Consider the following 72,089-nt stretch of genomic DNA (forward strand, 5'->3'; position numbering starts at 1 on the left):
ATCATCCAAGACGCTGATGGAGTCGCCACACAGAGGCTGCTGCCATCCAGTCTGGAAAACATTTAAAAATCTTTGTTATGAAAAGAGTGCAGAGATGCCTGTCCTGCGTGCTGGGGGAAAGATGGCTCCATTTTCCATCTGGAGTTCGCTTAGTCAGCGTGGGAGGATGTGTGTATGCTTTCTGTACAACACATTGGATGATAAAATAGTTTATGAAAAAAATACAAATGGCTGCAAGTCACTCTTCTGGGTGGGCCCACAAGCGCATAACATATTAAGCCTGTGAGGGATTATTTTTGTATTTCTCAGCAGTTTTTTAATACATTTGGACTGATGTATGGGCCATTAAGTATCAATCATGGATGTTCTGCTTCAATATGAGGCTGTTCTTTGTCAGATTGTTTTTTAGCAGTTATTTAAACAGTTTTCATTCATATGTCTCTAAACATGGCAAATGAATCCCAGACTTTCAAGAAAGGAAAAGTGGCATGTGCGTATTAGTTTTAAGCTTTATTGTACTTTATGACTTCTTGGCAATCCTAAAGAAATAAGTGGAAATATTAACACAGAGGCATCAGATGTTGCCTTTTGTCCCTGCGAATGTTGGAGTTTTATACACATCAGCTGTCAGCACAAAGAGGAAAATTGTGGATTTACATTGATTCGTTGAGTAGTCCTACGAGATCTTTTGGGTCTTTTAGTCTTTTGGGATTGTGAGATATACAATGATATAATCTGCATAGGCAGATATTTTTGGTGATAGTTAATGGTACGCTATATTGTCATACTAATTGTAATGAACAACTGGTGCTATACTCAAAATACATCATTGTTAGCATAAGCAGACCATGCAGCAACTCACTACCACATCCACTTTCCACAATCTCTATGCCTAGCTTGGAGAGTGTGCATCCATGTTTGAAAGCCTGGTGAGTATAGTGCCGCTACCCAAATGCTACTACATGTGTCTTTCTGAAAGATCACAGTATCAAAACATTCACATTCTGCCACACAAAAGTCAACTTTAGAAGTTTGAAATCACTCCAGAGTTGTTGTTTTCTTCTTAAATATTTTGCACAGATACTACACACTACATATTTCAGTCACATCTCCTGGGTGGACATCAAATCTTTTATTGTTTATGGTGAGCAGATTACCTACCATTCACAAGGTTAGTGGCTTGATTCCCAGCTCCTGCAAAAGGAGGTGTTTTTAGGCAAATACCATGTGGGTGTGCACAGTGTATGATGAGCATTAAAAATGGGTCTGTGGATGTAGCTTTGTGTGCTAAGAGAGAGTAAAAAAGAAGAGTAAAAGTTGCAGAGGACACAGATGTGATTAGATTAGTTATGTGATGCAGCCGATATAGCAAATAACTTGTGCACTGGTTGCTTTGACATAGGACGTTTCTTGGAGTGAACCCATCCACAGACCTGCTTGTCAGATTAATTGGTGATGTTAAAGTAGTTGCTGGTGTGACACTAAATAGTTATCTGTCTCTCTGTGTTAGCCTGTTACATAAATAAGCATTGTGCCAGCAATGAGAGAGCTGAGCCAAGGGTAAAGGAAAGCCTTCATGCATCAAATACATGACATTCGGGAATAAATTAGCACTGGATGAATGTTAAATGTCTGAACGTCATGGTGCTGTCAGAAAGCTTAAAGGCCAATACTCTCATACTGACCTGTCATCGGACCATTGGAGCAACATGCAGCATATGTACCACTGCAATGATTTTAAAGACTCTCTGGCAAAGTTATAAATTTGACTTGCAGTAAAAATGACAATTCAAGAGTAAAACCTCTGAAATGTATCTAGTGGTTGAAATGTTGCTTCCTAAAATCGAAATTATGGCCAAATAGGAACATTTTGAAATTTTAAAACTTCAAAAGGCTAATGATATTTTTCAAATGAATGGCTCCAGAGGGCCAAACACTGCAAAATCTGGTACTTTTATCCACTTTGGAAAGGTTGATTCAGTTAACGGCTGCACTAGTGCGACTGTTTGGGAGTTTCGAGAATGTCTCCAAAAACCAATTTGTTAAGTGCAGTGAAAAGGTGAAAAAGTATGCCCAATTAACTCCATCAAAGGCTTTTTTCCCCTGTATCCAACTTTTCTTTTGAACTCCCCTGCTGTTGGTTTATAAACTATTAAGACAGTGTTCTGAATTTATCCGACCTCTAAGGTGAGAACTGCTTTTTAATCACTCAGGTTTCAGGAGAGAATGATGCTTTATCACCCTGGTCATTAAACTGCTTGTTTCAAACCCAGAATATTAGCACACGGTCGCTTTGAAAAGCCTGTTTTAGGTTAAAAGAATCAGTCAAAGACAGACCCATCAGGCCTCAGTGCAGTCCTTCTGGACAGATCTGTGGATTTTGACTCAGACAGGGTTTGTCTGAGGAAAAAGTGGGAAATCCCCCCTTTCTCTCCCATCTCCTCAGCTCCTAGCTGTTGCTCCTGTAACTGATGTCATAATTTCTCACTGAACCCTTAACCAAACAATAAATATTTGACAGCTCAGTTGCTTTAAAAAGCCTGAGCTGTTTGCACAACAGTGCCTGCCAGAACATGCTCACAAAGCTCACTGGGTATGATGGTATTGTCAGAGACCAGGTTAGAAATGCAAAGCTGCGTTTCTTCTGTACAGCAACTCCTGATTTCTGTCCTTACACTCTACTCGAGTTTAACTTCTTTGGATCTGGATTCACTTTCCACCCAGCCAAGATGGAATCCAGCGGACAGACTGGCCACATTGTACTCATTAATAAACTGGCACACATGAAGAAAGTATCAAAGAATTGCTGTGACATTTCAGCTAACGTATAAACTCAGCGGTCTAAACATTCCTTCCCAAAGAAGCCGTTGAAAATCCAAGTGAGTTGTAGGCCAACCATCAGAACATCATTAAACCTTTGTTTGGAAGTGTCGCTCCCCAGTATAGCACAGCAGGTTTCACATGCACCATTTGGCGTCCCTGGGTCTCAGTAAATAGTAAAGAGGTTAACTTGTGAAAACACTCACACCCCGTTATCAGATTAGGACTCTACAAAGAGCTCTCAGCATCAACAAAAGGGAGAGATTTTTTTCAAAGAAAGAGGCTCGATGAACACTGTGTCCTGTTGGTCTTTGCTGCCCCCCCCCCAACCAATCCCCATTCCTTCCTTTGCTTTCATTTGTTCGAGCTGTTGACAGCAGGCTTGGCCTGAAATTAAAAACCTTTAGTGTTTGTTTGCTCGTTGTCAGCGCTAGGCTTTTCCCATCATTTCCCAGAGACAGCATCACTCACGTCTTTTGAGAACAGCTTGGTGGAGGGGATAGCATCCAAAAAGGCAAGGAGCGTCCAAATATTAAAGAATGCATGAAATTGATCATTTTTTAAAAAGGAATGCAACAGGAACACAGCATTTGCTAACTAACAAAAAAGCATAGTTTCTATGGCAAGTTTGCATCAGCTTGTAGGTGTGAGATTTTTAGCACATAATCTGGGGTCAAGCACACACTCAGTGTCAGTGTGTTTGATCCAGGAGTGTCTGAAGTGTTGATGCTCTATAAGGTCAAAAGTCAGGCGAAGAGTGACGACTGAGCTATTCTACCAAAGGCCCCTTTAAAAACAGTCTAAAAGCAGGGAGGGTCTACACAAATCCATTTGTCGTAGTTTTTATTTGACAAATTTTAGCATTTTTTCCACTGATATTTATTATTCGCTTTATTTGAGTCACTACTTGCTGCTGTGCATTACCCCAAGAGGATCAATACATTGTTGTATAATTGTTTAAATCCCTCTTCTACCAGCGGTGTGCAGAAAAGATACAATATATCACAAAAGGCTCTCTGAGAGATTACTTAAGTATTCAGTAGGAAATAAGACAGTAACGGCAAAATAAGCACTTTGCACTGAAAAAAATATGGATAGATGTGCAACTGAAGCAAGAGCCCACATGTAAAGATTTAGTAAGATTTAGAATTGAGTCAGCGTTGGGCGTGTTGCAACACGACATGCCAAACTGATTAGTTTGCTGTTGTGTGGATCTTTATTTCTGCCTCTTAAAGGTATTACTGCAATCTGCATTTCTGTCTGTCTGAAATATACAGTATGGGGCTATCCATAATTCACCTTCTATACTGTATCTGTGGGTGTTTTTATCATCATCTGCTTTGAAATGGCTCTCCATATACTCTGTCAAGGGGATCAGACAAACTGAAAAGATAATTGCAGGCCGTTTGCAACAACTACTAGCCACCATAGCACAGCTTTCTTTACATACAATGAAGGAATGCAGCCTGTCTGAAGCATCAGATGGGCAATGACAGGATGAGCGGAAACCACCTGGATCTTAAACTTAACCCACAAGGTCACCTTTCTTCATTTATCTCCTACTGTGGCTTGTAAAAAAGGAAAAAATGTGGGTTAGTGCTTCACCAGACCTGATTTATCCAGACCGAATGGTTAACCTAAGCTAAACATCAACAGCAATTACTTCCTAATTGGTAAAGTGTTTGAGAGTTTCTGGGTGTGGAACAATGGAAACAATATCAGTTGTTCTCAGTAATGTTCCTTTCACTTTAAAGATAATTTCAGATTTAATAGAGACTTAATTATATGGTATCAAAATACACAACATACAATTTGTTAGTTTGGCATTTGCAATATGTAAGTATTCGAGAGATAATAAGTAAGAGCTGTTAAGAAACAAAACAAACAAAGCAACTATATCCCAGGTGCAGGGAAACAGCTAACCCTCGGGCAGTTTGTTTTCAGTGTCTTGCTTATAAACCTCCACTCTCATCACTACCAGACCTCACACCTCACTCCCACCCACCAAAACCTTATTATAAAACACCGTATCTAAAACAAGGCTAGAAGAGCACAGCTGAACTTTGTTAGAGAGCTAAAGGTAATCTAATAGCATAACTGAAATGATTTATGCTAAGCTAACTAGCATCCTCATCATAGAGTTCTCCAGGCAGAACCTTTGCCCTTAAGATGCCATAAATTTAAGATGCCAATTATAGAAAGTTTAGTAGAAAAATAAAAGAAAAAATAAACAAGATTTAACCTAATGCGCTAATTAATCAGGTACAATGTTTACCACCTTCAGTGTACCTTTAGACAATTATGTAACTTTATAACTTATAATATATAAATATAGCAGTTGTCAGTGAGTACAGTTGTCCAGTTTTTTATTTCATTTTTTAAGTTTTGCTATAGGTGGTGCCAAACGCTTTTAGCATGCTAATATTTGATCGCTTCCAAAAGGTTAAGCTAATAGGAGTGCAAAGTAAATATTTGTTTATGAACTAAAGTTATATTGAAGCAGATGACTCTAGATGAAGCATTAAGGCATCACTAAAGTTACTACAAATTAGTCAACATTGAACAGGGATTTTTGTCCTCTATTTCATGGCAATACATGCATAAAAAATGTTGAGTCATTTCTTTTGAAATCCTTTATGTCTTAGGGGTTTTAGAGGAAAAGTCAGGGGATCACCAAAGTAATTAGGATTCATCCTCTGGGTACCTTGGATATCTGTACAGAAATTTCATGGCAAGTCATCCAACAGTTTTTGAGACACTTAACTCTGAACCAAAATACTTCCATCCCTGGAGCCCGCCACTATCTCTCTTGTTAAATCTGTGCACTAACTCTGCTCCCACTCTATATGATAAGCTAATCACTCAGCACTTAAGCTTTGTGAAAATTTGGATATTTTTTAATGTATAGTACGATGACTGATCCAAACTGCCAGACACTTTTCTGTAACTTTTGAATCCCATGATTTCAAACTTTCCATCCAACTTTGTCAGCCACTCCTCAAATCAATTTACAGCGTAAAATAACCTGCAGAACAGGAAAAATTGGACTTCAACTGTCCAATTCCAGCGGCCCTTAATTGGCTTCCCCTCCTTGTCAATATCAGTGTAAAACTTTTAAAAGTTGCACGGATGGTGGTGAGGATTTAAGCTTTGAAAGTTGCCTACAGACAGCATTTTGCTCCAAAGCCCCAGAGACTGTGATTCACAGCCTGGTCTCCATCTCAGCCATTATGGTCACGTCTTTTTTACGGGCATGGGGGTGTCGGTTACAGACACACAGGCAGACTGACTGATTTAGCTCTTTAGATTTGTGTGGAATTAGTCACAGTGGAGGGCTAGCCAGGCCAGTGGGGAGTTTAAGACATTGTGGGGGAAAGAGAAAGCCTGGAGTGGGCGGGCTTCTTTTCTTTCTAGTTTTACGACCCCTCAGGTTTCCACCTGTGCTGACATGGCTGAGGTTTTACAATAGTCCTGAAAGAGTTACAAGCAGCCGGGTAGAAATTCCAGACTTCTTTCTTTTTTCTTTTTTTTACCCCCCTTTTCTTTTTTTCTCTCTCTTTTACTGGAAGGGTGGGGTGGGGGCTGTAGTTATTGTGGAGCATTTGTCAGGCAGCCAGTTGCAGAGGCAGGGCCAACTGGTGATTTATGGTAACATCTGCAATATGCAAAGCTCTTGTATATGCTTTTAATCATACAAAGAACTAGAGATCGAAAAGAGATGGGCTGATGGAGGTTTATGGAGTCCATGCTGGGATTCACACTGATGGCAACTCGTGTGAACGTCACACACGGCCAGGGGATTTCTCCAGCTCAGTGTTTCCAGGCTGAATTTGGCACTGGTGTGTTTTTGCCAAGCAAGTGCTGTTTCTCTTGTCTGATACGGTCAGTAGATTCTCTGCAGGCTTGAAGATAATCTGCAATGATTGAAATGTTTGGCTACATAAAAGGATAACCCAAATGGACAGCCAGGAAAGGTGAAAACCTTCCAAGAAAACAGCACTACACAAATCTCTCTGGATTCATCTGTCAGCAGTTGAGAAGTCAGAGTGAGTGTGACCTTACATACCAACAATCCAGGGTCACCTCATTTTTTAAATCTGTATTCTAGTATCGACGAAGCATATATAATCCTGGAAAAACAGCTCAGCAGTCGTAAATTTCAGACACCAATCCCTGAGCAGCTTTCCCGAGCTTCATAATAGAGGAATAATCATTTCTATGAGCCGCCTGTAGCTATTTAATATAATAAACATCTGTCTGCATGTCACCACATCTGGTAATAATGAAAGCAAATTAGCTACAAAATTCAGGGTGTCTGGCAGTTTGATAAGAACATGGCATGCTAAATTCATTTTCTTGGCTCATACCCTGGGGGGTCGAGAGCAACGATGACCTAAGGAGCTGAACCTAGATCGGCATGCGACTGCTATTGTGTATACAGTACAGTCTGAAAATGGAGATCAGAGTCTGATCTGAGACCAGGATTAGTGAGCTCCAATGTTTGTCTGCCAGTCATTGGTGGTCTGGAGGAACAGTCAGCTTCCTGTCTCGTTTCTCTGGACACAGAATCAAAGAGGGGAAATTATTCTGCAATCTGGCGGGTGTTTCCCCCGGCTGGAAATGGGAAGGTTGTCACTGACTGCTGGAGACTTCTGGATACACAGTCTTGTTTTTTTGTTTTTTTTTGTTAGAGTGGGAACCTTCCATGCCTCAGTCGCTTGTTAGGCCACAAATTGTTTTTTGGTTGCAGCAATTTCAGAGACTTTAGGAGTAAATAAACCATTCTGAGGGGAATTACATCCACCCAGTTAATTGTAACATGCATAGTGTAAAACCTTGCTTTCAAGAGGCAGATCACATATTGTTGATAAGAAGACTTGAATCCACCAGACCAGCTGTAAAATACTAAAGTGGAGTTAAAGTTGTTCCCTCTGTTACAGGAAAGGACCTCGAGCACAGCAGTTGGGGTGAAAAAAACCTTGAGAATTTCTTGCTGTCAGCAGACTTGAATCTGAGCTTTTTAACATAATTCTTGCAGGATTTTATAGGTTGTGAAAAAGGTTGTTTTCCATCAGCCTAGCTGGCCTATCTCGTCACCAGCCAAAGATATATACTGAAAACTCCAGTGAGATAGATGCGGATATTCCATCAGCTGTATTTAGCAGGTAGAAAATGGTGGCTTTTAATAATAATCAAAAACTATTTATCAAAGATGGATGAAGCCACAGCGATAGAACCCACTGTCTTGTGGACCACAAAATTGCCCCGAGCATTTTGGATATGAACATTTTGGTGTTTAGGGGCCAGAAATTAGGAAAAGGTCCAGTAGTAGGCTATCGGCTAACGTCCGTTAGCTTGGTTTTAGAAATGTGAGCGCATAGACTGTATGGGTGTGTTTCAAACATACCAGCCAATTTCCTATTCATAAAATACTGAGAAGATTTTCTATTTGTACTCTATTGACTACACAGAAAGTTGCAATTTGCTGAATAATAACATTAAAAATACTACCAACACCACAAATATGATTGGGAGATTGAGGACGCTGAGTTTGGTTAATCAAGGCAGTGTCTAATGGAAACCTAGCAGCTGCCAGCACTCACTTGTTACCTAAAGCAGTATGGCTTGCTATGTGGTTAATTGTACTAACAGACCTCTCAGGTCTGTGGTCCATTTTGGATAAGTGAAATTTGATTATATGTATCTATTTCATAGCAACAATTAGCAGTAATAAGTGTTGGATGTGTACACTTTATTGCACTTTGTTAATCGAGCTTGTTTCAATTAACTGATTACTTAGTGCTACACCCTCAAAAAAAAAAAAAAGACTGGCAAGAGGCTAATTTCCCAGTTGAAACGTGAAGTCCAAAAACTAAAGGTGATGTCACAGTAGCTAAGTCTAACTTTATTCATTTTCTATATTTTATTTCTGCTCTGTGATTTAACATGGAGTCAACAGATGGGCACACTTTTAAAGCCAGCATGGTAAACTCTGAATCTGCTGGAAAGGTTTTATATGTCTGTCATGCATGGCTTGGGAATGCTTTGGGATACCCCAGGATGAACTGGAAAGTGTTGCTGAGAGGGGGAGAGGGACTTCTGCAATACCTTGGCTCGTGCACCTCCCCCGTGACCTGACTTTCGGTAACTGGAAGACAACAAATAGATGGATGATGACTGTATACTGTATCAATCATGATTTGTGTTTTCATTTTCTACAGAGATCTAAAAGATCTCTAGACAGGAATATCTGTAATGTTCTGCAAAACACAAAGCCCGTTGTGTACCACGGTCAACTTGGGTGCACCAGGGCCAGCGTGGAAGCTACTGACTGAAATATGTTACTTTACAATGCAAAAGATTTCTACTGTTTATGCACAGATTTTGCAACAAAAGACAAAGCAAAAGTTGCCAAGATAACTCTCCAGATTTCCAAACTTCTCTTCTAAAGTACTTCTAAGTATTGTGCAGTGTTTGGGTATCTGATGCACATTCATAGTCATAAATCTACCATTCAAACTAGATTTTTTTTTCCCCTTTCTACTTCTTCTTTTTCTTCACCACTACATCTCCTGAAAGTACATTTTCTCTTCTGTTCCAACATCTGTTTATGAATGCCTTACATACAGCACCAGATCACCATATATCATCGAGCTCACGCAAAGGTTTGACTATTTACTTGCAAAACAATAAAATGTGACACTCCTATAAATATCACCACATTTTGTCGAACAAGAAGTGTAATCAGAATCCACTGAGTTTATCATTTATCACTCCCCAGTCCCATTTTATCCATGCTTCAGGCCGTGTTTGTGAGAAGTCCTTTTGTGAAGTGAACTAGCTCGGTTCTGCGCTGACTTTAGATTATTAGACAAAAGTGGACCAGTCCTTGAATGTTGCTTCAGCAGCAAAAGCACGGCAGCTGCTTCCCAGGTGTTTGCATGTGTGTGGCTCCACCATCTTGTCTTAATCGCAGCCTCCTCGAAGAACTGGCAAGACTTCCAACAAACCCCCTCATTCCTTTAGACTGGGGTAAAAGCATACAAACCAGACCAGCGTAGCCAACAGCCAGGTGTACTTAAACATTAGTCAACCAGAAGGATGAGAGAGAAATAACACATCCTATGAAAGCAAGAGTCTACATCAGTGTTTCCATACACAAACTGAGTGCATGAATCCAAAGAACTTTACGGTGAACATGACTACAAGAAAAGCAGTCAGTTTCACTGCTTTCCTCTACAATGCTTTTCACACAGTAGACCGAGTGCAAGACTAAAGTTACTGCTCCTGAATAGGGGATCTGATTAAATCCTCTTCCAAACTGCCGGCACCACCATCGTGAATCTTCCATTTCATAAACACACAGCTCCACTGTGGCAGCCAGGGAGCCGCAAGACAAGTTCCAAGTGCAAGTTTCAACAGCTAGCCCGGTGCACAAGCACACCTTTTTTCCTCATGTTGAAGAGGAGAGGCCTGAAACAACAAACCGCCAGGCAAGAAGGGCTGGGGGGATTAGGGGAGGGGGATGAGTCATCCAGCAAACAGAGAGTCTAGTATGGAGTAAGGTATATTGTGCCATACTGTTCTAACGGCAGTTTGTGGGTTTAATGCAAATTACATGTTGTTACTTAGTTATAAGCACCGTTATTTAAAGAGCTATTATTAATGATAGGCTACTGGCCCCTATCATAGTTTCTGCTGGTTTATCTTTTTGTATGACATTAACACTTTGTTTTCCTTGATACTTTGCCTGCTAAGCTGAGGGTGGAGGGGTATTAACAACATTTCGGACTTACAAGATTTATTCGTGTGGTGCAGGATGGGTCTCTTCAGTATCCAGACATAAAAACGTATAAGCCAATAAAAGGAGGCAAAAGGCCAGTATTCTTCCAGTGACACATGCCGTCTTCTCGTTTCAATATTTATTAGCTCTGACTCTAATACAGTCCACTCATGCAGGATTTATGGCCCCGCATTGATCTTCTTTGTTTGCTTTTTGGCTACGTAGAGCGACAGAGGGATTTTGAGAATTCTCATACATTTCGGTTTTTTTGAGCAGTCCACCAAAAAACCAACAGCATGTAGCCCCATGGTGATGACACTGTGAGTAAATTTAATGGCGATTGGTTTAAAAGTTGGCTTGAACATGAAAGCAAACCACAGTGGAGTTGACTACAAAGAAGGATTAAAAAAACAAAACAAAACGCCATCAAAGATCAAACAGGCACACACGAAAAGCATGGAGAATGGCTGCTGTCGGCAGTTTAGGTTGTTGTTTCTAACACTCAGTTTCACTCTGACACAAAGAAGGGTTTTCTTTTGGCAAAATATGACTTCTGCCCTTTCTGTGGTATGCCACAAATCCAAAGTATCAGCGACAACCGAAGAGCAGCCCACCTCGTGGGTTCAAGGCTCACTTTGATAGACAGCTACAACACATAGATACTGGTCTGCAAAGCTTTGTTAGTGTGGCACACCCAAAATGCATGGCCACTTTTGTGTTAATCATTTAATTAATTAATTTAATTTGTTTATCAGTTATTTTCTGTGGCTATTAATATCCAAAATGACTTTGACAACATGACCAACCTAACCAGTGCATTATTTTGTCACATAAACTGTATAGAAAGTACAAAGAAATGGAGCAACACCCCAGGCGGAACTATTATTCCAAGACAGGTGCAACCCGGTTGCTTTAGGGGGATGGACTTCCGCCCACGAGTCAGATGCAATCTGAGAGGCAAACCGAGTGCACTGTCTTCATTGCTCCTGAACTTTACCTGTGTTTGCAGGTTGGTACCTGGTAAAGAAATACTACCACTGTTTGTACATAACAATGTTTTATCTCCATGTTAACTTGTGAAGAAGTAGAACAGTACCTGTAACACTTATGGGCACTGCCGCGCGGTCGACTCGCATCAGTGTGAGACAGCGGGGTCAGGCTGCGCAGGCCGCTAGCAGAAATGGCGCGGTAATGTTTTGTATTGTGGGTCGTAGCGCCCAGAGCGTTGTCTTGTAGGAAGGTCATTCATATAGATTTATTTTCTTTTCATTATGAAAGTTGGTACTCCCGCACACTTTACTATTCTATATAAATTTTATGATACAAAGATGTTTTATTGTTAAAGTGTCATTGAGGTTTGGAAAAGTATAAAGCTGTTTAATATGTGAGTGTTAATGACATGTGAAATAGAAAGAGGTTGCCCATGCTATGCAAAAGTGAGTTTCATCCTCAGTGTGCTGTAAATGTGTGTCTAATTCTGCTCAATTTCAGTATTCAGAATCTGTACAGTCGTATATTGCTGTAAATTCATTGTAGATTACAGTGGCTTCCAACTGCTTAAGTAAGAGCAGGTGTGTACTTTTGTTTTGCTTAGACTGAGCGATCGCGTGAAGTACATGTAAAATAGTGGAACGTGTAGAGTGTGAATTCATTAATTTTTCTACTTGTGACTTTGGGGAAATGGACAGATATGGACACTGGGACTGAAAAAGTCATGCACACGTGGATATTGTTAATGCTGTTCATGTTTATTGAAACTTGAATAAGAGATGCAATCTGAGAGGCAAACCGAGTGCACTGTCTTCATTGCTCCTGAACTTTACCTGTGTTTGCAGGGATTTCTTCTTTGTTATTGTGGCACCATTCCTGGGGCCCGTAACAAATTGTGGGGGCTCGTCCGGGATCCACTTCCTGTTGAGTCTTCTAAGGAAGAGGGTCCAGAGATACTAGAACCAGAAAGTCAACGTGAGATGGCATCGCTGTAGCCGAGACGACAGCTGGTGGGTGTCCACAAAGAGAAGTCAAGATCTGTACAAGGGTCTTCACTCCACCAACGGAACTGCACCTCTGTGTCTCATTAGATGAAGCTCATCATGGCAGCAGCGCGCAAGGAGCTGGTTTGGAGCATCAAAAAGAACTTGTATAAGCTTTCAGGTGCAGAAGCCTATCAGCTCGCAAGGGACCTGGTCACAGACAGCCAGAGTAGTGAATTAGAGTCCACTGATGAAGAAGGTTGTGTGGATTGCATTATTAACTATATGCAGTCAGATGCTTTGTTAAATTCTGAGGATGAGGGAATGAGTCAGTTGCTGGTGCTAAATGATCTTGTATGCAGTATGGTTGAAAATCGTGGCCTATTGAACACTGCTAATGGGGTGGCGCAGCCACTGGAGTCACCAGTTGTTAGTGCTAAGACAGTCGAGCGCACTACAGTGACACATGCTAACTTAGGCCAGTTACCACCAGTTACTAACACTCAACAGCATACCACCCCCTTACTTTCCATCCCCAGAGAGCCTACAACATCACAGCAGACTGACTTTGGTGCACAGGCTCGCACCACCAACCCAGCCTAGAATCATAAATGATGAGCGGGGTGGAGAGCCACAGCATTTTAGAAATGCAAGTAACACACATCCTAGTGGGGCACACAGTATAGGTGACCCAGTAACACATGCAGCAATACCTCACCCCTCATCACATGTAACCACTGAGAGAATGGTTTCCTTAAAGGACCTCTCTTACCTCCAACGGAAGGAATTTAAGGTACATGGTGGCCAGATTGGGGACCACAATGCTGACATAACTTACAGCAGCATGTGTAAACAGATAGATGAAGGCATTAGAGAGGGTTTCACAGAGACTGAGGTTATCCGGGGTGTACTGAGAATTGTAAAGCCAGGTGTCTTCAAGGATATGCTCATCAACAAAGATGAAATCACTGTGAATGAACTCAAGGGCTTTCTCAGATCACACCTGGGTGAAAAGGCCAGCACTGAATTGTTCCAAGAGCTTATGTGTGCAAGACAGAGTGAACAAGAAACCCCACAACTGTTCTTGTACCGCATGATTGGACTCAAACAGAAGATCCTGTTCCAATCAAAACAGGTCAGTACAGACATTCGTTATGAACCCAAAACTATTCAGGAAGTCTTTCTTCACAGTATCTACCAAGGCCTGGGCACAAAACATACTGACATCAGACAGCAACTAAGGCCACTCCTTTCAAACAGCGACGTCACTGATGAGGAGATTCTCAGCCAGGTTATGAAGATGATTAGCGATGAAAATGAACACCAGCGTAGGTTAGGTCATGCCCCCCGTCAAAAGACAACACATACACATAGTGTCCAGGTGGAAGGAGGAGATGTGAGTGCAAACAGTGGGGATAATGATGCGATCCAACAGCTTAGTGCACAAGTAGAGGCTTTGACTAACATGGTTGCGACTTTAATGGGCCAACAAGCGGCAGCTATTCATACAACCCAATCAAAGACTGCACCTGTCCAAACGCCAGGCCAGGACCAATTCCATGGCACCCAACCTCTTGTTAACCAGGCACCCACCCCTCCACCAAGTCAACCTTCAGCTGCAGATGTCATCCAGGGAAGGACGGACGTTGTTTTGCTGTGCTGTATTTTAATGTGAAGTGTACATATTTATTTTTTATATTGCATGCATTGGTTATATTTTGTGCAGTGTTTTATTTAGTTTGCATGTTTTAGTTATCGTCAAATTGTCCTGGAGAGACTCCGCCCTTTTCCCCGTTTTGACTAATTGGGCACACCTGAAGAGGAAAGGAAAGGTAATTTACAGAGTGCTCAATGACACATAAAAGGGTTGGAGCCGGTGTTCAACAGAGGATGCAACACGAAGAATGCGAGACAGACAGAGGAAAGACACAGACGATCAGAGGGGAGAGCGAGAGACGATCAGAGAGTAGAGATGATCAGATGAAGCAGATGACCAGCGACTGGAGAGTGAGAGATGACCAGCGACTGGGGAGGAAAAGAGATTACCAGCGACTGGAGAGCGAGAGATGACCAGCGACTGGGGAGGAAAAGAGATTACCAGTGACTAGGGACGCGTAGCAGCAGTCAAGTGGCAATAACGACAAGAGCCAGCTCGTGCACTGCGGGAGAACAGAAGCAGTGAGACCGCAGTGCCGATTGCAGTTTAAGGAAGCGGCGGGCGGAGTTGAGAGCTCTGCCCTCCCAGGTAAGTCTTTGACTTATCCTTTTTTATAAAGTAAACTGCCAAAGGAATAGTGACTGCCGCTCCCTCCCTTTCTTCAGTGCACCAGGACGTGGAATGCGAGGAGGAAGGCGAGGACTCTGCTGGGTTTCCCTCTTTTATTACTACGCTGGATTTCTTAGTTTTTCTGTGACTTTTAGGCCGTGGTGGATTCCACTGGACTTTTAATGTTGTGTGTTATTGATTTTTATTGTGTCTTCCCTTGGCCAAGGTTGTTTTAATTCATTTTACCTTTTTAACTATTTAAATATAATAAATTATATTTTTAATTCTACAGTTTTTGTATCGTGTGCTTTTCCCTCGGCGGCTCCACTGCTCTGCCCGCTTTGAGGAAGGTTTCCTTCCTTTTAAAAAACACAAACCATCTTGGAAACATAATCAGCCTTTCCGCTCCGTTACACAAGGAGAGGTAAAATACCCAGCTGCACCAAATGTATGCAGCAAGGCTCAGAAAACTGTAATCACTGCTTTGTGTGTGGGGATGCCGGGCATAGGGCAATTGGCTGTTTAAAACGAACCAACCAGCCGGGAAACGGGAGCCGGTCTCTGTTGAGGGACAGACAGAGACCATCCCAAATCCCCAGTCCCACTCAGTAATGCCCACTAGCAAACTGAGACGTTTGAAGGGAAAGGAAAAAAAACGCTGCAAAGAAGAAAGCCAGCCCTCCCCACCGAAAAGCCAAGCAGTTACTGACAGTACAGCCCGAACAGTGCCATTGATTGGTAAGAAGAGCCTACTAAATTGTTTTGTCAACGGCTATGCTGTGACAGTACTATTTGATACTGGCACACAAGTGAGCATCATTGATAGATCCTGGAAGGAGATGTTCATTCCCCAATATGCAGTGAGGCCCTTACAAGAACTTCTTGATCCTGGGGAAAGCCTTGACCTGTGTGCAGCAAATGGACAGCCAATCCCATATGATGGGTGGGTGGAGCTAACAGTTAATCTCCCGTGGAACACCGATCCCAACCTTACAATGGAAGTACCCTTCCTAATCAGCCAGCTCCCCCTCCCCCAGCCACTACTGGGAGCCAATGTCCTCCAAGGGATGATTAATAGTCATAAGTGTGATGCAGATGCACACACTATGATCCTCAGCCTTCTCCGCAAAGCCCTAGGAGTGGAGGAGGAACAGGCAAGAGCCATGGTCAACTTTATCAATCTGCAGAAAGAGTCAAACCACAGTATAACCACCATTAGGGTAGGGAAGGAAAATGTTTATGTTCCACCTGGTAAAACGGTAAATGTGCGATGTAAAGTACCATCTACCTTTGACATTTCCAACCCTGTTGTCCTGTATGAGCCACTAGAGGATAGCGCCACGCTAGAGCAGCTGAGTGTGGGGGAAGGATTGTTGGAAATCAGTAACACCAAACAACCATTTGTTAGAGTGCCAATTTCCAACCACACAAACCAAGTAATCACTCTGCCAAAGAGGTCCCAACTTGGCTCCATCCAACATGTTGCCAAAGTTCTGGAGCCAGGCGAACAGGACGTTGGAGATGGGGGTCCAACACAAGCTTGTGTATTGAAGGCTGAAGTTAATGTGGCCTCTCCTGGTACTCCCCCTGCTGACCTGTGGCGACCACCGGTTGACCTCAGTCACCTTAGTTCAGAACAGCAGAGAATAGTCGAGAAAATGTTGAATGAGGAATCAGCTGCTTTTGCACAGGACGGCAGTGACATTGGATGTATACCCTCTCTCCAAATGTCAGACTCAAAGATGACACCCCAGTCCAAAAGGCTTATGCGTCAGTCCCAAAGCCATTGTACAGGGAGGTTAAAGAATATATACAGGAGTTGCTTGTGAAGGGGTGGATTGTAAAATCACACTCGCCATATGCTGCCCCTATTGTTTGTGTGAGAAAGAAAGACGGATCATTGCGCCTGTGCATTGATTACCGGCTTCTCAACAAAAAGACTGTGCCAGATCGGCACCCCCTCCCCCGCATACAGGACCTGATTGACTCACTCGGAGGCTACAGGTGGTTTTCCATCCTAGATCAGGGCAAGGCTTACCACCAAGGCTTTATCGCGGAGGGGTCCAGGCACCTGACTGCATTCACCACCCCATGGGGCTTATATGAGTGGGTCAGGATCCCGTTTGGCCTTTCTAATGCACCAGCAGCCTTCCAAAGAAGCATGGAGGAAATGTTGGACACACTCAGGGATGAGTGTTGCATCCCTTATCTGGATGATGTGCTATGTTTCTCCAGGTCCTTTAAGGAATATGTTGAGGTCTTGCGGCGTGTACTTCAAGCTCTGCAACGCCATGGAGTTAAGCTCCGCCCTGAGAAATGTGAGCTACTCCGCAAAGAGGTCAGGTATGTAGGCCGCCTGGTGTCGGCAGATGGAGTGAGGATAGACCCAAAGGACCTAGAGGCAGTACAGGCGCTAAAGCAAAAAGCCCCTCAAACAGTCGGTGATGTCAGGCGGCTACTGGGTTTTCTGAGCTACTACCGGGCTTATGTGCAGGACTTCTCCCGCATAGCCAGACCGCTTTATGAATTGCTCAAGACAAACCCCAGCCCACCTCTAACTAACCTTGTAAGAGAAAAGGGGAAGGGGCCGCAGTTATCTTCACGGACTCCAGTAGAGTGGGGCAGCCAACACCAACAGATTCTTGAGCGTCTCATAGACATTCTAACAAGCCCACCAGTGCTAGCCTACCCAGACTTTGATCACCCTTTCATACTGCACACAGACGCGTCCCAACAGGGCCTGGGGGCGGTCCTGTACCAGAAACAAGATGATAAGATGAGGGTGATAGGTTATGGGTCATGCACACTGACCCCAGCAGAACAGAATTACCACCTCCATAGTGGGAAACTGGAGTTTCTGGCCTTGAAATGGGCAGTATGTGAAAAATTTGTCGACTACCTGTACTATGCGCCCCATTTCACGGTCTTCACGGAAAACAACCCCCTGACCTACATTATGAGCACAGCCAAGCTCAATGCTGTGGGTCATCGCTGGGGCAGCTTGCCGATTTCCATTTTGAAATCAGGTATCGGCCAGGCAAACAGAACATTGATGCAGACACGCTTTCACGCTGTCCACTTGATATCAGTGTTTTTATGGATCAGTGCTCAGAAAGACTACCAGAAGAGGCAGTGTGTGCCACTTGGGAGGGAACTAGGACTGCAGAAAAAGGGGATGTAGCATGGGTGGCAGCCCTCAACATAACATCACAACACCAGACACATGCAGACACTGGAACATTTCCAGTCATCAGCTGCAAAGAGCTCTCAGATGAGCAGCGGAAAGATCCTGTTATCAGCAAAATGTTAGAGTTAAAGGAGAATAACAGAGATCTAACTGATGAGGTTCGGAGAACATTGGACAAGTCCACAAGGAAATTGTCACGAGAATGGAAAAAAAAAAAAAAAAGAGAATGGAGTAGGCTGCAGGTGGAAAATGGCTTACTCTATAGGAAGACTCCCAGCCGAAAGCAGTTAGTCCTGCCTGCCATCTACAAACAAACTGTCCTCTCACACCTCCATGACAACATGGGACATGTTGGCGTGGAAAGAGTCCTTAGCCTAGTAAGAGATCGCTTTTATTGGCCCTTTATGAAGAGAGAGGTTGAGGAATCTATCACCAGACAATGTCGTTGCATTAAGCAAAAAAAGCCAGCCTTACCTGACGGCACCTATGGGGAGCCTTACATCGAGCTCGCCCCTAGAGCTCGTATGCATTGACTTTCTGCACCTTGAGACCAGCCGGGGTGGGTACGAATACATACTGGTTGTAGTCGACCACTTCACCAGATTCGCACAAGCATACCCCACTAAAAACAAGGCTGGAAAGACCGCTGCGGAGCGAATCTTCGGTGACTTCATCCTACGGTTTGGCTATCCAGCTAAGCTTCACCATGATCAGGGCCGGGAGTTTGAGAATGAGTTGTTTAGGACTCTCAGGCAATTGGCCGGTGTAAACCATTCTAGGACTTCCCCATACCATCCACAGGGCAACCCTGCAGAGAGGTTCAATCGGACTCTGCTACAAATGCTCAGGACGTTGGGCGAGAAAGAGAGAGAGAACTGGAAAGATCACCTGTCTCACGTTGTGCACGCATACAACTGCACCAAACATGAGTCCACTGGGTTTTCTCCATATTACCTCCTTTATGGTCGCCATCCACGTCTCCCCGTCGATCTCCTCTTTGGGTTGGTAGCTGAGGACGAGGCCGACACTCCAAGTGGATATGCAAAACGATGGAAGGAGAAAATGATCGAAGCATACAAGATAGCCAGCACGAACAGCCAACATTCGAGTGCCAAAGGCAAGCACTATTATGACAAACGGAACAGGGGTGTAACCCTACAACCAGGTGACAGGGTTCTTGTTCGCAACGTTGCAGAAAGGGGAGGTCCATGCAAACTGAAACCCTATTGGGAGAAAACTATCTACATTGTCAGAGAGCAGGTTGGTGACAACTCAGTTTATAAGGTCAGCCCTGAAAACAGAGGTCACCATACTCGCACCCTCCACAGAAATTTGTTGCTTCAAGTTAATGATCTACCAGCAGACATTACAGATGATCGCATGCCTGATAGACCGCCAAGGGCAAAAGGAAAGTCAAATCAGCCACGTGAAACGGTCGACCAAATAGAGGCTGGTGATGTAAGTGGATCTGAAACAGATGAGGAGGCACCTTGTTACTGGCTGCGGGTACCCAGAGAATCATTAAGGACCAATCGGGACATTCCTAATCAGGTCCCAGTGAGCGGGTCATTGGTAAGTCCTGAGACACCTGGTGACATGCAGGGTGGCGATGTTCCTATGGGATCAGAGTTTGACCGAGTGAGTGTAGGAGAGATGGAGCAGGAGAGAGAGAATGACATTTCGCCCCCTGTGGAGGAACCAGAGTTTGGCGAAGAGCAGCTGGCGCCCCAGACCAATGACTCCAGTGAAAACACTCAAGGGTCTCAACCTGAACCTCAGCCCGTACTAAGGAGATCTACAAGGCAGAGGAGACCTGGCCAGATACTGACCTATTCTTCCCTTGGCCAGCCAACGTATCAGCCACGTCTTGCTGTTAGTTCTGTGGGTGTACAGCCAGTGTTCTATATGCACCAGTGTCCACAATCGTACTGGCATTCAGTCCAACCCATCCATATTATGCCTGGTGTACACTCCGCTGTCACTTACCCGATCTGCTGCTGAGTTTAAGATGGGCATAGGACCTTGGGTACATATAGTGTTGGGTATTCAGAAAATGTAGAAAATCATTGCACACCCATATGTATTTGTAATTTGTGAGTATATTGAGTGAAGAGTTAAAGCTTGATTCAGAGTTAATGGAAGTTTACACTGTTAATTGCAAGTGTCGGGAGCCACTTTTGTTTGTAGGGGATTGTGTGGCACACCCAAAATGCATGGCCACTTTTGTGTTAATCATTTAATTAATTTATTTAATTTGTTTATCAGTTATTTTCTGTGGCTATTAATATCCAAAATGACTTTGACAACATGACCAACCTAACCAGTGCATTATTTTGTCACATAAACTGTATAGAAAGTACATTATGAAAGTTGGTACTCCCGCACACTTTACTATTCTATATAAAGTTTATGATACAAAGATGTTTTATTGTTAAAGTGTCATTGAGGTTTGGAAAAGTATAAAGCTGTTTAATATGTGGGTGTTAATGACATGTGAAATAGAAAGAGGTTGCCCATGCTATGCAAAAGTGAGTTTCATCCTCAGTGTGCTGTAAATGTGTGTCTAATTCTGCTCAATTTCAGTATTCAGAATCTGTACAGTCGTATATTGCTGTAAATTCATTGTAGATTACAGTGGCTTCCAACTGCTTAAGTAAGAGCAGGTGTGTACTTTTGTTTTGCTTAGACTGAGCGATCGCATGAAGTACATGTAAAATAGTGGAACGTGTAGAGTGTGAATTCATTAATTTTTCTACTTGTGACTTTGGGGAAATGGACAGATATGGACACTGGGACTGAAAAAGTCATGCACACGTGGATATTGTTAATGCTGTTCATGTTTATTGAAACTTGAATAAGAGATGCAATCTGAGAGGCAAACCGAGTGCACTGTCTTCATTGCTCCTGAACTTTACCTGTGTTTGCAGGGATTTCTTCTTTGTTATTGTGGCACCATTCCTGGGGCCCGTAACATTAGCATCTGTTACCAGCTTACAATCACGATGGGCTCAACTATGCTGAAAACATTCCTCTGAGAATCTGGTTCATATTGACATGACGGCATCATACAGTTAATGCAGATTTGCATCCCTGTTGCACCATATCCCGAAGTTTCTCTTTTGGATTGAGATCTGGTAAACATGGAAACCATTTTATTAACAGTGAGCTTATTTTTTTCAAGAGGCCAGTTTGAGCTTTGTGCATCTTGCTGGAAGCACCATTGGAAGATGGATGCACTGTGGTCATAAAGGGATTGACATGGTCAGCAATACTCAGGCTTTTGTGTCTAAATGGGTTTAACTCTTCAAACCCTAACCCGTCGCTAACGACGGGTTAGGGTTTAAGCAGTAGTGGCAACTCCAGGCCTCAAGGGCCGGTGTCCTGCAGGTTCTAGATCTCACCCTGGGTCAACACCCATCCATCCATCCATCTTCTTCCACTTTATCTGGGGAATGGGTCGCGGGGGCAGCAGCCTAAGCAGAGAAGCCCAGACCTCCCTCTCCCCAGCCACCTCCTCCAGCTTATCCGGGGGAACACCAAGGCGTTCCCAGGCCAGCCGAGAGATATAATCTCTCCAGCGTGTCCTGGGTCTTCCCCGGGGCCTCCTCCCGGTGGGACATGCCCTCACCCGGGAGGCGCCCAGGAGGCATCCTTGTCAGATGCCCGAACCACCTCAGCTGGCTCCTTTCGATGTGGAGGAGCAGCGGCTCTACTCTGAGCCCCTCCCGGATGGCTGAACTTCTTACCTTATCTCTAATGGAGAGGCCAGCCACCCTTCGGAGGAAGCCCATTTCCGCCGCTTGTATCCGCGATCTCGTTCTTTCGGTCACTACCCACAGCTCATGGCCATAGGTGAGGGTAGGGACGTAGATCGACCGGTAAATTGAGAGCTTCGCTTTTACACTCAGCTCCCTCCTCACCACGACGGACCGGTGCAGCGTCCGCATCACCAATCCATCTGTTGATCTCCGGCTCCCTTCTCCCATCACTCGCGAACAAGACCCCGAGATACTTGAACTCCTCCACTTGGGGCAGGAACTCATCCCCGACCCGGAGTGGGCACTCCACCCTTTTCTGGCTGAGAACCATGGCCTCAGATTTGGGTCAACACACCTGAATCAAATGATTAGTTCATCACCAGGCCTCTGGAGAGTTTCGAGACATGTTGAGGAGGTAATTTAGCCATTTAAATCAGCTGTGTTGGATCATAGATCTAAAACCTGCAGGACACCGGCCCTTGAGGCCTGGAGTTGCCCACCCCTGATTTAAAGGGTTAAATGGTGCTGAGTTGGTACAAAGGGGCTCAAAGCGTGCCAAGAAAATATCCCCCTACTATTACATCACCACCAGCCTGAATAGCTGATATGAGCCAGGATGGATTCATGCTTTCATGTTGTTTACAATAAATTCTGACCCTACCATCTGAATGTGGCAGCAGATATCAAGACTTTTCCATTCTTCTCTTCATCTTTGTGAGCCCGTGTGAACTGTAACCTGTTCCCTGTTCTGAGCTGACAGGACTGGCGTTGTGGTCTTCTGTTGCTGTAGTCCGTCTACTTCAAATCTGAGCTATTGTACATTCAGAGATAATTCTCTGCATATGTTGGTTGTAACGAGGTTATTTGAGTTACTGTTGCCTTCTTCCCAACTCGAAGCAGCCTGGCCATTCTCCTCTTACATCAAAAATAATAATAATGGATTGCATTTATAGAGCGCTTTTCAAGGCACCCAAGGCGCTTTACAATTCCACTATTCATTCACTACAAGCTACAGTTGTAGCCACAGCTGCCCTGGGGCAGACTGACAGAAGCGAAGCTGCCATATTGCGCCATCGGCCCCTCTGGCCATCACCAGTAGGGTAAAGTGTCTTGCCCAAGGACACAACAACCAGGACAGAGAGCCCGGGGATCGAACCGGCAACCTTCCAGTTACAGGTGCGCTTCCCAACCCCCTGAGCCACAGGATATTTTCTCCTTTTCTGACTATTTTTCGTAAACCCAAGAGACGTGTGGGGAAAATCCCAGCAGGCCAGCAATTTCTGAAATACTCAAGTGATTTTGAGTCGCATTTTAATCACCTTTGCTCCCCATTCTGATGCTCAACTTCAGCAGGGCATCTTGTCTACATGCCTTAATGGACTGAGTTGCTGCTGTGTGATTGTTTGGCCAGATATTTGTATTAATGAGCAGCTGAACAGGTGTACCTAATAAAGTGGCTGGTGAATATCCCAATATGGCACTGAAACATGAATTTGTATGATTACGGTACTATGAAAGTCAATAAACAGTAATACCCAGTTGTTCCCAAGCTGTTTCTGGAGTCAGACCTTGATACTTAACAGTTAAATATCCTCTCTGTGTGGGGGGGCTCACTGATGACAGACCTAGACTGTCCTTGGTGGTTTGTGGTTCTAAAAAAAAACCAGACTGGGTATAAAAGCCAGCATTAACCTCCCACCCCCCGACATATGCCACACGGCCACACCTCCATCTCTTGCAAGATGAAGCGAGTAACATCGTGAAGCCTTCAATGAATTTAGCAGCACACATTTAGGTATTTTTATTGTTTACATAATGTATGTGCAAAACAATGCTTCATTCAAAGCTGGAATAAGTGAATAGGCAGAGCTGCAAAGTACTCAAAATGTAAGCAAAAATAATGAAATCTTTTTTATATACAATTTACAAAATATAATAAACTTTGATAAAAAAATGTATATATTGATCTTTAATATTTAACAGAATCTGTATCCTCAACAACAGCTGGTAATATGTTTCTTTTTCTTTCTGCAGGAACATTAAATTGTCCTTTACATTCACTCGTTGTCCACATGAGGAGTCCTTTTATTGCAAAAGTGTACATTCAGTGAGGTAGAAATGTTCTTTTTTTGGGTTGTTCTCTTCATGAAAAACACTAGCTCACTGGAGCTCAGTCACTCAGCTAAGTGCTCGATAGACACTGTGAGGTGGAATCAGTCCGCGTGTTGTCAAATGGCTGTTCATACACACTGTTGCTCTGCTCTGATGAAGAGTCGTTGAACTCCTTGTGGTCTGACTCTGCATCCGGAGCAGTATAAGGATTCTCGTGCAGAGTTATGCCATTCTGTGTTACTGACAGTGGGGTGAATCCTGGATGAAGGTCCTGAGGCCTCCAATTGGGAGCTTTCCCAAATGTTCCTGAGTGAAAACGTGCAACAAGAAGTCAGGCCGGAGCACAGGAAATTCTGAAGTAAGAACGGTTTGGGAAACATGAATTTAAGACCTACCCATGAAGGTGTTGCAGGGGGAGAGACATTCATTAGGTCTCCCATAATCAACCGTATCCCCCTCCTCCACTGATGAACGATGGTCGCTCTGATGGTAGGAGGAAGCATGATGCAAACTAGCATTGGGAAGCTGGGTCAGGACAGTGGACGAGCAGAGGTCAAAATGCTCGGTCAGGAAGTAGTCCCTCCTTTTAGAGTTTGTCAGGCTGCCGTTGTAGGAGTCCATACAAGCTGACCTTTGGTCAGTGGAACAACCTGAAGGGTTTGAAAAACAGTCAGAATCTTTATAAAGAGTCTGAGATTTTTAAAGTACGTCACATACACTTGAATAGATTTTTATAGCTGAACAACAGTAATGTTGCCAGACTATTTTGCAGACCTGTGAAGACTTCAGTTGGGTCAGTCAAGTACATGTTATCTCTCTGAAGCAGTGAGCCAATTGGACCTTGGTAATGGCAAAGCAGAGGATCAATGGCCACTTCCATGTCCACTTCACTTCCTGTATCCAAATGACAAAGACCTGTCAGGACAAATGAATGGGCTCGACTAAAAAACCCTACTGTTTCTACAGCTTTCCCTTTGGAAACAAAGAAGAAAAGGCAGCTTTTTACCGATCATTTCTTTGGGCTGCAGATAGAAACCACTAATAGAAGACGTCATGTACTGATGGCTGCTACCGCTCTCAGACGGTATATAACCATCCTGTCGGTCTGCTAATGTGCCCTGAGAGGACAGGTAGCTGGGGATGTCGGCAGGCAGGTTGGTCTCATCTAAAGCATAAGAACACTTGATTAAGTTTTGCTTTCATTATTATATATTAAATATGCAAGGAAAAAGAAATCAGGTACTGAATGATAATTAAATAAGCCCCATGAACTGACCTGTGTTGGTGACACTGCAGTCTTCATTCCTTCGACGGGTGTGGTAGATGATGACTACCCAAACCAGGGAAGTACCAACCACACAACACACCACCGCTATGATGACGATGCCTACTGTGGTCCACCCATCATCGTCAGATCCTGCCCCAGCTCCAATACCCACCCCAACGACGCCCTGTGCTCCAGAGTCGCAGTTGGGATTCGGCACAACCGTCAGTCGAACGTTGCCCCTCTCTGTGCCCAGAGTGTTGGACATCTCACAAGTATACTTTCCTGCATCTGCCTCTGCGGCGTCAACAATGATAAGGAGTTGGTTGGCAGCTGCGAAGAAGTGGCGCTCTGTAACCACTAATGGACTGTCATCTTTGGTCCAGTTCAGCTTTGGGGGAGGACTACCGCCAGCAATGCACTGAAGGACGGCGGTCTCGCCTTTGGCCACGGTGCGATCCATGAGTGGACGGAGAAATGACGGTGTTTCTGTAAGACAAGCACAAGAATAGTTTAAATGGGCCAACAACATCTACATATAAGACTTTGGACCTGAAATTGGTGCCTTTCTCTCACCTAGAACTGTGAGTGTAGCATTTGCAGAAATGGCTCCAGCTGTGTTTTGAGCTGTGCAGCTATAAACGCCAATGTCTTCAGTCTTGACATCCACTATGAAAAAGACATCATCCTCAGGCATGACATGCATCCGGCGTTCACGGGCGGCAGGAAAGTCGGTGCCTCCATCTTTCTGCCAGGCGATCTGGGGGGAAGGGTGGCCAACAGCAGCACACTCCAGCCTAGCCGTTGCCCCGGCGCGGATACTCAAGTCCATCGGTGTCTTCGTGAAGGAAGGGAGCACTGGAAAAAGACCAAAATACATTCTGATTAGACTGTTTAGGATCTTTAAAGGTGCGTGCCCATAAAATGACACATCCCACTCCAAACTCACTGTGGACGGTGAGTCTGGCCTTGGTAGAATACGAAGATCCAAAATGGTTGGAGATCACACACTGATACCTCCCCTCGCTGGAGAACTCGACGTTTCGGAGCTGCAATGTGGTCGTATACTCCGTCACCTCCGTCTCACCTCCTGCTCCCCCCTGCACCCGTAGGTGGGCCTGGTTGTGGATCTCCGCATCATTAAGGACCTCATTGTCTTTTTTCCAGGCGAAGGTCATCGGCGAGTCGCTTGAGCTGGCCGCAGAGCACACAAACGTCACATTGGCGCCTTTGAGGGCCGATTGGGTTTCCGGCTGCACAGTGATTTGAGGCTTTGGAAAATCCTCTGTGTGAATAAGAAAAAGGAATTTTTGAGCTGCAAGTACATATATAAATATATAACGTGTTTATATTTTCTTAGCTCATTCCAATTTCCCATTTTTTAAGATTTTGGATTTTAATAACTGACATTATATCCTCAGTTGCAGAAGGTTTGAGGACCTCCTATATCTCTTAATCAAGAAAGTCTTTCAGATAACTTTTTAATTGTCAGGTTAAACGACACCTTGCAGATCAGCTCTGATATGATGTTATGTTTTGTTAGTCCTTATCATTATTTTAAAGAGCCAAGACACGAGCGTAAATCTTAGGATTTTATTTGTAACTAAGTGCAGATGGGGCCCTGGAGGAAAAACGTAGTAAACTTCTATCATATTCCTTCTCGAAACCCAGAAGTCAAGGAGGAAAATACCCAACAATCTGGGCCAGTCTGTGAGTGGAAAACCTGTCGTGGATAAATGGCTGTTTCTCAGACATTATGGGACATTTGTGTCAAGGTCTCGCACCAAGTGGAAGCATCACTCACCACACACAAACTCCTCCTGGCGGACGGCGAACACGCTCCTGCCCTGCAGCATTTGCGGGTGGGCGCAGCTGGCATTGACGCAGTACAGGAAGGTTTGTTCTGCCACCCAGATGGGTAGCCACTTCAGCTGGCAGTCGCACAGGAGGCTGGAGGTGTTTAGACGCCTGCCGGGGGGAGAAGATACCAGAAGCGTTTAATTCACTTTGCAGTAATATTTAGAATGGCTGGTAGTCTGCGTTTCCTCACACAGCCGATGAAGGTAAAGCCGTGTGTCAAATAAAGACCACAGTGGAATCTACAGAGGGAGATTTTTATCAGTACAAGACCATCGGTTTGTGTATATGAATCAGGTAAATGTAGAGTGTTTTTCTTAGGAGAAGTGAATACGTTTAGGAAAAAAATAAGATTCATATATTGTTTGGTATTTATACTGGATATTTAATGTAGATATAGACGAACAGACATACTAAAATATCACCTAAAATCTAACTACAATGCACCTGTTTTCTTTAGGAAACATTAATCCGGTGTACTGTGTATGTAATTTGTCAAGACTTGCACTGAATTTGAATAAATTTAAAGATTGCTTTGCTTGGGTTTTTCAGCGAAAGCTATCCTATAATGAAGGACACAAAGAAAACCGTGAACCCGTTATTAACACTGGAGTAAGCACTGTTTGCTGCAGACTTTTCCCAGCAGACCATAATGAGTTTCACCTGGTGTTCTGTCCCACATCAACATTGGAAACACTAACTGAAGCTGCCCGTAGACACTTACAGCTCCTGCAGGTTCTTCATCTGGGAGAAGGCGTTCGCTTGGATGGACATGATGGCGTTATTACTCAAATCTCTGCGGAGCGGAAAGAGAGAAGAAAATTAGGGCCGCTAAGATCCCCACACAAAGATGGCAGCTTTTTCTGCCGACATCAGCCGTGTGGAGCGAAGGCTACAAAAACTTCAATCGAGTGAAGAAAAAGTCTGGGCTCCAGAACAATAAAACTCTGTGCAGCAGTTTGCTGCATTAATCAAGAGAGGCCCAACGCTGGGCTGCTTTTGAGCTTTGGCAACGGCTGGGAAAAAACTCTAATTAGAATCAAATGCAGCTGTTGCACCACCATCCCCAACACACACACATTTACACACACAGACTTATCTCCACTTGCCTCAGTGATCGATATAGTCTGGCACACATGTAAAGATACTAATGGCAGAGTTTTCTTCTTGATTCCACATCAAAGCGGAGGAATGGGAGAAGAAACAAACAGCCTCTCTGTCTTAGTGTGATTCACCCTGGTTAGTTTACAGCTCGGACTTTTGGAAACAATCAGTGAAACACGAGGCCGACTCACAGGTGCTGCAGCGCGTCCAGGCCTGAGAAAGACTTCTTGGTCACCGAGCGGATCTGGTTCCTCTGCAGAAATCTGGGAAAACAACAAAAGTCTTATCAATTTCCAACCTCACTTTTGACTCGGTGACCTTACATTGTTTGTGTTCCACTAGGATTATGGCAAAATGATCCCACACTCACAGTTTTTTCAGCTTGTCCAAAGCAGAGAAAGGTCCATTCATGTCTTCGATAGTCCAGGAGATTTCATTATTTTGGAGATCCCTTTCAGGAGAAGCAAACATAAAAAGCACTTTAAAAAAAAGGAAGAAAAAAAATCCACACCCAGAAAACAACTGCGCTTGTGATGTTAATAAAACTTTATGCGGCTTTACATTTCGCGTGATGGAGGGAAAATGCTCGAGATGTTAAAATTACAAAGTGGCCCCGTGCCCAAACAGGAAGTTGCATCTTGGCCGTGGTGGCACTTTTTAAAAGTCTGCTTTGGCATTTCTGTGTTGCATAGTGGAAAAAAGTTTTACAAGGAAGCTCGGCAATATAAGCTGTGCTTCATTTCATTCGAGGGGATGATATATTCCACGTGCAATTTAAATCTGTACGTGATCATCCCCAAAGGAGTTTACCAAAATCTTAACATACACAAAGACACTTTGTTTATTCTAAAATGGACCAAAACCAACATATCCTTCTATATTTACTGGTTAAGCTCGCCTGACATTAATTGCTTATTTTGCTATGTCCTTGTGAGTTTACATATTTCAGCCATTTTCAGCGTTATATTACGTTGGCTTTGTGGAAACAACTCAAGTAGCTAGCAAGTCTAGTCTCTACATGCGAACTACTTCAGTGAGAACATTAAGTTTCCACTCAATGTTTGAGTTAGAACTTTGAACTTCAGAATTACTCCCGTGGGAATAGAAATAAAACACGAGGTTGAAAAAAAAGAAACATTACACAGAAAAAAAAAATGTCTCTTTGAAATCGAGAGACTGTAACCAACTGTTGATGTTGATGAAACATTTTCTGCTACCAAAACTAAAAATTCCTGGAAAAAATATGGTTACATTTATCCTGCTATCCACAGAAAGAAAAATACACGCAAAACAACTAAATACACAGTTTTAGGGTATGAACATCAGTAAAAGCAAAGCATTTCCCTGAGAAATTGCCTGCTTTGATCCCCGAGCGGCTTTCCTGCTTTCAAACAGTTCTTTTTCTCCTCGACACGCCTGCTAGGGCTGATACAAACTGAGGAAGTATGTATGTGTGCGTGTGCGTGTGTGTGTGTGTGTGTGTGTGTGTGTGTGTGTAGGGGGCATTTGGTTTGAAGGCCTGAAGCAATCTACATCTAACTAGGTGCACACCTGCCCTACGATGACCTAAGGAAGACATTTGGTTCTAGTTAAAAAGACCTAACTGGGAAAAATGTTAGGGAGCCTCTCTGTGGGAACAGGGGACGATGGGTGTATGGTGTGTATGTGTGTGGGGAGGAGGGGGGTGTTGAGGTTGGGTTTGTGGCTCTCTGAAGGTTTTTTTTTCTTTCTTTCTTTTATACAAGCTGTGTTCTTTTTCCCTAGCACGGAGAACCTGAAAAGAAAAGTTTGAAATCTATTTTGCCTCGATATGTATGCCAATGAACTTTGGGTTAAGACTGGGTAGGTAAGGATTTTCTAAGTGTTCGAGCAATTTAAACGAAACATGATTAGTGGTACTGCTGTTTTTAGAAAGGTAGAGAAATGAAACATTCAGAACAACAGTGTGAATAACGTTCTACACGATGATCTAGAAACTACTTACAGTAATCAGTGCTAGATGTCAAGCAGTAATCACATTACATTTACTTACATTACATTAATTTTTGTTTGTAGTGCAAGAGGGCAAGACAATAAAGTGCAAACCGTGATTAGGCCACGAAAGACTATCCACTGCTGCTAACACAAAACTGACACTTTGCTTGCTCTTGCAAAGCATAGTAGGCATAAAATGCATTTTATGGTAACATAATATGGCTGCTGATCCCAGCCAAAATTTGATTTGTCTTTTAAACTTAAATAAAAGATCATGTGCATGTTCTTATTTTATATAAGGATTTATGTGTGGGCACGGAGCAGCAGGTTTATAATTTTAACTTGCAAACATGTAACAATTCATCTCAGGTATAGACAGTATAAGAGATGCACGTAGATGCCGTGACACCATCCATTGGTTCATGCAGTCCTGTTTTAAAGTATCCAGATTAGCGTTTTTACCATCTGCACCTTGGCTTCCAAAACCAAAAAGACCTAGTTGTTTATTCAGTATGGCCCGAAATGACTTAATACTCATAAGCTCATCAGGAAAGAAGACTGACAGTCTTATTGTAACCCCGGCTATCACCATGGTGTGGTCGTCTCATGGAGGGCAGCTTGTACTGTCTATCATCTCGGGCCATGTAAAAGCAAAATATAAGTCAACAAGCTGTGTAAGAAATTACTCTTGTTAAGAGAGTAAGGCACTACTTAGTCAACAGTGAATACAACTTACAGCATCTGCAGGTTGGAGAGACCACGGAAAGCTCCATCAGCGATAAAGCTCACGCGGTTGTTTCCAACGTCAAGCCTGTCAAGCACGCCGAGATTTGCGAATCCCGATTCGTCCAGCCTGGACAGGTGATTGGAGGACAGGTTGCTATGGGAAAAACAAGAAGGTAATAATAAATACATTTCTGCAAAGCGCTGATTACAAACTGGCTCGGCTGTTGTGATGCTTCATGTTTCATATTTTAAAAAAACAAACAAAACAGAACTGCCATTTTTTTTACTCTTTATATTTCCAGACCAACCTTATCTCCAATCAGTCTGCAGAGATCAAATTTTGCATCAAAAAAGAATTTGTGAATCACTCCGAATATACTTTTTTTTCCCCTCAAAGTAAACTCTGATGAGAACAAATCAAGATAGCTGAACACGTTCACAACCCACAGGCGACTTGTTTACTCCCAGGCTTGTGTGATAAGAGCGAAAAAAAGTGGGGAAAGAGAGGGAGGAAGAAGGAAGAAAAGAAAAAAACAAGCTATCCGTGAAAAAAAAGCTCCAGACATGGCGAACACTAAAACAACAACCACAACAAAGGAAATTCAATCCGCTCGCAGGAACGTGCGTTGATGGCTTGAGAAATCAATTTTGTGGGTATTTCAAAGAAACGAAAATGCAACTAATAATGGAATTTCCAAAAAAAACAAACAACTAACGGGACTTCCAGAGGCCAATGTTTTGGCTCAAGTGACAGCAGAGCAGAAAGGAGGCAAAGGGGTGTGTAATATTTTGGCAGTGCTTTAATGTTGGCACTGACTGGCAGAGCACAAGAGACACTGCTTTGTCTACGTGTGTGTGTGTGTGTGTGTGTGTGTGTGTGTGTGTGTGTGTGTGTGTGTGTGTGTGTGTGTGTGTGTGTCGGGTTCGGGGTGTATTGGCGACGGGAGGAACTGGAGTGTGAGGAAGGGCAGGCGGGAGTGCCAGAGAGGAGGAGAGGGCAACACGGAGAAGTGTTGGGAGTTCAGAGTGTGAATAGAAAGTGGGGGGAAATATCCAGAGGGACGGCAGGGAAAGAGAAAAAAAAGGTGGACTCACAGCTCACTGAGTTTCGGGCAGGGCTCCCAGGCGTCAGATTTGATCTTGCTGATGGTGTTGTGGCTGAGGTGGAGCTGCTGCAGAGACAGCAGGCCGTACAGCCAGCCTTTGCTAACCTCTGTCAGGTTGTTGTAGTCCAGCTGCCTGCACACACACACGTGCACACACACAGTGAGACTTTATTCTGCAAACAACATTACCTTTCAGGAATAAAACATATCACAAAAAATGCTTACAGGACTTCCATATTACTGAGACCCCAGAAACATCCGTCCATCAGGCGGTTGAGGCTGTTTCTCTGTATCTTCAAGGAGCGAAGACTTGGGAGGTGTTGGAACGTCAGCCCATCCACCCTGCGAATCCGGTTTCTGCTCAGTTCTCTGAAACGCACGCAGAAAGTTTAAAGTGGAAACAGGACTCAAACTATTTTCACAGTGAAAAGCAGTACAAGCATGCCCCGCGCTCACACTACAACTCAGTCGAGGAGGACAGCTCTATTGTCGAGGTGTCACCAGCATGCATCTCTCACCACAGGTGGATACACTATACTGCTAAAGGTAATCACGTCCATGGCCACAAGTGGATGAAATCAATCTCTCAGGCATGGAGACTGCTTCTACAAACATTCGTGGAAGAATGGGTCGCTCCCAGGAGCTCAGTGAATTCCAACGTGGTACCACGATAGCAACCTGTGCAACAAGTCAGGTCGTGGAATATGGCAATAGAGTGGGCGAGCTTCCTTCAGGTGGAATTTAGTATAAAGAGACTGCCTGTGGATTTTCCACATGAGCCCAACATGGCAAGTGACAGGCAATGTCCAAAATTGGGAAACCAATACCAAAATAATCTAGATGGATAAACAGCCCTTAGAAGCCAGAGGAAAATGTGGAATTATGGGGCAACAAAATTTGGGAACACCTCGATGGTGGCTGGGATGGGGGACATCTGGGCTTTTCTGTTTAGACTATTACCCCGATGACCCAGAGCCGTAAGTCCTACAGATGGATGGATGGTCAAACTGTCTAGCAAGCCTTTGTCATTTTTTTGCTTACAGATGCTGTAGGTGAGGCAGAGTGAAGATCTTGGGTCCTATGTTGGAGAGGCGGTTGCGGTTGAGCCGGAGAACCTGCAGCGTGCTCGACAGATTGGTAAAGCAGCCAGGCTCCAGAGAGGATAACCGATTGTTGTTGAGGAACCTGAAAAAGGAAGATATGCTTGTAAAATCTGCTTTAAATAAAAATGTACTGCAGAAAAACTGCAATATCTACTGTTGAACTAGATGGAGTGATTAAACCTGCCTACATTTAGTGTGCATCTGCAAGCTGCTTTGCAATCCACCTCCGCCCATTTTCATGCCATCTCTGACTAATAACTGTCATCTCTGTTGTGATCAAATGTATTGTGTTATGTGCCGACTGACTGCTGTGGGGTCCCAGAACAGAAATATGCTGCCAAATATAAATGACTACAGCTGGAAACACCACCTTTCTTTGGCTCTGAATGAATGAGTTTCATGACAGCGCCATGCTTGTGCTCTGATCTGCATGTTTTTCTTAAGATAAAGAAAATCATAACACTCACAAGTTCTTGAGAGGCAGAGCAGGGAAGGAGCCGGACTTTATTTCCACAACATTGTTGTTACTGAGGTCGAGGGTTTCCAGGGCAAGAAAGGGCCGGAGCTGAGCCTCGGAGATCGCAGTGATCTTGTTGTTTGCTCTGAAAATACAGACACCATTGCTCCAATAAATGACAAAAACATCATGTATTTGGCTAGCGGTGCGCATCGGTTTCACATTTCCAGATACACAAGCACTCGCGTTCCCAAAATTCGGCTGCGGAATTAAAAAATGACAAATTCTCGCGCTCTTAAAGCTTAAACTTACCACCCAACATGAAGTTATGTCATCTTTTTTTTCTGCTGAGGTTGCACGCGCATTTCATAAAAAAAGCCAACAAATTATTCAATATGATTAATGTTGCTGCTCTTCACACCAAACAAGCTTTCACTTTACTGATGTGTTATTTTGTTTATAAGGTAATTACCAACAAGGTATTTAAAAAAGTAACCTGCCAATTACTTGGCTGATGAATACCATTCCCTCAGTGAAAGCATGCCTCAGCAGAGGCCAGCAATTTCCTGAGCTGCACGCCTCCTAAATTGCAGTGCAGGGACTGCTTAGTTATAAACAGAGCCTCTACAGTGCCCTCTTTGTGCATGAGACTCTGCACCAGAGAGGGAGAGAGCAAGTGGAATGGAGGGGGGGGTTTCCCTCCAAAGCAGCAGACTACAGGCCTAGTTTTCATTACTTACAGTCCCTCCTCCAGCTACACCTTGCTGACCAGGAGAGAGGTTTTCCTGAAGCCTCTTTCCAGCAGCCAAAAAAAAAAGAAAAGAAGCAAGGACAGTTTTATAATTTAGGTTTAATATGAGATGCGGTGCCATTAATGTTTAACCAATGCAAATTAGCTGAACCTGCATCACATTGCTATGAAACTGTGGTGTGCTGCAGATTCATAGAACTGGGTGGGAACTGCAACACCTTTTTGTAAACTTCTCATTCACGGGGTGATATGATGGGAAGCAAAGAGTCGGGAGAGATGGAGGAGTTTGGCGGGCATGGAGGCTACGTCCACACTAATACATTTTCGTTTGAAAGCGCATCTTTTTCTCTCCGTGTTGGCCTTTTGTCCTCACTGAGACGGCGTTTTTGGTCAAGGAAAACTGAGCTTTTTGAAAACGCACTCCAAAGTGGATACATTTGAAAATGCTGTCACAGTGTAGACTGCAAAAATGGGGGCTTTTCGAAAACCTTGACACATTTTAGTCATGTGATGCAGTCATGTGACCAATTCAACCAAGATGGCGGACGGCATCGTAAAGCAGTTGTTTTGTTTGCTCTCAATTTTGACAGCCATAAAAAAGATTAAGGTTCAAGGTTCAAGGTTCTTTATTTGTCACATGCATAGTTATACAAGTATAACACAGTGAAATGTAGCCTGACACGCTCCTCGACATGTGCAAAAATTGGGGGGGGTGTAGAGGAAGAACATATATATATACACATATAGTATATACACTGGGTGAATGTGCAGTAGTAGCAGCAAGCAGGTGAATTCTGTACATTAATATGAATAGACATCTGACTATTTTACAGGATAGACAATATAAACATATTTAAAATTAAAGGATTTGAAATGTACATTGTGCCTTGGTTTAGTGTCTGGAAGAGTCCTGTCTCAGTCAATTATAGATGATGTGAGAGGGCGGGTGTGTGTGTTTAGGGCCCGGATGGCTTGGGGATAGAAGCTCCTCTTGAGTCTCTCTGTCCTTGCCCGGAAGATGCAGAACCTTCTACCAGATTGCAGAAGTTGGAACAGTTTGTTGCCAGGATGGGACGGGTCCTTCAGTATCTGCGCTGCTCTAGTCCGGCATCTCCTGGTGTAGGTGTCCTGAAGCGGGGGGAGAGCAATCCTGCAGCAGCGTTCTGCTGTACGGATCACTCTCTGGAGAGCTTTTTGGTCCTTCACACAGCTGTTGTACCTGCTCCAGAGAGCTTTTCTTCAAATTCTTTAATTCTCACTCGCTTTTGCAACTTTGTAACCCATTTAAAAAACTCAGTGCTTTTCCTCAACATTTTACCACGATGTTTCAAAGAGCTGGAAAGTAAATAAGCAGCAGATGGAAATGACACAGGTCGAGTACAGTGAAGGAACGTAAGCATTTCTGGTCGTTTCAGCGTGGATGAAGAACTGTTCGGAAACGATTGAAAATAGTGTGGACGCGGAGCGTTTTTAAATGAAAACACCATTTTCAAATTTATCCAGATTAGCGTAGACGTAGCCGGAGACTCATATGTTCATGAAACACATGAAAACATTGCTCCATTAAACTGTCACACAGAATGGCGAGCGTGCCTTCACTTTCTTTTCTTGTTCCACTTTTTTCGAATTTGTCCGGTCTTCTTCCTCTCATCCCAAACCAGTCACGGCAGATTGCCGCCCCTCCCTGAGCCTGGGTTTGCTGAAGGTTTCTTCCTGTTAAAAGGGGGTTTTCCCTTCCCACTGTCGCCAAGTCCTTTCTCAAAAGCAGTCGTCTGATTGTTAGGGTTTCCTCTGTATTATTGTGGGGTCTTTACCTTACAAAATAAAGTGCATAGATGTGACTGTTGTCATGACTTGGTGCTATATAATTAAAATTCAACTGAACTGAATTGTCAAACCTAAACATGTGTTGCAGTGTGCACGAACTACATCATTACCGAAGTAAAACACATTGGCTCACTGTCAGCAACTTTTGTTTGGAGATTTGCAGCGAGCCTTCCGTGCATCACAGCCCTCGGGTCCCAAACAAAAGTGCCGCACACCACCTGTATCTCAGTTTTCATGTTCCCCTGACTGGTCGCTGAGAGAAGGAGGGCTGCCTGGTGAGACAGAACCAGTCTTTCCAGTTTTGCTCAGAGAGAGAGCTCAAACAGGGGACAGGTGGAGGGGCTCGGTGCCTGCTCCTCGCTCCCGGGGAAAGAGCTTAGCCTTCGATTTGACTGCTAGATGGTATCATCGCTGTCTCCCATGTAATTATTGCACAATCCTATCCGTTATTTCGCAGTAGAAAATATCTTCCGCTGTTCATCTTTAAACATTAACCCAACCGTGAACTCTCTGTGTGACTCTCTGTGCGACTGCATGCCCAGACAATTGCGGGACTGTACGTCGAGACCGTGCTTTCAGTCTCAACATCTGCACTGCCACTCAAAGAGTCCTTGCCACACACAAACAAACAGCGCTCTGTACACTTTAAATCCACTCACTCCAAACTTGTTCATTCAATCTAATGTGATTATGGAGTCATTACTAGTGTGATTGCAGGGCTTTGCTGCAGCTTCTGGAAGTCCGTGGAAGGCCAAGCATGTGTCAATAACAGCCCAATGGATGCTGAATACTGAGGAAATCTGCAATAATTATTAAACTATGGTAACGCCCCATGACAGCTGGGATAGGCTCCAGCACCCCCGCGACCCTGAAAAGGATAAGCGGAAGCGAATGGATGGATGGATGGGTAACGTTGTTGTTGCGCAGCTTTCGTGGCTACAAAACGATTTAATCGCATGTAATGGTCTTTTTTTCAAACCTTCTCAAATGCTTGCAATGTGCAATATAATCAGGTAAAGCCTTTTTATACTCACAGGCCTATTACACCAATAAGACAAAGGTTTCACACAAGCTTATACCTGTCAGCACTTGTTGCATAGCTCGATAGTATTTCTGGCCTCAGCCGCCATCGAGCTGACCACATTTACTCACTGCAAAAACCTGAGATCCTCGTCGAGGCTTCTTATTGTTACTGCCCCGTGTTCAGCAAAGCTCGCTGCAGTGACTGGCAAATAATACTTTTGGAGGGGGAAGTTCTTTAAATGGAAAGTTGCTTTTTTTTCTAAATGTATCTTGCCTGTGGTGTGTGTGTGTGTGTGTGTGTGTGTGTGTGTGTGTGTGTGGTATTTCCTATTGGAAAAAGAACAGAGTTTGCAGAAGCCATCTGATGACTCTCTCCCTCTCTGCAGTGGCGCCTGTAATGAAAACCAGCGCTGTGCTTCACTGTTGAGACGCCATATTAAGCTCCGCACATATCTGCATATCTCACTTAAATGGCAGATCATCTTAACACGTCAGTCAGTGAGAAGAACACACTGTGTTAACGTGAACTGAAGGACGCTTGTGTAGAACAAGGATGTCTTTAAGGCTGTACGTTTCTGCACTGCACAAAGTACTAAAACACATTGTTGTATTTCTTAAATTCTATCAAATACATAATGTTAGAATGCTGAATACCAATAGTGAACATAGTCAAATAGTAACAATTTCAGCTAAAACCTCCAGTTTCAGACTGCTCTAAGAACTCTGTTTCTGACACTTTTTTCTGCTCTTGGCTCTGTGTGACATCAGTAAGAGTGTATAACCCTAATATGGTCAACCTCTGACCTACACACAGGAGTTCTGCCCACAATCTGTAAATATATATTTTCTGGTGATGAGGGGCAGCCAATCAGAAGAAAGTTGGCTTAAAAAACAGAGTGGCCTTTCTCCGGCTACACATTCACAGGTATTTGTTTCAAACAAGTTCATTTTGAAAAACATCGTTGTCCACACGAAAAAGATGAGACTGTCAAGAACATGCCAAAGCAACTGGTGGCCATATATCCTTAAACATATACACATGTTTGCCAATTAAAAGCTTACAAAGACTAACACGGCACACAGTATTACATTAGTAAAAGAGATACAGGCACACTCCTTTTAAGATATAAGAGAAACTCTGATTTCTTTGTCTACATACAAACGTAGAAACAGAAGGAACCCTAGAAGGAGCTCAATTTTTAATTTTTAAATGTGGCTGAAAGGCCAAAACACAGAAAAAGTAACATTTAATAAAATGCCCGAGTATGCATGGACAGGGCCTAGGGTAGAGGAGCAAAAACTGCTTGTATCAGAAAGACGAACGAGGGCTGGTATACGGATTCCTCTCAACTATTAATCATACAATTCTACTTAAGCAGACCTCAACAACCAAAGTATGGAGCTGGAAGTGAGCATGGGTAAGAGCGAAAAAGACAACGACAACAAGAAACAAACTTTTAATCCCTCATTTAATTGCAGTTTCTCAAGTTTAACTGTCCATCAAACCATCTGGTTGAAGCACTGAGGCAGACATTTTTAACTTTGAGTTTAAAGAAACGCTACAGTGACACACTTTTCTAAATCTAACACAAATAGTGTATATTTGAAACCAGCTAACACAACTCACACTAACCTCACAGCCGTCTTCCTCACATAACAAAGCTGCCATAGTCTTTTATCTGGAGTAAACCAACAACTCAATTAGCATCAAATCATGTTTAGCTTAACCCATACTCAGGCAAAAACAACTAAACACCTTGTAAAGGAATACCGCCGGGATTTTTAAAGAACAGATTCAACAAAACCCTGATTTATCAAAAGCAAACCAACAAACATTTTCATTAGCAGCTGAATCACATGAAAAATTCAACAAACAATTACTTTATCTGTGCCAATTTTGCTTTGGATCTCTTCATTTCAACAAGGTTCCCATTTCCTGAGGAACACAGAGGTTCACCTCCTTATACACCTAATCCAACCTGGAATCTCTATGGTCATTTGTTGAACCCTCCTTGAACACAAGCAAAGGGATTTAGTGGTGGTGGGGTTCACCCCCTCCATAAATTCCTGGGAAATTGTTCAATTAATTAAACTGATCACGACTCAATTACTACCAGCTGCAGGGTTATTGCCGTTTGTTTTTACTCAGAGCAACGGGGTCAAAGAAGTCGACGAGAGCTGCCGCTATGTCTGACTGGCTGTTTGAATAAGTGGTATTCGATACCCCGAGGTCTTTCCCCCCCCTCTTTACAACCATCCCAGCTTGGAGAAACTAAAGGAGGGAGAGAAATTCTGGAAAAATATTTCACTGGAGGGAAAAATCACACACTGTGCCATTTCATCTGAAGGAGGAGGATGGCTAGTGAGAGAGCAAGTGTTCACTTCGTTTTCTTCTGCGTGAGCTCGTTTTCTTCACTCTGGTTTTTGCATATTTCAGATGAATTGTGCTTGACAACAATAACAGAGTTACAATGCGGTGTGTTTTGGGTTTGACAAATACGGGAGTTTTTGAATGCTGGCAAACCCGCTGATAACCACAGTTTTGCAATGTGATCTTTTTTAAGGCAAAATAGCCAGTATTTACTTAATTATATAGCACAGGCAATGTTTCACAGAACATTCTTTTATGTTTCTCAAATTAAAACAGACCTTGAACTGCATATTGTGAGCTTTTTGGTTAAAAAAAATTGTATGTCAGCAAAATAGGATTCATGAAGCTCCACGGCACTATCCACTTCCAGAAAATTAGCATGACAAACTGTAGCTATTAACTAGAATAGTTTGTTTAAATGAAAGACTGCTCAAAGATGGACGTAGCCCTGCGTGGGCGTTGCCATCTCATTGAGTTGAATACGACCGAGACAAAAGAGAGCTCACCTCACATTTACTTGCTAACGTGTTGTGATTGATAAGTTGTTAGCCAATGAGCATAACTTTGATATTTCTCCTTTCTGACTCTTAGAATTACCAAAATGTACAAAAATAAACTTCAATTTTTATTTAGCATGACCTAAAACTAGTGACTGAACCCATAAACTCATCAGGAGAATGTTTGCGAGAAGGAAAACAAGAGCTGTTTTCTTTTAAACCTTATGTCCTTTTGTAACCCCAGAAGTCGCCCCCTAGTGGCAATTAAATAGAATACAGTTTAAAGGTACTTCAACACTGGCTCCACCTCTCAAACCTGGAAGCTAGTTCCATCTGTTATACAGTTCATGGTTAAGACTAGCAGAAATGTGTATTAGCTAATATTAGCTACAGCTTCTCGCGCATCCTGTTTTTCACTAATTGTCAGCATTAAATGGTATGTTTTATTTCAAAAATGGCTCAAACATTTGCAAAACCATTTGCAGAATCATCCCAGCAGAGGCTCCAATCTGGCCCACTGCATGGCTTTGAACAATACGAAGGAGAGAATGAATTTTAACTTATGTTAACAAAATTTAACATCAGTTTCCTACTGATAAACACCTCCCCCTTGGCCATTCACACTAGACCAAAGTAATTATGTAATAGACAAACAATTCACATTCACTAAGTGCTTAGAAAGGGTTTTTAAAACAAACAAACAATGGATTCACAGTATAAATAAATATATCAGACATTTTCTCTGAATGAACAAAAACTTTCTGTTTTATAGTTACAGGACAGTCTCTGCAGTAGGTTACAGAACTTTTTCATTTACCATAGCAGCATTTTTAAATCATGAATAAAAACTAAGATGTACTGTTGCAGTCGCACTTGTTTACCTAAAATGTGTTAGCGATTAAATGTGTAGTTAAACTTCTTTACACTGACAGAAAACAGAGTTTCAGTGATCCGGCCCACTAAGGCTCAAACTGGGCTGTAATGTAAAATGAGTTTGACATCCCTGCTCTAAAGTATGAAGGGTTTTTGGATTTTAAAAAAAAGTCTACCCTACTCATGTTTCTGTGCTAAGAAACTTATAGCTGGAGGTGACGCTCCTGAGTGAAATCTGTAAACAAATTGTCAATTGACTGACTGAAGACTGCACGCCCTGTGGCGACCGCGGGGTTTCGTGTTGGGGCTTGATGAGGAGAAGGCCTCATCTAGCTCAGAGTGGAGGCACATTCCTCCACAGTAACTTCACTTTGGCTGGTTTTGAGAGACGTGCCACAGAAAGCAAATAAAATTGTTGCGGTTTCACACACTAATATCTGGCGTTGCCCCGAGAGCACGTATTGCACAACAATACTGGTTAAAATCTGACAGGGACCGACTACGACAAGTCAAATCGCCTTCTGCATACTCAGCATCACTCAAGCACACGAAGTGATCGTTCTCAACAAAAGTTAGAAAAACTGATACAACAAGACAATGTTAAAACTTGAAGCATTTTCTTCCAACTCTCTTTAAAGGACTGGACGTGACCCATCCACTTGGGATCACACCAAAAAAATTTTTTTTTTTCACATGACAGATTTTCTTTCTTCCCAGTCTCACGTCACTGCCTCCAGTTTAAAAATACACCAACAAGCAGTGAAAGCCACCAAAATTTTTTTTTTTCCCCATTTCTGTTGATGGCATTTGTCTCGAAACACGTGACCCGTCTGGGGCTGACTGCCATCTCTCTGACTGCCCCGTCTGGGAACCAGCTCAGTCAAATGGGTTGCTCTCTAGAGAGGAGGAGGAGGGGGAGGAACCACTTCCCCGCTCGCTAGTTTAACCAGCCATGACAGCCCCGGCGGAGAATTACCCTCCACACCACGCTGAGGTGAGAATCCAGAGAAGCTTTCGATTTAAAGGAAAGGTTTACTTACAGAATAAGAACTGTGATGTTTGAGGCGTAAGGGCCCAGATCTGGTATCTCCTCCAGTCCATTGTGGTTCAGCTTTCTGAATATATCATCAAAAAAGACACGGTGAAAGAAGAGTTAGAGACACACTGTTTTGGAAAAGCCCGAGTTTGCTCTGAAATGTGCTGCGAAACACGAGGCATACTCACATTTCTTTTAAATGTTGTAGTTTGGAAAACAAAGTGCTGTCGAGCACCTGCAATTTGTTGTGGCTCAGGTCCCTGCGGGAAAAAAAAAGAAGGAAAAATTAAGGGAAAAGTATACCCCACGCACTGTAGTTTTCAGCTGCTACAGTCTTACATTTGGGTCTGCGCAGCAAACATAATTACATACAAATTTGGTGTGTTATTGTGCCTTAAAACTGTGAACAGTGAAAGCGGATCAAAGAAAAACTCACTGTAATGTAACTACGAGGTTAAAGCTCCACGACGTAACAGAATGCTTAGAGTCGCAAATAAAGTCGCAAATTTTAAACAAAGTCCCTCGACTGGTTTGAATTTTAGTTCCAGTTGTTTTTAAGGGTGGGCGTGACTTTGGTTTCAAACCACAGGTATATCCCTTTGAAATACAGTCAAATAGCAGCAACATTAAGATTGTTTGAGGTGTTTTAGAGAAGTGCCCAATATTGGACAACATCTCAAAGCAAGAGAAAAAAAAGTTCCAATACAACTTTTTCCCCTCTGAATGCTTCACAAGTTAAAAGGCTGCTTCTGACATTTGGTCTCTCCTTTGAAACACAGCAGAAAAAGCTGATGCCAAAACAGCTTCCTTCAAAACCAGACGTCAGCAGAGAAGCCAAAAACCTACAACCTGATAACTTATTGTGTGTGTGTGTGTGTGTGTGTGTGTGTGTGTGTGTGTGTGTGTGTGTGTGTGTGTGTGTGTGTGTGTGTGTGTGTGTGCGTGTGTGTGTGCGTGTGTGTGTGTGTGTGTGTGGTGTGGTGGGGGGGGGAGAGTAAAAGGGACGAGTGGAGTCGGCAGAGGTTTGTTAGTAACTGAGTCTCTGTCCGGACGTCTTTGTTGGTGTCTGGACTCGTAAATCCCTTTTTTCTGACTTCGATATTTACAAATCCTGAAAATCAAATCTAACATGTATTGAACATGTACTTTCAGTGTTATTTAGTTGTGTAGTTGACCTCAAAAACCCCTAGCAATCACAACTCCTCTAAAGTTTTGACAATTTTGGAAACTCCTGAATATAATACTCTATTTAGAAGTATGAGTATGTTTGTTTTAGTCTTGAATATTGCTCAATTTGATCTGGTCTTGGTTTTGTCTGAGCCCCATTTGGATGGAGGCCTGGCTCAAAACGAGCCTGGTCTTGGACTCGTCTGAAGCAGCTTTGGCTGCAGCTCACTCGGGGTGAGACTCTTGTTTTTGCTGCCTGTTTTTTTGAAAAGGAGCCTGAAAACCAGCTCAAGAAATCTGGCAAGCAGAGCCTCGTGCGCCATAAAGCACTGGAGTTATTGATGCTGCTGCGCACGATCGACGCTGTGGTGCCAGACACTTTTTTCTTTTTTTTTACACCTCCCCTCCTCCTCTTCGCCCCCCTTACCTCCCTCATCTGGAATCCATCAAGCAGCTCTGGAAGGAGGGGGAGAACCTAACAACTGCTAATGTATTCTCAATGCCGGGAAAAGTGAGAGGGACGCCTTTCATACGCCTGAAACACCCCTGTTGAATTTTCTGGGGCCTGTTTTTGTTCTTTGGTGGAAAGTTTCTCAAGCCACTCAACCAGAGTTTTACTCTAACTAACCTCCTTCACCCCCTCCCCCCATTTTTTTCCTCCAAGCATGCAGCTGTGTGTTGTTGTTGTTACAGCTCCAGCGCTGGGGGCCATAAGGGAAAGGTGCCCTATCATACTCCTGAGATAAACCGTGAGTAGCCATGACACTTTCATATCCCTCACAAAGCAGGCTCTGAGAGGAGCAAGATAACAGGCAGTGCTGCGTGCAGGCTGCACAACTATATCTGCTGGGCTGGTGAAAATGTACTTATCACTCACTAAAGAAAATGAATGAGCTACTCTACACACTACAAGAGCTGTCATTAACATTTTACAATAAAAGGGGAAATAACAAGATTTCAAATTAAATATGACAACTGTTTCTCTAACGATGCATAAACACCACAAGTTAGCCACAAGTTTCTGATTCTGAAATCTGACTGTCACATCACAAACTACAGTTAAACTTAAATTATTCTCAGCTTTAAAATACCAACCACAAAAAATAGGATTTTGGAAGGCATGTAGCAACTACTGGCTTTCAGATTTTAGACACCACACTAAGGAATTAGCTAAGTAGCAAACAGATTTAGCATCAGCTATAATGGAACGTGACTTTTAAGAAAATGTTCTTATGGTTTCTACCTGGTCAAATGAATGTCTCAGTGAAGTTATCCAATAAATGTTTAATCAAATATACACTATTTGTCACATTTCAAATGTCATAGAAAAACTAATAGTTTAACTGGCTAGCAGCTGGGGTTCACTAGTTTTAGCTAGTTAAACTCATCAGGTACTGTACTACTAATTTTTTCACCTCTTTTTCAGCGTTGCATGTTCTAACAAAGTTTGTGTATGAGGAAGCAGCCCAAAGTAAAAGTAAGTTACCACAACATTGCATTGTTTAGCACTTCAATACTTTATTCAAGTACTAAACAAGTATCTAGTTAAAATTAGGCTAATTTTAAAATTTGGCTAATGTGCTAGAAAATTCACATTTATGACGTACTATCAAGTCATTACTACATTTCAGAGACCAGTCGACTGATACTGCCACATGACAGATATATCTATATCTTAAATGTGGTGTCTGAGATTCACTCACATAAAAACTATTTTTAAAACATAAAATGCAAAGTAGACATTTTAATGTAGAAACCCTGTCACTATCAGTATATCTATCCATCTGTGATATTGGGTCTCCCTAAAAATCATGTATTTGTCGAGGTACAATAGTTACCTTGACTTGACTATATATGTTTAACATTATGCAACTGAGACTTTTTTTAAAAGGAACTAAAAATCAAATGGTGCACTTTCCATTTAATAAATATGTTCTCAGTTTAAAAATTGGACTAATCTTTTGCCTTTTCTCTCAACGTCCCCTCATATATGTGAGGCTTAATCCTACTTCTCCATACTTTCTCCATGCCCCCCTCCTCTTTCTGAGACTAATCCTACACGCTCCCCCTTAATCAGTACCATCGCTGGCTCTTGTGTTGCTAATTCAGCAGAAATAATGGGGTGCTGGAAAACAAAGGGTCGGGCGGTCTAAGGGGTTTAAAATGTGCTGGAGAGCCACTCGTAAATTAGCATGCCAGAGTGAAAAGAATTTTTCCCCCCATATGGAACTTTTTTGTTTTTTTGGGAAGACTGGGCCTCGGTTATGAGGCTCAGGCTGGGTCTGTTTTCTCTGGCAACTTCAAGTTTCCAGAGCAGCACATTTTAGGGAGAGAGAAAACTCACTCAGCAGCAGCAGGGCAAGAACTACAACCAAGCACCGAAATCAAGCGCTGTAACACGGGGCAATAAAAACCAAGCACTCCACCTTAAAGCCAGGATGTAAAAAAATAAGTCACTAAGAATAATTATCTAAGTAGAACACATCTAGGATCACGCTGTTACAGCTGGATATGGTGTCCCAGCTTCAAAAAAGGCCGCAGGCCAAGCTCAACCAAAAGCAGCCTGTGGACAGAGTAATGGAGGTCTGAGTCGAGGAAAGACTTCAGTGCTGCAACCAGACTGCATCTGGTTTACGCTTATATGGCTGTGGGGAGGCCCGCGGGGGTTTGTGACACTAAAAATCTGGACAGGGAAAACACCCAAACAGTGCGGATAAACGTGTAGATGCTCGTCTTTCAAATCGAAACGCAATATTCTTCTTTATTAACAGCACTTATGCTCATTAATAACTGCTTACTGGCAGCTTCTGCAGCTGCTTCTATGATGCGATCGCCCATGGGAGAGCCTGACTAAACGCCCAGTACCTGCAGTCGCTCGGCGGATTTGTTCACAATTAACTGCAGGTTATGTAGAAAGGGGGGTTTGGTGTATGTATGGTGTGTTTAACGCTTCCCTCACATAAATGGCACGTTGCTAAAAAGGATCAGTGAATATAACTCACACAAGCGGATTCATGACTAAGGTCACCATTACGCGCAACTTTTTCTGGACTCCTGACTGGATCTATAGCAAATAACAATAAAATCAAAGCAAATTAAGTCAGTCTTCTTCTACTTTTTCTACTTTACAACCCGCTCCCTTTTCAGTGCGACAGGAATGCGGATCATCCCATCTCATCTCAAGAAAACTAAACTTGTTCCCCAAGAGGTGCGCAGAGCTTTAAACCCTTATTCACAGCGATTCAAATCAAAAGCTGATCCAGTAGACTCACAGTTCAACTGTCCACTCCGGGATCACGGCTGGTAGTGTTTGTCCCCTTTTCAGCCGACCGCAGTCCACGAGCTCCCTGAGACAAGCGCAGGGAGACGGACACGTCCTGGCGTTAGTACCAGATCCGCTCTCCACTCTCAACAATAGCAGGAAAATCACAGCGAACTTTGCAAAAGTGCGAGGCAGCGTAGAGGAACGCATTTTCCCCCCAAACGAACACCTCCCAACTTGTTTTGCTTTTATCTTCAGATGAATCCAAGTTATCACCCCCAGAAAAAGAAACACGAAGACGAAATAAAGTCCAGATCTGGAGCTGTCTGTCGGGGCGCAGTCGATCCTTATATCCAATCCGTTGTTGTTGTGGGGATCGCGGGGGTGAGGTGTAAAAGAAAAGCGTTCTTCTCAAACTTGCCCATTCCTGTGGAGAAACTTTTGTACCGTGAGCCTCGCTGCTTCTGTTGGGGCAACTCGCGCTGAGCAGGATCCCCACAGCGCAGCGTGAGCGCACGCCAGAGGTATGTGGGCGGGACGACAGGGGTGCACGGGAAATGTAGTCCATAGGACTGCTGCTGGCGTTAAGTGCTGTGTACTGTGTCCTTTAGTGCAACAATAATAGAATTCTGCTTATATTTTATGTATCAGTAATTAAATATTTGTAAAATGTAGAGTTTAATCGTTTTTAATTACACACACTTTGCACATACTGTTGGTAATCCTCCTGGAACTTGTATTTAGGGCTCATAATCACACTGGATTGCGGTCTTGCTTAATTGATTATGTTTTTAGTCTATCAAACGCCTGATAATTGCGGAAAAATCCCAGCTGTCAAATAGGAAAATTTGGTAACAGTGACAAGTCCAAATGAAATTCACTTTATTCAAAGACGGGCAAGAGAGAACCTGTAATATTCACATTTAGGAGCTGGAAGCGGTGCACATTAAGCGTTTATCCTCAAAGGAAAGCAACAAAGAGATTAATTTTCTGTTGCCTGACTTGATTAAGTGACTAATCGTTTCAGCTCTACTTGTAATTGGGTATTTTCCATCGTGGCCTCATTACTTTTAATTAAGGGAGGCTCTGAAATCTTCTTTTGCAGGTCTTGTTTGTGCTGGTCGTTGTCGCAGACAACAGAAGCCACTGCCTGGTGCAATGGTTGATGACACCCACCTGTAACCTATCAGTAACATGTGGGTTATGGACAATAATAAACCTGCAAAAGTGTTGAAAACAGACAAAACTACAAGAAATGCTTTGTCATTTAGACGGTGGCTGGAATTGATGTTTTGTTTACATTCACTGTGTAATAGTGCAGGGCTTAATTCATGAGCAATGCTAATTACACAGAAGGCAATATTTCTCCTTGTAGGACACCAAACAGTGTCCTTCACCTTACAGATAGAGTTATTAACAGAGGATTTAATTGGCATTCAACACTTGAAAGCCCATTGATATTTTCTAATTTGCAATTTAAAAGGTGTGAGTTCTTTTTAAAATTTCCACATGAAAAGACCCCTCATAGGAAATTCATGGCCAGGCAAATGTGTTAGTTTCACCTTAGGCAAAGTGTGGAGCAGTTTCCTGTGTGGCCAAAGGCATGCTTTCTCTGCTGACTGACCATTCAACTTCTCAGTGAGGACACAGACTCATTATTACTTATCTTGATGCTGAATAAAACTAAATGCCATCGAGTCACTTTGTATGCTATCTGTGGCTCAAAGAGGCATAATATGCTTCAGACAAAGATCATGTGTTTATATATTTTTTTAAAGTGCCCACTCGAGGTATGATTAATATTCAGCTCTGTATTATTTGAATGATGGGCATTTTTATTAGACTGTGTTGGAGCCGCTTTTGCAGTTTGTGTGCTAAAACCAAAAAATAAAGGTTTTACTGTTTAACATGATGTAATCTCCAAACATTTATTGACAGGTCATTTTTCTGAAAATCAAAAAAAGTCTAAAAGATACTGAAGACTGCTGTTTGTTTTCAGACAAGCTGATGATATTTGTTTAAACCACACCGTTCAAAAACTTAAACTTTCCTTGCTGCAATCAAGCTTCTAATATTTGAAGCTTTTCTACGGGTCCTATCAAATAGTGTGAACCTTTAAAGCCGACTATTTCTGAAGACTTATCTAGCTAAGCTAGTTAGTAGTATAAATTTTAGGTTGTTACATGTAACAACTATAACTATGCTTATCTTAAGAGTCAGATTAGGGCACTGTAGGATTTCCAACTTGCTCACCCACCATAGCCTCTGCAAAATTGCAGACTATGTAACTGTGCTATATTTATAGCTTGTGTTTTATTTGATCTTTTAACTTCAAAAGTGCTTTTTAAATGAAGTGTTAGTTCCATCTCTGTGGTCAGCTCAGCTAAAACACCTTTCTGCAATATGTCAATACGCACCAGTGTCTGTGCCTCACCAATAAACATCCCGTTTATAGAATACCCGCCCGTCAGTACTAACATTACTCTGAGCTAATACGCTTCAGTAAATTCAGAGGTTCTTGTGTGATGGCTGTTGTGATTTTACAATGCAGGCAACTGATGGTAAGCAGCTCCATTGTTTTTGCTTTGTTTTGTTTGTTGCCTTCTGAGTGGGTTTTATTGTCTCAGTAACAGCTACCTATTGGTGCGAGAGTCATCCTCTGATCAAGCAGCAACTCATTTATGTTAACAAAAAAGCGAAGCGAGAGCAACAGCTAACGGAGACACATCCCTGCACACTGCTAAGAACTGTGAGGATCATTTATTAAAATAGACAACACTGTACAAGCACATTGTACCAGATAAATGTTAATAAATATCCCCGCATTTAATATCACAGTTTAATCAGATGTTTAACTCGGTTGTTTAATGTGTTTATGCCTCTTTCAGCACCTGTCAGCTGCTTCCTGTTGCTCCATTTGCTGCCAACTTCAGTCATTTTTAATTACAAATTTTCAATAAATTGGATTGTGCCAAAAAAACCCTGAAAACAAGGTTGTTGAGCATTGTATCGATTCCACTCCTATGAAGCAGGATGCATTATCAATACTAAACGGTTATAGCTGGAGAGAACGCAAAGACATTAATCGAATGAACCAAAATCCGTGTTCGTTTTTTTTTAATTAAAGCAAAAAAACATCTCCTAGCATTAGCAGAAAAATAATTAAAAGGCAACCAATTCCCAGTGGATGGCACAACTTCTTAGGAAATACACAAATAAAATCTCTCTCTGGTGGTTAAAATAATGAAAACTAAATTTCTGCAGTTGTTTGTGGCGGCATCAATCTAAACTATTTGTGTAAAGATAAGTTTGTTTTTCGTTTGAATAGATGAAAAGTTTTTCTGTTTGATGTCAAATTTGATGTAAAAGCCATGTGGCGTGACTAACTGGCAGAAACGTAATAAAGTTTAATCTTTACTGGAGCTGAATAACAATAAATGTGCCAATAGACTCAACAGATCAAAACTACGAATAATAACTCACTTTTTTTTCAGGGAACTTGCTGTTCTTCACTAGCTCAGTATACTGATTTGACATTCGGGGGAAAACAACTGCAAACTTAGCAGGAATGCAGGGCAGAAATGGCATGTCTGGGTATTTATCCTGCTTGTAGTGATTGATTGGATTTCAGCAGACTCCTGGAGGATTTTGGAGAGCGGAGGAGGGGTTCAGACATCCCAACAGGCCCACTCATCGATGGGCTGATTGCTTCCTCATGGCTTCATCTGCTTGAGGTCTCAAGCAGGAAACCAACACCGGACAGCAACAACAACAGCAGCACCTCCCTCCAAGCTTAACAACTTGCTTAATCTCCAACCGAAGGAGAAAATCTTCACTGAGTATGTAACAGTAACTTGGGGTAATTTCTCCCACTTTTTTTCTTTTCTTGAAAGTTTTGAACAGCCTAAAATCAAAAAGCACAACTGCAAATGTTCAGCCCAGACCCCCTGAGCACTTAGATGTCCTTTAACGTGAGCCTTCACCAGCTGCAGGCCCGCAGAACCTCCTCATCCCATCCTGCCGTCGTTCTCACACAGCCATACAGTGTGCGCCAGCCTCGAAGCGTCTCAGCTCCTGCATTCCTCCCCTGGTGAAATCATATTTTCTAGCCGCCGCTGATTTGTTTGGTCACAGCGGCGCCTGCATGATAGATGTTTTTCTGGCTGTGAAACACCTCCTGTACCCCTCTCTGCATCCCCTCCTCCACCCAACCCTCGGCCCCAGAAAGTTTGGAGGTATGTGGACCTGAAAAGAAAAAAACGGTTTGTCAGTCTCTGCAGAGTCTGTGTGAAGCACCTACAGATGTTGGCAGTGAGCTCGTGGAGCTGCTAATGCTGTGCATGGCTGGCCGCCAGACATTATACTCAGAATAGCAATGGCACTGAAAAATGCTTTCCCAGCATGCTCAGCTCCAGGTATCATCTCTGCCAGGAACAACATACAGCAGAGGAGTGGAGCGCTAGGAAAGGTTTGGCTCGGTCACTCAGGCGCAGCTGGCTGCCGGCGGAGCTCACAGGCGCGTCACTGCAACTCCCCCTGGCTTCTGCTCCGCGGCTGCTGAGTGAGCCCTCATCTGGGACTCTCCTCAGCTCTTTCTGGGACAGTGGCGCAGCTGCCCCTCTGTTGGTCTTCCTTGGTCTCTTGTGTTCTGGGGGCCTCTGGATGTCTGGAGTTTTGATCTCCTCCACACCTGCTTCACGCCCTGGAGGACGGGGCTGTGGCCCCCCCACACCCTCTAGCAGATCATTACATGAAGGAACCTTTAAAAAAAATAAAACAAGCGCGTCCATGCTCACAGGTGTACACACGGGTGATCACACCCACAAACTACACCCTTTTTGGCTCCTACCTCAAAGCACACTGTGTTCTGTTGATCTTATGTGCTGCACAATAATGTTTAATATTTAGTATTTACTGTCATATTCCCATATATCATTGTGATGTTGTTTATTCTATTACTCTTGTTCTCTTCTGCTCGTTTTCTTTTTTCTTTCTCAGCAGGTGATCCAGGTGATTGATATATGCATTTTTTTTCTCTGCCCGTTCTGTTGGTTTTTGTCTTTTGCCCTTCTCCCCCGTCCCTCTTCTCAGCTGTTTCTCTTTCCCTCTTTCTTTCTCCCCTTCTTTCCCCCAGTCAAGTCTGTCCCGTATTCAGTAAGTGAAAATAAAATAAACAATAAAAGGTGAATCAAATGGACCATTACGGCAAGGCTGGGATGGTCAGTTTGGTAAAGTAAATCCGTTGGGCATCTTTCTTTGCCTTTAGACAACAATTCTGATGGCAAAAGAGCCAAACGGGACAGGCCAAAAAAAAAAAAAAAAAAAAAAAAGGAAAGGTTTGGCTGAACACGCAGCCAAACTTTAAGATTATTTCCTAAATAAATGAGTAGAATTCTGCAGATGCACATTGTCAACTCATCAGTTTTTTTTCTTTTTCTTTTTTCCCAAAAGAAGAAGAAGAAAATCATCTGGGAATATTTTGGGTAAACTGTGGCATCTTCATTACGTAATACACTAACCAGTCGTTTCATTAGGTACCCCTCTTCAACTGCTTGTTAACACAAATATCTAATCAGCCAATCATATGCCAGTAACTCACTGCTTTCAGTCATGCAGACATGGTATAGACGCCCTGCTGAAGTTCAAAATGAGCATCAGAATGGCGAAGAAAGGTGAGTTAAGTGATAAAGTATTTCAGAAACTGCTGATCTGTTGGGAGTTTCCCACACAATCATCTCTAGGGTTTACAGAAAATGGTCCAAAAAGAAATGAACGTCAGTTTTCCCAGCAAAAATGATTTGTTAAAGTCAGAAGAGAATGGCCAGACCACTTGTTACAGAACAGCATCACTGAATATATAACACATGCATGTTTAACCTTGAAGCAGATGGGCTACAGCAGCAGAAGACCGCACTCCTGTTAGAAGATTGGGGGGAAAAAAGGGTCCGAATCTGGCGTAAACAACACCATCCTGTCTGTGGTGTAATGATGTGTGGGATGTTTTCTTGGCACACTTTGGCCTTCTTAGTACAAAGTGAAAAATATTTAAATCCCACAGCCGACCTGAGTGCTGTTTTTGACCATGTCCATTCCTTTATGACCACAGTGTACCCATGTACTGACGACTGCTTTCAGCAGGATAACGCACCATGTCGCAAAGCTCAAATAATCTCAAACCGGCTTCTGGAACATGACAATGAGCTCACTGTACTCAAATGACTCTGGGTTCCTCCGGCTCTGGAGGTAGAGGAGGTTCGACACCCAGCTAGGGCTGCATGTGGAAGTATCCTTGGGCAAGATACTACAGAATAAGTTTCCCTGATGCATCCAATGGCGTGTGAATGTGTCTGCAATGTTAGACAAGGTGCTTGTGTAAAATTGTGTGTGACCAGGTGAATTAAGTTTATAGTAAAAATGAGTGCTCAGTTAGAGAGAAAAATATGGAAGTCCATTCACCCTTTTACCATTTACCACAGTCAGAAGATCTCCATCCAATAAAGTATGTCAGTATGGACCACAGTCTCTCACAGTGTTTCCTGGTAGAGGAGCCAAGATTGAGGAACGCAAACATGTTTTAATGCTTTTAACAATTTCTGACTAGTTGTCCTTTACAAACAGAAGGTTTTCATGGTGTGGAGTGAGACTGCTTTATTAACCCATTTAATCCCCAATTTTTCCCTGCAAAATAAGTGCATGTATTTACCCCTTAGACTCCCCCTACACACAATGTGTTTAATTTGGTTCATGTAATAGGGGGTTAAAACGGTGGGATTAAATGAATATGTCTTCTCTATGACATCATTTAGCCAAATACTGTAAGAAGCCAAATATTTAATGCAGTCTGAAGGTTGAAATTTTGGCCAATGTGATGTACTTGCACATGCATTTACCTCATTTAAATGCTGTGAATATAATATTATGAAGTTTTAATGGAGGTTTCTGTTTTGAGGTAGGGTTTAGACAACGTGAAACGGGTCTGTCACTAACATAACATATGGCTCCTGTAAAGTAGTCCTTGGCATGTTGTTTAAACATCCTGGTTAGAGTCATTTTTCATTCACAGGGTTAAAGGTGTGAAAAGGTGCACTTGAACCCAAACTATAGTTTAGGTTATATGCGGTATAGTGTAATGCTAAAGTTAAACACAAAACCCGTCTGAAAACTGGGTAAAAAAAGTCTTCAACACAGTGCCTCCCAAACAAGACGCCTCCAGCGTTTGGCCCTCTTACACTGCAGAGGTTATTTGCTCTTTACTAAAGGACTGTTTGCTCTCAGTCAACAATATTATAACAATAACAGCTGATAACAATTGATGTGGCCTTTGAGTCAAGGCACAAATGCCAAAGACCACTTAGTACAAGCAACGCCTGACTGAACTGACAGCCTGACGTGAGCATTCACTGAATTTACCTTGAAGTTGAATCTTCTTCATTTCTGGCTAAAAAATGACTGAATAGATAATTTGGGGGATGATTAATAGGGAGCATCAAATTTCTAAAGCAATACATTGTACTGCCTTACAATGTATGGTGGGTTTATGCCTCATGCTACTTGACATTTCCTGAAATGAAATAGTTTGCTCATGTAAAGTGGGATCCCTTTTATGTCATTTCAGGAATACTCACCTGGGCCGTTTTAGTTTAGAACCTTTACTGATTTTGCTGAGAGTCACAGCTCTCATTGACATTTACAGCTATGTAAAGTTCAAACAAAATTAAATGGCAAACATGCAAAATTAACAGCTAGTGGGGTGGGATTTAAAGGCTAAAAAGAACGTTTTCACCCAAACAGAAGCTAAACGGGAAAAAAACTGGACTGAAATTACAAGAAACACATAACTACATGACTGATAATGTTTCTTTGTCTCTGCCAAATGTGTAGCTAACTTTTCATCATCATCATTTATTGAAGACAACGTCAGTATTATATTAAGACTTGTTTTGGTTTAATCCAACCAGCATCATCTTCTACCACATCACTTTCACAAATGAAGCCCAAAGAAAGTTGTGTCAAGGAATTTGGTTAATGAGACTTTTGGGAATTCTCGTGTGCTCATTTCTTTGTCAGCAAGTCAGAAATCTGGTTTGATTTGTAGCACGGTTGTAAACTTTCTGTTGCGTCATTGAGTGCTTTTTAGTAATATTACAAAAGTCTGTCTTGTTTTTTTTAATGAACCTGAAGTTGTGCAGGTTTAATCATGTGGTGGTCTGACTGTTAATGCAGAAGAAACCCTATTTTGGTGGTGGGGTGATGCTGAGGGTATCAGTGCTCCACCATGGCGATGATTTGTGTATTTTTAATGCTACACTGGTGCAGGAGATGTTCCGTGGATCGTGCTGCATCAAGTCTCATTCCAGGTGTCAAGCCATATTTGTGTTCTCGGTACCTAACACAGGATCTTTCAAGCATTAAAACAGTGCGTGTGTTGTCAGGGCCGAGCCTGTGCGAGGTTGATGTTGACGGGTGGCTGAGAGGCTCCAAAGTGGCCCGTGTTAAGGTCTGCGCTGTGTGGCCTCTGCCAATTACAAATCTCCGAGCCCGAAACAAAATGTCTGCTGTGCGAACAGGTCAGCAGGAATAAACGAGGCAGTGTGCGGCACTCGGTGAGGGTGCCTGCCTCTTATGATTAATGGGACGATTGACTTTGGCATGGAGTGTGCCGGCCCAGACTGATGGCCATATGATTTGTCAACATGTGTCCTTTCACCTCATAATTCCACCCCCACCCCCGGCAAAAACACACACATACAAACACTGCCTGAAAACCAAGCAACAGTTTCGCCTTTTAGCAACTTTCTTATCATACAAATCGTACCTATTTTCACTATCTTGCCCTTGACACCAGTGTGAAGGGAAATTTCACTTTTAATATGGAAATAATTAACTACATCAATACCATTAATTCAACTGTGAAAAAAAACCCCATTGCATATACGTCAGGCTCAAGGTCAGACGATACAGGACTTTAGCGTAAGGTTAGTATTGATTGTAATTATCTTTCACCCTGAGGTAGAATTGTTGCTCATTTGTAACCCAATTGTCCTGTATTTGCTAGCTCTTATTAGACAGGCACGGCTATCATCCAATAATCCTGACACACTGACCGAGATGCACACAGCTCAGTCAGCTCAATATCCAATTTAACTTCCCAATCAACCTTTTGCACTTTCCTTCACTGACATTTACTTCACATCATACTCTGGTTCTCCGTTTAATGAGCGAGTATGCATTTCTAAAATGTTAATTCACATGGATAAACATATCGAAGAAGGAGCAGTGAATGGGCATTTGTCAAAAAAAAGAGTAGTTATAAAAATATTTCCTTGCAAAAGATATATCAACAATAAGCAATATAATAGTGCATCTTTGGAGATGTGAACAGTGAGCGCCTCGAGACGGCTGAGTATGTGTGCGCCATTATTTTGAAAAGTAAGATGCAAGCAAGTCCACACATGCTTTCAGTCTAGCTGTAACTGTGTTTGCCATATAATACAAAGCAAGAGAACGCTACAATATTAGAAACAAAATAACAGGATATTTAACACATAATATAAAGCATGATTAGCTATCTGTGCCTTTGCATTGTATGAATACTGGTAGCTTTTTTGTCCAAATATAGTAACATCTGGCTTCCAAGAACAATATCATGGGCAGCAACAACACTGAGGCTTCAAAATGTTCAAAAATGGGTTAGTGCTGCTGTGCCTCCATCTGTTATATACAGTCTATGGTAGACATTGACATCAGCATTTTTGCCCAAAGAACTGCTGCTCACTGGATCTTTACTCTTTTCAAGAAAAAACGATTCTTGCAGGATTTCTTTGAACCACATGTTGGCCAGGGCCTGAATCCTTACGTGACCTCCTGTAGTCCACAGTAGATCTCTGTCCTGGTGTTTGTGAGTGTGTCCTGTGAAAAATAAGGTGTTATTTTTCTTTTCACTAATATATATTAAGCACTTGTGCTCCAGTGTTCATGATTAACCAGAGTAGTGTAAATCTCTTGGTGATGCCTTATCCTCGACTGAGTTTGGCCAAACAAGGCAGTAGTCACAGCCCTCCTTCCTGCTGAGTGCTTCCAACCTCGGGACCCCCCACCTTTACTTATTCACCTCACTTACCCCTCCCAGCAGGAAGAATCAGCGGTAGGTCCACAGCGGTGATAAAGAAAGCCCAGGTGTTAAAACAGTTGGAAGGAATACAGCGGGGATGGTCGGAGGAATACATCAGCTTATTTAATTTACAGAAATGAATATCCATGCATATCAACAGACCACTGATTAATCAGAGCAAAAGCCTCACGTCAAACATGACCCTGAAACCTGTCTAACTTGGTGAGATTCTGTTTGCCCCTATTTCAATTTCTAACTAAGAGACACATCTCCGAGAAGATGTTTTAAATGTTTTCCTCTCATTGCAAAAAAGTGCCATATTTTTCTTGTTTTCATGGAAAACTAGGGAACAACTTTATCAGCAGACTAACACGCTTAGGTTTGTGGCCTTGATCTGGGCCATTACAAAATACAAAACAGTTAGTGTTTAAATTAAAAAGTATACTACAGAAAAACAAAATCAAATGAACCAATCACACATTCACACATAAACAGGCTGACTAATTGGTATTTAAGGGGAGGGTACTCGCCTACCGGTCGAACCAGAGCCCAAATAAGCGCTGGATTGAACCACTACAAATTTAAAGGGTAAATCACCCACAAAGTCAACCACGGAGTAAACAGTGAGCCCCCAGCATGACGCAGAACTTAATGCAAGCTCCACATAAGGATAAAAATAGAATCAAAGATGTCCCTGAGTTAGCAGTTGGGAAGGTCTCGTGCTGCTTGAATGCTGCTATATTGAGGTTTCTCATGTGACATCAAGTGCACAGTTCTCAAGAGTTAACCCACTATATTGGATCAGATAGCAAAGTTGCTAGCAGATTGCCATGGTAGCCTGCAAATATTCACTAACCACTAGCTGAATGATAGTAAAATGTGCAAAAACAAACGAGAAATGAAGAAGCTTCGCCTTCAATGCAAAACCTGTGCTGTAGCTAACATGTATGAAAAGCCCCAACTTTTACTTTGAAGGAAAAGGGTCTCAATTTCCAGTTCCTGTTTACAATTTCACTGCAGTTCAGAGAGGAGCTGATCACCCTTTTTTTGAGTGCATCACTTTCATTTAAACTAGGCTTAAAGCACAATGTTAGCCAAACCAAAGCAATCACGAGGATGTTTTTGCTAACTTTGTGGAATACACGTTTTCCCCTAGCAACAGGTGGTTGCCAGCTGGTTACTGTCATGTCTATAGGCCTATGTGACACAGGCCTTATTCACTTTATGTTACAGTGATGGTCACACATTCAAAATAGTGGACAAGCTAACACCACATGACTGTATAGCATGACATACATTACATGCAATAGTGAATCTTAACAGTGCAGAAGAAACATGTCTCATCTCTTCACCGTTTTTAATAATGCTAGCTAACACACAGAGAACGAACCTATGCTGCCTGAAGACATGGATACAGTTTTGTTAAAATCCATGGATGTCATTAATTACAACATTTTTTCACTGGCTATACAGAAATGAGTGTGTTCCAAAATGCTACCGGACCACTGAAATGTCCCTTTTTGGCAGTTAGCTCATTGCTCAGATTATCCTTCATTTAATTTTTCATTTAATTGTTAATATATAAATGATTTTGAGATAGTATCAACAGCCATGGGGGAGGTCTCTCAGTAGAAAACGCTGTAAAAGTTATGAAAATACACTTATGAGTCCAAAACTTATGCTGTCCAGTAGGGAGTCTTTGCTTATGTTTGACACCCCCTTGTTATAGTGTCCGTAACAAATACGCTAGGATAGGGTAGGTTTTGAAATAAGATGATCAAAAAAAGAAAAGCTGTAATTAAAAAGGAACCTATATTCAAGTATACAAAGCCAGGGTCACACATTTGATCTCGACAGCTTGTTCAGTGGCAGCCCCGGGGCAAAACCCCTCACTGAAACCCACAAGTAAGAGTTACTGAAACAAAATATCAAAAATAGTTGATCTCACTCACCTGCTGATCAGAGCTGAAAACCCCCCCAAACAGTGTCCTTTTGCTGCTGACAGGACTGTGTTTGCGCATGTCTGCTCCGGTCATTGCTTTTGCATTTCAAAGCATAGTTGTTTGATTTAATAGCTTGGCTCTCAAATCAGTAATGGGTTGAAGGGTCACTGCGGAAAACAATGTACCGCTAATAAGTGACTCATTTTGAATAGAATAGAGGAAGCAAGCATATCTGATGGGAGATAACAGGGAGAGGGCCTGCAGGGGACACACAGTTAATGAGGACTTTTACTATAACACAAATATACAATGGATGCTCTTTATGTTTTCGTTTGATATTTTTTGAAATGTTCTGTGTTGAAACAAAAGACTCTGAATGCCCTCGAAATGATTTTGCATTTTAAGTTTTGCATTTCTAAACATTAACTGCTACACATTATCACTTGTTATAGTGTAACACCTTTACAATAGTTAACTATTAGCAGTCTAATCAGGAGTGGGGCAGTGCACCTTCACAGGGATTCTGACATCTCAACCCAGCACCCCCTCCCGGCTTTTATCCCCCAGGAACCTCCTGCTGCTTGTCTCCTGAATGCTTTCCCTCCTCCTTTCACCTCTTCTGTTTTTCCATCCTGACCTATTGTTTGCTGACTGATGAAGCACAACATTCAAACCGGCTTGAGCTCTTTGTTTCCGGAGCAGCAGGAGATACCTGGTCAACCACCTGAAAAAAGGAAGGTAGAATCTTTAGGTTTGTGGTAAGTACATTCAGTATTGTTTAGTTACTTTCCAAGAAAGAGTATGAGCTCTGACTGTCAAACACTAGACTATGTCCTGCTGAAAAAACACCCCTGAAACATCTGAAGCAAGATTTTCATTTGCAGTGACCAGAATCGACATGGAGTTAATCGTCAGAGAGACAGCTCAGGTCAAGGTGTTTGAAGACAAAGTTAAAGAGGCGAGACGACGATAGTTTACACATATGCAGAGAAATGATAGTGAATACATGGGACCAAGGATGAAGATGAAGGCAGGAGGAGAAGAGCAAGACCTCTGAGTATGTAGTGAATGAGGACATGCACAAGGTTAGAAGTGATTTCGATTTAGACCGGACGCCCCTCTTAACCCTGAACGTTGACCTGATGAGTAGTTACATTTCTCAGGAGGTGGACGTCAGGTTATGTGGAAGGTAGGTATCTGGGTTTGAATCCACCATATGCCCCATGTCTGGGCTCTCTCCGGGTACGCTGGCTTATTCCCACAGTCCAAAGACATGCAGTTAGTTTGGTTAGGTTAATCGGTGATTCCCATAGGTGTTAATGATAGTATCAATGGTTATCTGTCTCTGTGTCGCAGCTATGCAACAGACTGGTGACCTGTCCAGGATGAACCCCACTTTTCTTATTCTATAGCAGCTGGGACAGGCTCCAGCCCCCCTGTGACCCTGGACTGGGTAAGCAGAAGAGAATGGATGCATGGATGAAAATAAAAAAAATCATTTAGTGCGAGGTTCAGTAGTTCAGTTTTCACTTTGCTTTTCTCTTGGTTTTTGGTCTCCAAGGTTTCATTGTGTGTTAGCCGTAATATCTGCACATCCTTTACAAAGAAAACAGCAAAGTCAGTATGATAAAAAGAATACCTCAATTTCAACTTTGTCAATATTCAGTTTTGTGTATCATACTGTATTGGGATATATTAGAAGTATTTGTATTTGCTAGAGCTATTTTGTAATATATTGTATTATTTAATATTATGATCACTCTTGGATTAATGAAGGATTCTGATCAGGATGGTTTCAATGATTATTTTTTTCCATTGATCTAACCAATATTCAAATTGAAAGTACTGATTTGTATGGTGCTATGTATGAATCACTACTTAACAAACTTAAGAAAACACCAACAAATAGAAAAAAGCTGCAAAAGCACACAAAACAAAACAGAAGTTGAATAAAACACAATTACAAAAAATGAATGAAAACTCACAAAACACAACCAAAGTGTTCATGGGGAGACAATAACGTGAAAATATCACATGTGGAAGTGACAAGCTAACAGTTATCGACTAATCAATGAATCCTTCCCTTTGGGAGTCGGTCTTGTTGCAATCTCTGGCATGTTTTGGTTCCTATCACTTCAGAAGCTGTTCTACAACATTATTGTGCCCCCCGAATACACCTTTGTTGTGTTTTTGTTATTTATTTTTTACATCCGTTGTGTTTTATTTAACTTCCATTGTGTGTTTTTTTCCTAGGTTACAGTGAGTTTGACCTCTCAGGACCACCATAGATCATGCAGCTTTTCAGCATTTTACATAAATGTGAAAACCTTCAGCTCAATGTATTATCGGACAAAACTCTCATCTCAGGCGTGCTGCTAAATAGACCATGTAAGGGAAAATTTGCAGTTCTTTTAGAGTTGCTTTTTGAAGTGTATTGAATGGTAATTTGACTGTGCTGTAAAATAGGAATGTGTTGGTGTGAAAAGCAGAGACAGGTAGCTACAGCTGTTCGGTGTCCCCTCTCTCCTTCATCCCCACCCAAGTGGGAGGTGTTGAGGTGAGAATGAAGCCCTCCCTCCAGCTGCAGTCCCTCTGACCCAAACAGTCAGGGCACTCCCAGCTTTTGTGGAAACAAGCTGACAGGAAAGGTAAACATCAAGGTGTGGAAAGAGCCTCTTCCTTTGGTGGTCTCATCAGTCACAGAGCCCCGCACCAGTTTAACTGCAGCTTTAAATCACAAGCGGAGGCCGTGAATTCAAACATCGGCCAGCAGAGATGAGAAATTATGATGTGAGAGCTGACGTGATGATGTGAGAGAATGGAGCTGCTTTTCGCCTGTTGTCAAGGAGATGTCTGGTGTATTGTGACCTCTAGGGGTGGAGACCATGGAGAGGACATCAATTTTAAAAACTACACTGCATGTTTCTGTGTTCTTATATATCTGTACAAAACACTCCAGTGACCGATCTGCTTTATCTTTATCTTACTGCATACTGTTTTTTATAGTTTTTTTTAATTAAAAACTTGTTTTCATGAGTTTCTTATTTTCTTTATTTTTTCCATTCTTATTTAACTTTTTATTTTTTATGATGGCAAAGCTGTCTTTAAAGCAACGCGCCAAAAACAAACTTATAACAACAAATACAACTTGATACAACTGATTTCTGGTATCCATCCATCCATTTGCTTCTGGTTGTCCTTTTCAGGGTCGCAGGGGGCACTGGAGCCTATCCCAGCTGTCATAGGGCGAGAGGCGGGGTACACCCTGGACAGGTCACCAGTCTGTCGCAGGGCCAACACACAGACACATTCACACCTTTGGGCAATTTGAAACTGCATGTCTTTGGACGGTGGGAGGAAGCCGGAGTACCCGGAGGGAACCCACGCAAACACGGGGAGAACATGCAAACTCCACACAGAGAGACCCCGGCCTGATGGTGGAATTGAACTCAGGACCTTCTTGCTGTGCGGCAACAGTGCTAACCACCATGCTGCCATTGATGTGCAATAAAATGATAGTGGGAATTTAAACTGTTAAAATGACTTTTTGACCTAAAATCAGTCAAAAGTACATAAAACTAGGGATTCCAGTTGTCCTGTTTTATTCGGGACATCCCATATAATGAGCAAAATTGGTTCGTCCCTTATTCTACCTCAAATGTCCTGTATATTGCCATTGCCCGCAATGCCACAGATGGCACACTTACAAATACCAAATCTGATTTGGCCGCAATTGTAACAGACGAGCGCTTGTATTTGAATATTTTTTTATTTTTTTTCCTTATTTGTCGAAGGAACTGCCCATGTGATTTCTGTCATCATTTACTGCAGCTTTGTATATTGCTTTAGATGAGGTATTGATTAAACTGAAACCAACATTGTACTGCATTTTTATTATAAGAATATGAACATGCATTTATATTTACACTATGCCCAGCTGTCTGTGCATTGTGCTTCTGCCATACCAGAGTGTCCCTTATTTGGTAGTTATAAAAGTGGCAACCCTAGGTCAAACATATCTCTCATGACTGATATCAAGTCATTTTAAGCCAGACGTAAGATTCCCATCACCAAGTAGAAGCTGCAATCAATTGTTGGCAAAATGACTCTTCTGTGTAATTTATGTAACTGGGTAAAAAATCTCATTGACATTAAAAATGTGTTTTTTTTTTTAAGAGAGATCTGGTCAAGAGAGCACCAGAAATTGTAAGAAATATAACATCACAGTTCTATAAGCACAGTTTAAGTTTCCAAAAAAGGAGAGGATTGATTGTAATCCGGTACAATGAGTAGAGTAAAAAACATTTTTTTATATATAACCCCTTCATAAATACTCTTTACTTCAGTGTATTTACTCATTTAAGTAAAGATATTATGCATAAAAATCAAAGAAAAAAATCAGTTTTAGTAAACGATTACCAGAACAGTGTAGTTGTCCGTAAGTTACGGTCATGGTATTTCAGCATCCAGTTAGCGCTGCCAAAGCATAAAGGGAGTACCATTAGTTCCGCCCAAAGTTTTTAAATTCAACATTTCTATTAGCTCAACAAACATCAGCAAACACACAAACTGTTTGTGTGCAGTTTGTCGTACAATGTGTTGCTAGCTAAAATTCCAGCAGCTGTAATTCCCATTTGTACTCACATTTTTTTCAAATTCTCTTTCACTGCTTGTGTCTTATGGAAGAAGATGCATGATTTATGAAGTTTAACAGAGTTAGAAGTTAGCAGGAAGTTAGCGTGCTGTGTTCCATCAAAAGATGACACACTGACCGTGGGATTTCTTGAAAACTGAAACGTATAGTTCTGCTATCAGCGTGAACATAAATGAAGACAAAAAACTAAACTGCAGCATTGTTTAGGATTACTGTTGTTTGGCTAGCTGGTATATAATGGTCTGCTACGTGGTAGCTAGCTATGGCTAGGATAATATGAACACATTAGCATAGTGAAGCTGGACAATGAAGGCTACCCTTTTCCATTTTTTTTTTTTTACCCTTTTCAATAAAAGTTAAAGTGAGGGTCCCCAATGGTCAGAAACAAATGTAGTTGCATGGCAGTAAAAGATGCTGAAAATGGGCCACACTAAAGTTAGGAGAACATCTGAGATGATCCATCCATAACACAAGGTTCGTCATTAATGTACTACTGCATGGTTTGGGTGAGTGCTATCTAAAATTCTTAATCCTCAGCTTCATCTTTCTTTGGACTCAGAGAGATTCTTTTGTGACCTGTTCAAATATTTGGTGTCTGGCAAACCATGGGGTGAGGGACAAGCTTTTGAAAACTGAGCTTTAAAACATGCTGCAGATTAATACTGCTATTAAAAAATGCAGAGAGGCCAACAGTGATCACTGACTATTTTGGGGGGCTTCTTCAGATTAAATGGAACGAGACAACAGCCTTGATGAACACAATAGGTGTTTGGACCCAGAAGGACAGTCTATGGGTTATCACTTAACAACTGATTACAAACTGTGGATGTTATCACCCCAACTATACAGTCAACACAAGGCTGTAAATGTAGGGCTACGTCCACGGGTATTTTTGAAAACGCAGATTTTTCTATGCGTTTGCACCTTTTGTCCACATGTAAACGGGGTTTTCGATCACTGAAAACTGAGATTTTTAAAAACTCCTGCCAGGGTGGAGATTTTGGAAAACTCCGTTTTTGTGTTTACGTGTGGACGAGGAAAACTGAGATTTAGTCACGCAACATCAAAGCATGCGATTATTTCTACAATGGCGGAGAGCGACAAAATACTGCTGCTGTGAATCTGACTATCTGCAGTTTTAACACACTTGCATATACACACGCAGTTACTGTCCCTCCATTTACAAAGACAGAGGCGTCAGGGTGAACTTCAGACGTGGCTTCTACATTCAACACAGCCGCTGTCACAACCCAAATCCCAACATCAGTTTTGAATAAATTTACTTTTTTTTAAACATTTAAATTTATGTATACTTGTTCATTCCTAAGTTGTGAGTCTATACCAACCAAAATACTCTCTTTAGTTTTTAACATGTGAAATATTGGAAGGCACTTGAGAAAAGTAACACAAAATGATCTGCCTTTCCAGGAAAACAAAAACTTTTCAGAAGTACTTAAGGTTCTGAGAGGGTACAAAACCCTGTTTACTCTTTCCCTCCCAGGCTTCTAGACTTCTGATTGGCCAACATTTCGTTTTTAGCGTTTACATGTGGACGGAGATATTTTTCAAAACTGCACGTGGACGGGATCTAAAAAAAAAAGAAAAGGAAAATCTGTTTTCAAAAATACCCGTGTAGACGTAGCCTAAATCTCTAAATTAATATATTTTTTTAAGTTCAGCAGGTCCAGTAATGGTGAATAATCTTTAACTTCCTGTGACAGGATATAAAAATACCAAGAAAGTAAATAATAAAACTCATGCTTGTTTATTTGTGAACTCTGTTGTATCTGATGAGTGTATTTATGCTGGATACCTAGTAAGCAAGCACTGTTACCATTAGCTAAAATGGTCATTCACGCTGGTTTTTGTTCTGCCCCTAATGAGGAATGAGGGATTTCTGTTGATTTCCTCGTTCCTCATCAATCAAGTGCTAAATAAAGCTTTGAAGGAGACTTGGCTCTCTGTGGTGTGTGTGGTTGTGAATCCAGCATGGTGGACTGGAAAAACCCGTATGGGTCATATTTAAAGAGCAGGAGCGCTTCATCGGAGCACTTGTTGGTTCACATCATAAAATATACTGTATGTATAAAAAAAAAGAAATGAAGCTTAGCTATTAATTACTGTAACATATTCATGGATTATGTGGTAATTCAGTTCAGTTCATTTTTATTTCAAACATGTGCATTCACAATCATTACAAAATACAATTCCATTCTTTTGTTTGAAAAGGAGTAGGCAGAAGTATACACTTATTAGTCCCTACCCCCTCAAATTAACCTTAATTAACCTTATTGTACATGAACATTGTTTGCAGCTGCAAAATCACGAACAAACAACAACTTGCTGAATTTGTTGCAACACACAGATGTTAAAAATATGGGTTAAACTAGGGTTACAGCTTACAAAAAGCTATTTTTTTCCTTTTTGAAAAGAAAATTTGAACTAGTTTAAAAATAAACTTTAAGAAAAAAAGACAAAGTAAAAATATTTTTATTTTAGACACATGTTCTAATGTACAATTGTTTAGTAATTGCAGTATCTCTAACCAGAGACCTGCACTATATGCATTTACACATTTACAGACAGCAAAGCAACAGGAGGAAAGAAAGAAAAATATATAAAAGGGAAATAACAGAAGATGAAGAGGTGGTTGCAGGAGGGTTGATGAGCGGGACACAGGTGCAAACAATCATCTGATTTTAAATCCTTATGTTTCGATTTTGCAGCCAGGAGTGCTGTTGACTTTGTTCCAGTGTTGCTCACTTTAATGGACTTTGAGTCAAACACATCTGCAAAAAAAGCAGCGATCAGGATGGAAACTTCAGTGATAGTTTGGAACTTGTAAGTAAAACATACTGCACGGCGTTAGCACCAAAACACAAGCTTTCCTTCCATTTTTAGTCATGGTCTGGGTGAGTGGCTGGAAACTTCCACTAGGATCCTGAACTTCTCTGGTCTCCACCCATGGGCATGGCCACCACACCCTCTACCACCTGGAGCTGATTGAGCTAATTAGGCTGGCAGATTTAAGCTCTGCGCTGACGTCTCTTCTCTGCCAGTTTGACTACTCTACGTTGGTAACCAGGCTGTATGGCTCATGCGTCTGGCTGTAGGTGCTTTACTTACCTTGTTGTTTTTGTGTATCAGTGCTCCCAGATGCTCCATGGCTTTAAACCACACATCCTTTTGGTCTTTCAATTTTCCCCTATATTTCCTGGGATTCACTCCTTGCCTAACCTGCCCGCCCTCCTGCTGTCCCTTGGTCTTGGAACCACGAGGAACTCCGGTCAGCCATATTCACATAATCAAACTCACCCGGACCTACGCCGGCTCTCCTTCAACGCATCCATCTCTCACCTGCAAATTAAGCCAAAAGAATAATTACACATACTTTCTCTGGAACTCCCCTCTTGCTAAGCGCTAATTTGGTTTTCCTCAATTCCCAGTGTGACTATTTCCGCTCGGTTACCTTCTCAGTCCTGCCCCTTTGTTTTACCCCAGCCATGTTGCCACATCACCCAAATCCTGTATAGTTTGTCACTATCAAATATTATTCTTGTGTTGAGAAATAAAACTGTCAAAACATTTTCTTTGCCTCCGCTCTGGGTACTGCGCTTGGGTTCAGTTCCACTTACCGGCCTCTGGCCTTCATAGAGATATTTTCTCAACTTGGGACATCTCAATATTAAAAGCAATTGTTGTGCAGAGACACTTGGATGTGGTAAATTGTTGCTTTCAATCCAGCATGTCATATGGCATACATGCCCAACTGCCAGACTGTGGTGGGACCTCATATCTCCCATGGGTTAAACACAAAGACAAACAGTTGCAGAGCTGAAGAACAAACTGGTTCCTGTCAGTGTGGCAGCTATCAAACAAACAAGCTCTGTGGAGCTTCTCTGGGAAAGTCTACAACACAAATCTGTATAAAACTAAAAAAGAAAAACTTCCTTCACCCCAGCTTCAGTACCTTCTCCTTTACACAGGGGACTCTCTCCATGATGAGAAGAACCTTTTTCTCAAGCTCATACCAGTCCAGTATGGAGACGGCGGCAGATTTCCCTACAGAGGTGGCCCACTTCCCACTCTAGTTATGGGTAGAACTTCAGTGGAACTGTTCAGGTTTTCCCACAGAAACTGTAAAAAGAATAAAAGTGAATGAGCACACGAGTTTTTCAGACAAGAAGGTGAAACATCTTTATTAAAAAGTTCTGATCACTCACCACTTGTTCACATTGTACATCTTCTTTGTGGATGTGTTTGATCACCACCTACAGGCCAGTCAGGAGTACTTTGGTTACTGCAGGGAACGCTATAAGAGATATATAAGAATATGTATGTTATTACTCACTGGCAAATTATCTCTTTTGCTTCTCCCAGCAAAAACGGATCCAAAGTCGCCGCCTCTGACCATTTCAAGCTTTGTGTATTCAGCCTCAAAGTGGGCTACACATCCAAAGATACATGTTTTACACACATGAACTTTGGATAATGTAAAAGGTTTCTCCTTCTGTCAACTTTATCACAAAGCAGGCGTTTTAATTCTGATGAACCAGGTTCCTTTCTGTGATATCACAAATACACAAGACTGAACTACCCAAATGAAGAAACCAAAGACTTACTAAAAGAAATGTATTGTATGGCATTAGGCAGTTTGAAAATGAATGATGATCAAACTGTGTTGGGTTTCTTTCCAAATGCAACCCTAGGACACAGAAACTGTAAGAACTGACCACAAACAGAAATACTGTACGTACAGAGTACCAGTAAGAATAGATTCCTAACTTATCCCATTAACCTTCTATTGTCTAGTCTTCTTTCACACGTTAAAAACAAGTCTACATTTTTAAGCTTTTTTTTTATTTATTTTTTTTATATATAAATCCTGTCCACATGTAAATGTCTATATCTCCGTTTTCCTCGTTCACATGTAAGCGCAAAAACTGAGTTTTCGAAAACTCAGCCACGACAGCCATGGTAAGCCGACGGGTAAAGAGATCGGTTTTTATCAGATTACGTCGTGGAAGAGAAATTGTTTAAGCCATGTTTCCGAAGTAACAAAGAGCCGACGGATGGTCTGGATTGCAGCCATTCCAAGACCAAATATAACGTTCCAGAACACTCCAGCTCACATGTTAGTCTGCCCCAAGCATTTCCACAAAGGTAAGTCTTCTGTTGTAGTTGTAATTACGTAATTTATCATAACATAATTGTTGATGTAGGTTACAAATAAGTCTTCTATTGATTTGAATTGAATTCGTTGTGCTATGCTGCTTTGTTCACTGTGGCTTTGCGGGCTAATGTTTGGGAAAACCAGCCTACCAAATGCTGGAATGCGATCCAGACTGGGCCCCTCTATCAACCTGGGTCATACCGAGTTTAAAGCTGCTACCGCAGCGAGATTTGATCGGTTAAAAGAGAGAGCGATATCAAAACAGCCACGAAACGTCCCGCATATATGTGCCCAAGGGAAGCAATCGAGTGATGAATAACTGTTTTCCAGTATGTTGTTTTGATATGTTTTTTTTGTTTTGTGTTGATTTGTTTTTCACCGAAACTGCTAAATAAAGCATAATGGAATACAATTTTGCCTCTTTCTTGTAAGATTCTATAATAGAATGAAACAATAATGCCAGTTCTAAATAAAGACAATAAATTGAATGAATTACAAAACACATTTTATTTCTATTAGCTCTGAAAATGTTTTGTAATACTACAACCTGAAACGACAGGTTTGCGTTTGCCTGTACAGGAGATAAGGGGAAAAAAACCAAAAAAAAACCCAACAGCTGTTAAATGGAATAGTCTAAATCACCAAAGTAAACTGGACCTGGGCTTGTTGCAGGGATCTGAAGTTAATAAACGTGAAGTGCATACACTCACGCTTAGGACCATATAATAATAAATATGTGCGTGATGAAAGTTGGGCAGCACACTAACGTCCTTACTCCACTCTGTATGCTCGTATGGGTCTGACTCTTTCACTCCTTTGATTTTTTCCTCGTACTTGTTGTTTGCCTTTTCATCAAGTCTGTCTTTGTACGGACCTGCCGTGTTCTCCGTCGTTTTGTACATAACTTTTTGGGGGGCAAATAAAATTGATGCTTGATGCAGTGTTTTGATTTTGTTGCCACGGGTACCCACAAAGCAATGCGCGAAAGTCACGTGGTCTGTCAATCTCTATAGTAATCATCCACAACTATTTTCAGTTGGGTATGATAAAGGATTCAGAAGGTTTATTCATGCGGGCCCATATGACAGAATATGCATCTTCTTTATGTTTTCATATTTTAATTTATATTTAATTGTGTTGTGGTTTGCAATGTTTTGTGTTGTTTCACTTTAAATTTGTTTAAAGGGAAAAAGCTGAAAATTTAAATACTTAAAAGTTGAAATGTGAATAGTTGGTTTTTGTATTATATGATTTATTTATTACATTTTATGTGGAGTGAATAAATAAAAGTATATTTACGGTGGCCCCTAGAGACATTGCACGTAAAAACTCCAAAACACGTAAAAACTCCAAAACACGTACAAAACACAACAGAAGTGCTCCAGGATGCTAGGCGCAGTGTTGAGCTCTTGTTACCTAGTGGCTACATAAGCCAGGAAGTACCAACGACCGGATTTGGTGTGTGGTAGTAACAGGTAAATGAACATTTTTTATTTTTTTTGTTAATTATTTGAATATATATCAGTGCTTGTGTATAAATACACAAACAATACACATATGCTTTCAATTGACTAATTTAAGTGATCTAGGTGAGCGGTCCTCAACCTTTTTTGCGCCACGGACCGGTTTATGCCCGACATTATTTTCACAGACCGGCCTTTGAGGTGTCGCGGATAAATACAACAAAATAAAACTAGTACCGGTACCGAAAACAAGATTTATTCATAACACACGTGAAAAGACCCAGGAAAACCGAGTTAACGATAAAAACAATAACAAAATAACGTTGAAAACCGATTAAAAACCCTAAAAACCATACATTTCACACCTGAGCCTCAACTCTCACAGCCCAGCACCAAACGACTCACGGACCGGTACAGGTACGAGGCCCGGGGGTTGGGGACCGCTGATCTAGGTAGCTCTGTTTTGGAAGTTCAGTTAACGCTAGAAATGTGTTTTGGAGTTTGTACGTGCTTTGTCTCTAGGGTCCACCGTATATATTTATATATAAACATATATAAATAAAACCAGTTTGGGTTTTTTTTGTTTACATTAGTAATTCCTTTTGTGCATAAATTTTTTTTTATTGTTGTTAATAATAAATTAAAGCAACAAAACGACCTGAAGAGCCTGGTTGGGAGCCGAAAGAGCCGGCTCTTTTTAGTGAGTCGTGCCGATTCTCTAAAAAGAGCCGGAAATCTCATCACTAACCTGAATCAAATGATTAGTTCATATTACCAGGCCTCTGGAGAACTTCAAGACATGTTGAAGTTCTGTCTTTCTAAATGGAGGTCTGTGGTGTGGCGGGTCGTGTGTGCAGAACAGCTGGCTGTTTTACCTCAGTGAGGGGTTTAATAGTGTCAAACTGCATCACCGCCCCACTCACCTGTGGCTGTTGTGCTGGGTCGCTGGTTGTATTCTCCCCCAGGTCCAGTGGCTGCCCTCAAATCTGCCAGTTTTGCCACAATCTCAGCTTGGGCCTGCTCCAAAGATTCGGGCTGGAGGCGGCGGCCCAGGTTCCTCTTGGCCCAGGACATCGCTAACTCAATTGGGCCTCTCCAGTCCTGTTTAGGGAACTCAAAATGAGCTTTTACTTCCTCTTCTATGCTCTCAGTATAATGATCACGGAGGATCAGAATGACTGTGTGAGCCCAGTTTCTAGCATTTCCCTCAGAGTCTGTGTCTTTCTGTTGGGGATGGCTGGCTTAAATGTCTCTTGAAACATTCTTCAGATGATGCACTGCTTTAATCAGTCTATGAATAATGCGGACCTTAGCAGAAAAGTCTGGATCATCTGATGGTATTTTGTTAACAGGCGGTCCAGCTCACTCAATTCGGGTGGGTTTTACATACCAGTTGTTTTGAGCTGGTCTCCTTTCAAACCTCCGGTCGTGTCCGGTCCGACTTCCCTGTCGGGCACCATAGTGGTCTGCAGCCAGCTGCTCTCTCTCCTCCGGCTCTGCTGCCGTGCTTGGAAGAAATCTCCCTCACCGTTTTGTTGTCCTCCTCTGATGACCAATGCATAGGTTCTCCGTCTGTCCTGGGATGGAAAGCTGTTGTGTCGTGGCAATCAACGTCACATTAGAAAGGTGTAGAGATTGACAGACCACGTGACTTTCACGCATTGCTTTCTGGGTACCCGTGGCAACAAATCAAAACACTGCATCAAATGCTAATATTTCCAGCACCGGTAATCATTCATTCTGCGGTTGTAATCCCTACTTGCATTTTATTTGCCCCAAAAACAGTTATGTACAAAACGACGGAGAACAGGACAGGTCCGTACAAAGACAGACTTGACGAAAAGGAAAAAAAAAAAAAGTATGAGGAAAAAATCAAAGGAGTGAAATGGTCAGACCCATACGAGCATACAGAGTGGAGTAAGGACGTTAGCGTGCTGCCCAACTTTCATCACGCACATATTTATTATTATATGGTCCTAATCCTGAGGTTGTTTCCTTCCTCTGCTTCACCATCTATGTAGCATACTGGTGTACTTGGCCTCTCCATTACGAACAGGTTAAAAATTTTCATACCAAACTCAGGTAACCTTTTCACCTTGCATTGGTAAGTTCCCATATCTGTCAGCTTCAGGTCAAGGATTCTTAATGATCCCCATCTTGGGGATCAGGAGAGGCAAAGTGGACCCTATTCTTTAACTTCTCATATAGATTACTGTATATCACACCTCCAGTATACCAGATAATGATCTTGTCATCCTGCTGTTTATCTGAAGGCACAATGTTCCACGCTATTTCCGTATATCCCAAGTTCTCAGATTCAAAGACAAACTCACAATTAAGGGTAACACTGGAATCTCTTGCCACATAATAGTTTTTTATGTGTGAGGTTATTTCTAGAGCACAGACTGAGTCGTTGGTCAGGGAGTACAATATTCCCATGAAGATCAA

At 42.2% G+C, this 72,089-nt stretch overlaps 1 protein-coding gene and 1 long non-coding RNA gene across 3 annotated transcripts; one reads left to right on the forward strand and one right to left on the reverse strand.

The window, feature by feature from the left end:
* Positions 1-23,573: 23,573 nt before the first annotated feature.
* Positions 23,574-46,787, reverse strand: lrig3 (leucine-rich repeats and immunoglobulin-like domains 3). Its single transcript, XM_026147291.2, has 19 exons — positions 46,308-46,787; positions 42,057-42,128; positions 41,873-41,947; positions 33,501-33,635; positions 32,972-33,115; positions 32,156-32,299; positions 31,920-32,063; positions 30,835-30,978; positions 28,495-28,575; positions 28,316-28,387; positions 27,745-27,816; positions 26,968-27,131; positions 26,113-26,448; positions 25,740-26,021; positions 25,176-25,652; positions 24,906-25,064; positions 24,674-24,793; positions 24,295-24,549; positions 23,574-24,205 (listed from the first exon to the last, which is right to left on the reverse strand). The coding sequence occupies exons 1-19, from the start codon at positions 46,505-46,507 to the stop codon at positions 23,970-23,972; spliced, it is 3,312 nt and encodes a 1,103-aa protein (XP_026003076.2). The 5' UTR covers positions 46,508-46,787; the 3' UTR covers positions 23,574-23,969.
* Positions 46,788-58,493: 11,706 nt separating this feature from the next.
* LOC145421524 (uncharacterized) lies at positions 58,494-62,231 on the forward strand. Of its 2 annotated transcripts, none has more exons than XR_013902911.1 (4): positions 58,494-59,109; positions 59,708-59,804; positions 60,605-60,739; positions 61,558-62,231. It is a non-coding gene; the product is annotated as an uncharacterized LOC145421524 (long non-coding RNA). The 2 variants fall into 2 exon arrangements; XR_013902910.1 differs by lacking the exon at positions 58,494-59,109 and adding an exon at positions 59,131-59,540.
* The last annotated feature ends 9,858 nt before the right edge of the window (positions 62,232-72,089 follow it).

The sequence above is a fragment of the Astatotilapia calliptera genome, chromosome 17 (assembly GCF_964374335.1).
Source record: "Astatotilapia calliptera chromosome 17, fAstCal68.1, whole genome shotgun sequence".
Taxonomy (NCBI): Eukaryota; Metazoa; Chordata; class Actinopteri; order Cichliformes; family Cichlidae; genus Astatotilapia; species Astatotilapia calliptera.

Excerpts from the sequence above, each read along its gene's own strand:
- lrig3 (XM_026147291.2), bottom strand. The coding sequence starts at position 46,507 with ATGCGTTCCTCTACGCTGCCTCGCACTTTTGCAAAGTTCGCTGTGATT. Across the intron at positions 33,636-41,872 it reads AACATCACAGTTCTTATTCT|AGCAAACAACAAGATCACTG; the intron begins GTAAGTAAACCT and ends CTGTATTTTCAG. Across the intron at positions 28,576-30,834 it reads CTCTCCAACCTGCAGATGCT|GGATCTCCAAAATAATGAAA; the intron begins GTAAGTTGTATT and ends TTCTCCTGAAAG.